This window comes from Zingiber officinale, chromosome 7A (genome assembly GCF_018446385.1).
Source record: "Zingiber officinale cultivar Zhangliang chromosome 7A, Zo_v1.1, whole genome shotgun sequence".
In the NCBI taxonomy this organism is placed as follows: Eukaryota; Viridiplantae; Streptophyta; class Magnoliopsida; order Zingiberales; family Zingiberaceae; genus Zingiber; species Zingiber officinale.
Genome location: NC_055998.1, coordinates 139,370,841 through 139,442,929, shown reverse-complemented (window position 1 = coordinate 139,442,929; position 72,089 = coordinate 139,370,841). Strand labels below are relative to the sequence as shown.

At 37.4% G+C, this 72,089-nt stretch overlaps 2 protein-coding genes across 2 annotated transcripts; one reads left to right on the top strand and one right to left on the bottom strand.

The window, feature by feature from the left end:
* Positions 1-18,536: 18,536 nt before the first annotated feature.
* LOC121999777 (leucine-rich repeat receptor-like serine/threonine-protein kinase SKM1) lies at positions 18,537-22,688 on the bottom strand. Its single transcript, XM_042554415.1, has 3 exons — positions 22,366-22,688; positions 22,166-22,225; positions 18,537-18,969 (listed from the first exon to the last, which is right to left on the bottom strand). Exons 1-3 carry the CDS (start codon positions 22,686-22,688, stop codon positions 18,537-18,539), a joined length of 816 nt encoding a protein of 271 aa, XP_042410349.1.
* Positions 22,689-52,086: 29,398 nt separating this feature from the next.
* On the top strand, positions 52,087-55,239 carry LOC122002854 (receptor-like protein EIX1). Its single transcript, XM_042558206.1, has one exon. The coding sequence runs from the start codon at positions 52,119-52,121 to the stop codon at positions 55,077-55,079; it is 2,961 nt and encodes a 986-aa protein (XP_042414140.1). The 5' UTR covers positions 52,087-52,118; the 3' UTR covers positions 55,080-55,239.
* The last annotated feature ends 16,850 nt before the right edge of the window (positions 55,240-72,089 follow it).

Here is a 72,089-nt window from a genome sequence, read left to right as displayed (position 1 = left end):
TGATTGTATTAAAATACAGCAGGAGCTGTATTTAGTTTTATTAGGATTTTATTTTTGATCTAGATACATGTACATTCCTTTTATGGAATATAGGATCAAAATTGTAAAATTCTATTTATGTCGCGGATCGAATCTTGCAAAGCGTGGAACCTTCTAAGGACCAGAGGCGCAGCGGAACAAGGAGCAAGATGGATGCGACAGCTAGACCCGGTGGCGGTGGCCAAATATGGCAGCAGCTTGGGATGATAACACACGGAGGACAACTAAAGATAAAAGCCATAATAGTTGAAAATTAGATTTTCTATTTATTGCTTTTATATTGTGTTGTGTGTGCATGTTAGTTTACAAGTTTAGTAGGCTAGCATAGTTAAAATTCCTCATTAATAAATAACTAAGTGGGAGAGGGTTTTTTTTAAGTAAATCCCATGGTCTCCATTACTGGTTTGTAAGTGATGCAAACAAGCTTGCGCGTTGGCTCTGAGTGCCTTCCTCCATAACGGATGAGCTTGTTTGCGGATCACTAGAACAGACTTCCATTTTTGGATGACTATAGGAAGTTAATTAAGAGCGTGTGATCTTCCCCAACGGAAGGGGCATAATCTTATTAATGGACTTAGTGTCAAGTAATGGTATACACTTAGACACATCTAATAGTATCCTCCCCATCGGAGTCACTGCTATTATTTGTGTGACCAAATGAAACCAACTATTAATTTGTCATAAAACTAGGTTGACAAGATAATAAAATTAAAGGGTTAAAACCCCTCTTACAAATGATTGATTTTGTATACGTCCACACTAACGTGGCATACAAAATTAACGGTGTTTGAGATAATTTTATTTGTCATAAAGTTACGTTGACAAGATAGTTAATGGGTAAAACCCTCCTTTTACAAATGTTGAATTTGTATACGTCCATACTAACGTGGCATACAAAATTCACGGTGTTTGAGGTGTTGGTGAATTTAAATAATATTGTTTGAGGAATCAATATTTTTTAAAAAAATTCAAAAGTTTTTGACCAAATATTTGATCAAAGACAGATCAACTATTAATTTTATTCGTCATAAAGTAAAGTTGACGAGATAATAAAATTAATGAATAAAATCTCCTCTTCGATTTTGTATACGTCCACACTATCGTGACATACAAAATTCATGGGATTTTTAAGGAGTTGATCTTGACCAAGTATTTTTGTGATTCTTAGGATTTAAAATGTTTGTCAATCCCCTAGTAGTCATACTATAAGAAAGACTTAGTAATCTCAAGTGTAATGATTGGAAATAGGACTTGGCCATTAAGGTAAACTGTCTTCTTAGAACTAAGAACAATTTAGGTGTATTTAATTCATTAGTTGAAACATGTCTAGTGGTGTTATCTACCAGAACCTGGAGAGTAGATACAAGATGTCATTAATCATGTCTGCAATTCATTGCAGGGTTCCAGGAAACCCGACAACTAAATGAAAGGTAAATCACCGTCCACATGGGCACTACTGTAAAAGTGGTAGCTATTGCAGTAGGAGATGTTTATCCTTTGATAAGAATAAAATATGGATTTTAAGTAATTGTCTTTACGTACCAAGTTTAGAAAGAACCTGATTTCAGTTTCTAAACTATTATAGATATTGTGTCTATTTTGATAACAAAGTTGTTATCAAGAAAAATAGGGAAGTTATCTATTCTGGTATGATGGTTGATAATTTATAATCCAATAACTCCCACGATGCAACAAATGGAAATTAGTAACACATCTTCTAATTTTAAGAGAAAGCAATCTTCGGAAATGAACCAATTATATCTTTGGCATCTAAAAGTTAGGTTATACTTGAGTAGGATTCATTGGTAGCTAATGAACTTTTGGGTTCATTGGTAGTAGAAATATTTCCAACCTGCGAGTCTTACTTGGAAGGAAAATAACTAAGAAGCTTTTAAGTCCAAGGGGTATGGAGTCAAAGATATGTTGAAATCGGTTCATTCTGATTTGTGTGATCCTATGACTATCCAGACAAGAGGTAGTATTGAATATTTTGTCTATTTTATAGACAACTATTCAAAATACAAATAAATTTACTTAATGTACCGCAAGACTAAGTACTTTGATTAGTTCAAAGAGTACAAGGTTGATGCGGAGAAATGTTAAAGTAAAAAGTCACTATGGAAGATCGTAGTGGCAAGTACCTCTTGAGAGATTTTAGGAGTCACTTATCAGTAGTTGGATTTCAACCCCAACTAACTGCACCTGGTACACCCCAACAGGATGGTGTAGTAGAAAGAAGGTAAAGGACTCTTATGAAATAATTAGATAGATGATGAGTTATTCAGAAAATTACCAAATTTGTTTTAAGGATAAACTCTGATAACGAAAGTGAACATAGTACCTTCCAAGTTAGAACTCTCTACTCATATAGAATTGCTGAATAGGTGAAAACCTATTTTGAAGCATATTCGGATTCGGGTAATCCAGCACATATGTTAAAGAGAGACAATGATAAGTTGGATAGGAGTTCACTTGTTTGTAAGTTATCCTAGATAAACAAAAGTAGGTTTATAGTCTTAAAAATCAGAAGGTCATTGTTAGCATCAATGACTGATTTTTTAGAAAAAGACTATATAATGAACCACGTGCTCATAAGTAAATTTGTTCTTAAGGAAATAATAAAGGACATGTCTAACCTAGTACCAACTATACAAGATGAGATACCACAAGAAAACTGTAACACGTATCACAAATTGATACACAATTACAGAAAGTGTCTTGTTGTAGTGGGAGGGTTGTTATGCAACCTAAATAGGTTCATGTTTTGGGAGAGTTTTTGGACTCGATCCCTGGAGGACATGAACCTGATCTCCGGTCATATGATGAAGCACTCCAAGATAAAGATGCAGCATCTTGGCAAAGAGTAATGAATAAAAGAATTAGAATATATGTATTCAAATAAAATCTGGAAGCTTGTAGAATCACCAAATGGTGTAAAAGCCGTTGGGTGTAAAAAGGTCTATAATAGGAAAAGAGGGATAGACAGGAAGGTAGTAACTTTCAAAGCAAGGCTTGATGAAAAAGGAAACTTTTTCACTGGTAGTCATGCTTAAGTCTATCGGATTCTTTTATCTATTTGGCAAGTGGATGTCAAGACAGCATTCCTTAATGGAAGTCTTGAAGAAAACATCCATATAAAGCAACCAGAAGGGTTCATTGCAAAGGGCTAAGAGCATCTTGTGTGTAAGCTCAATCAGTCTATGGACTGAGGCAAAGCTTCAAGGTCTTGGAATATCTGGTTTATCAAAGTAATCCAGATCTATGGATTTAGTAACCGGATAAGTCTTGTGTATACAAAAGATGTGATGGAAACGTGGTGGTATTTTTTGTACTATACTTAGATAACATTTTTGGTAGTTGGAAACAATATCAAAATGTTGTCAGAAGTAAGGGTATGGTTGTCCAAACAATTCGATATAAAGGACTTGGGAGAATGTATATATTCTTGAGATCAAAGTAATAAGGGATCGCAAGAAAAGAATATTTTACTTATCCCAAGCTTCATACATCGGAAAAATCCTTGTTCGTTTTAAGCATACAAAACTCCAAGAAAGGTTTCTTACCTTTTCAGGATGGAGTTACTTTATCTAAAGATATGTCTCTGTAGACATCAAAGGAGATAAAGGAAATATAGGCAGTTCTTTATGCTACGGCTGTTGAAAGCCTAATGTATGCTATGCACGAGATCAGAAATCTGTTTTGCCAAAGGCATAGTTAGCAGATATCAAAGTAACCCTGGACAAGGACAGTGGACTGCAGTAAAGCATATATTGTAGTACCTTAGAGGCACTAGAGATTATATGCTAGCTTACAAGACAGTTAATTTGGTCCTTGTGGGTTACATGGATTTTGACTTCCAATCGGATAGGGATAATAATAAGTCAACCTCGGGGTTTTGTGTTTACTTTAGGAGGTAAAGTCATAACTATGGAAGAGTGATAAGCATAGGTGTTTTTCTGGACTCCACCATAGAAGCTTAGTATATGGCAAGCCTCTGAGGTAGCTATAAAAGCTGAATGACTCAATAATCTCAAGATAGACTTAGATATGATTTCTGGTTTGTCCAAAGATTATTACAATTTATTGTAATAATATTGGTGCAGTAGCAAACTCGAAGAAACCATAAGTCTATAAAGGCAAGTAAACACAAAAGAGCGCAAGTACCACCCAATACGAGAAATCGTATAAACGAGGAGAAGTTGTTGCTGCCTAGATTGCATCAGGTGATGACCTATAGATCCTTCCACCGAGGTCCTTAAGGCAAGAGCTTTTGATGGACATGTTGAAGGGTTAGGAATCAGATGTATGGCAGCAGATATGGCAGCTTAGTCTTTTAGTATAAGTGGGAGATTGTTAGAGTGTATACTAAAAGCCTAGCTTTTGGTATAAACATTTATCTAGAAATAAGAATCACATTGGTCAAATGTCTACATTTGTGATAAATGTAGTTTTTCAATTAATTTATATTGTAGATAACATGGTGTGTGGTGTCACACACAGAGGATCATGTTATCAGTACCTTATAAATTATAAACAGTAGCTCACGACCAAAATGGAAAGGAACAAACCATTAGAAGGTCGTAGTGTAATTAGGTATCAGTTTATCTTGACTGTATAATTACACTAGTACACTTAGAGTGTATTGAGTAGGACCATTTGAGGTCGTTTCTTTTATACTGATTTTATAAAGAAACAAAGACCTCGGTTATTATGGAAGTGTGTGCTCTTAATCCTAATATAATAACAAGCACATATATTTGATATTTATTTCTTTAATTTATCAAAGGGTGAGATTTAGTTCGATGAATCAATAAGCCCGATAAGTTGAGAAATGGTATCACTTATAGTGTGTGTTATTGATTATAGAAGGAAACTGTGTCCTAGAGATACTAGGTTGATAATGTCCTCAAGAGGAGCTCATAAGGATTGTCATGTTAAACCCTGCAGGTGGACTTAGTCCGACATGACGATAAGGTTGAGTGGTACTACTCTTGGACTAAGATATTAATTAAATGAGTTGTCAGTAACTCACTTAATTAGTGGGCATTCGATATCTTAAACACAGGGAGACTAACACACTCATAATAAGAAGGAGCCCAAAATGTAATTTGGGATTGGTGCGGTAGTTCAATAATAGTTCTCTAGTGGAATGAATTATTATTGATAAAATTAAGTTGTGTGTTCGGGGCGAGCACAGGATGCTTAATTTTATCGGGAGACCAAAACCAATTCCTCCTCTCGGTCCCTATCGTAGCCTCTTGTATATAGAGATTTATACCCACCACATCCCCCCCTTCTTACCCAACCAATAGGGGCCACCAAGCTAAGCTTGAAGCTCAAGCTTAGGGTGCCAAGCCTAAAGGTTGGCCAAAGCTTGGAGCCCAAGCTTAGGTGGCCGCCACATCATATTAAAAGGAATTTTTATTAAAATTATTTCTTATGTGGATATCATAGTTTTAAAAGAGAGTTTAAAAATTAAATCTTTCCTTTTAAAGCTTTCTATAAAAGATTAAGAAAAGATTTGAAATCTTTCCTTATTTGTAGATTGAAAGGAGATTTTATTTTTAAGAAAACTTTCCTTTTTAACCATGATAATAATTTAAAAGAGAAGTTTAAAAATTAAATATTCTCTTTTATTAGTTTCTACAAAAGATTAAGAAAAGATTTGATATCTTTCCTTATTTGTAGATTGAAAAGAGATTTTAATTTTTAGAGATAACTTTCCTTTTGGAAATTATCCACATGTTTAAAAGAAGAATTTTAATTTATAAAATTTCCTTTTTATTAACCACCATGAAGGGAAAATTATTGGAGAAATTTTTTATAAATTTCTGGAGACAAATTAGGAAGTTTTAATTAATTAAAACTCTCCTTGTTTATAGCTTGATGGTGGTCGGCCATGTAAATTGAGAATAGGAAAATTGTTTTTAATTAAATAAATTTTTTTTTCATGGCAAAAGAATTAAGGAAGTTTTTAATTAAATTTCCTTATTTGCCAAGACCAAGGATTATAAAAGAGGGGGTAGAGGTGCCTTCATGGGTGATCAACTCTATTATTCTTCTCCTCTCTTTTCCTCCTTGGTGGCCGGCCCTAGCTTCTTCCTCTTCTCTTCTTCTTATGGCCGGCGGCAACCTCTCTTGGAGCTCTTGATGGTGGCCAGTTCTAGCTAGGAGAAGAAGGAGAGAAAGGTGGTTTTGTTTCTTGCATCCCTTGGAGCTTGGTGGTGGTGGCCGGACCTCTACTTCTCTTGGAGAATTGTGGTGGCCGAAACTTGTAAGGAAGAAGAAGGTGCTTGGTGGTTCTCATCTCGGAAGATCGTTGCCCACACAACGTCCGAGGTTAGAAGAGGAATACGGTAGAAGATCAAGAGGTCTTTTAGAAGGTATAACTAGTAATTTTTCCTTTCCGCATCATGCTAGTTATTTATGGAAATAATACTAAATACAAGAGGCATATGATTCTAGAGTTTCGAATTCGTTTTCGATATAGTGTTCTTTTGTTTTTCTTTTCCTTGTGATTTGATTGTTCTTTTCGGTTAACCTAAAGTTATTTTAGGAAATTAAATATTAGCTTTCTATAAAAGGTTTTGTCTAGTCGGTGGTGGTTGCTCCCATATCCAAGAAGGCCATGTGCCTCGCCACGTCAGTACTGGGAACCGATTATGGAAATTAATATTTAATGGAATTAATAACTTAAGGTGACTTGGGTCGAACGTGTTAAGTTCCGCAGGAGATCCAAGTCAAAACCTAAAAGAACAAATAGATTAAGTTTTGGATCAAACGTGTTAAGTTCCACAGGCGATCCAAAATTTAATTTAAAAGAACACATGGTAGCTAGGAAAAGGTTTAGACCTTTGTACAAAATTTTTGTACAGTGGAACCTCTAGGCTTTCCGAGTAGCAACCAACATGTTCAAGGCGCCTTGAAGGCTGTTCAAGGCACCTCCATGCTGCCTGGTCTTCTGCGTGGATCAAAACTGACCTGGTCGAATTTCATCTATTCAAGGCGCCTTCCAAGGCGCCTTCTGCCTTTTCCAAGGCGCCTCCAATGGTGCTTCGCAGCCAGCTCAGCCTTTGCACCCGAGGCGCCTCCAAGCTCCATAGAGGCGCCTCGGACACTGTTCATCCTAGGCTTTAGGTTGCTCCTTTGCACCTGCAAGATACGTTAGTCCCAAACAATATCCTGCAACACAAAGTTAGCACAATAAACATGATAAATGAAGTATAGACAGTCTCCGGACTGTCCGAGTTTGACTTCGGGTTTCCGACCGGAAACCCTAGGTCGACCCGACGCCTACTGTTCCCTCTACGGGGAACGCGTCCTCACCTACTCCCCTCCAACTGGACTTTTGCTCAGCACTCGATGCTTCCGGACTTTCTGCTGGACATCCGCTTCCCCGGCTAGTTCAGTCTTTCACCTGGTTCGCGACACCAGGACTTTTCACCTAGGGTTACCACCCCCTAGGACTTTTGCCTGAAGCCATCGACCTGCCAAGACTTTCCGCATAGGGTTACCACCCCCTATGACCTAGGGTTACCACCCCCTAGGGTTTTCCCTTTGCCTAACCGCAGCTAGGACTTTTCTCCACCTAGGGTTACCACCCCCTAGGACCTAGGGTTACCATCCCCTAGGGTTTTCACCTGCCTAACCGCAGTTAGGACTTTCCTGAAACACTCATTCAACATATTAGACAACAGAGAATCTTAACTTTGAATCCCTTTGCCATTATCAAAACTTAGGTTCGATCGTCGGATGCTTCCTGCACCAACACAAAGAATTGATTTTTGAACCAACAGAATGCTGGAAAGTTGGTACCAGTCGACTGGTAACTGATGCAGTTGACTGGTACACTCTGAAACTGAATTTCAGCCTTTTTCAGTCAACTTCAGAAATTCATAAAAAATTTCAGAAAATTCAAAAATAATAAAATTTGGGCAACATATTTCTTAAAATGTCCTTTACCTAGGAAAAATATGTTTTCATGAAAAGTCAAAATATTTTTGAAATTTTGACCAAATCTCAAAAACATGCAAGTTTTGTATCAAATTGAAACATAGTTTTGCAATCATATGTTTCAATATAGTTATGCCATAATAAATAAAACATAGAATTATTTTCAAAATATTTAAAATATCCAACTATGATCTATGGGCAAGATGTCCATTAATTAAACATTTACTTTTCCCATAGTTGGTCCATTATCATTAAAAATTTGATACATCTCATAACTCATCAAAATGCCATAAGCATAAGTGAATTATTTGTATCATCCTATCATCTCACATTTTAAGGTTAGAAAATAATGCACATCATTGTGAGATAGAGGTAACCTCTACTTAACCCTTTTTATCATGAATTTCTATCAAGGCTAAGTACTCCCCCTTAAAGTCTCAAGTCAACCAAAAAAAATTGGAATTATGACTTCCTTGGTTGACTTGACCTAAAATCCTCTAACCCTTGAGGATTGACTTTGGCACCTAATAGAAATTCTTCCTAATTGGGTTAACCAAATATTCCTTGGGGATCTATTTTCTATCTATAGTTTTGGTTTTTGATTGACCCCTAGCAAGTAGACAATGATATGTCTTTTCATTGTTGGGTTCATTATATCCTAACCCATTTTCCTTAAAACTTGTTATTTGGCTCCCAATAATCATATTTAGGGTTTTAGAGTCAATTTCAAATTTTCTAAGGGCATTGGTAAGGTATTCTACCTTTTCCCTTAAGGCCTTATTTTCTTCTAATAAACATAACTCATTTGAATTTATAGAAGCATGCATTTCATTGTTCTTAGAACACATGAATTCTAATTTTTCTTCAAGCATGCGAATATCATGTTTCAAAGATTTGTTCTTTCTTTTTGCCTTGAACAAATCATCATTTGTGCTTGAAATGATTTTAACTAAAACATGAGGAGGAAGATTATGTACCTCACTTACCGAGAAGTCCGAATCCGAAGTTTGACCTCCCCCTTCACTTGAGCTCCCCTCTTCATCTTCGGATGAGGTGGAGGCTATATCATCAATTCCCATTAGAGAAAAATTGACTACATGGTGGTCTTCTTCCTCCGATGAAGATGGATCATCCCATGTCGCCTTTAGATTTTTGACCTTCTTCCCCTTTTCTTTTGTCTTCTTCTCTTCCTTCTTCTTTCCTTCTTTCTTCTTCAAGAGAGGACAATCATCTCTTATGTGTCCTTCTCCTTGACAATTGTAGCAAATGATCTTCCTTGTCCTACTTTTGTTTCTTGAACTTTTCCTAGCACGAGATTTGTTAGATGAAAAATTCTTAAATGCTCTTCTCATTTTTCTTACCATATATACCTCCTGATCGCTATCCATTGAGTCACTTGACTCCTCGGAATCGGAAGATGATGGAGATGGAGATTTCTTCTTCTTCCCCTTTCCCTTGTTTACCACAAGGGCTACTCCTCTTGATCTATTTGCTTCTTCTTCTAATCCTTCAACTCTTATTTCGTGAAGCTCCATTGTTGAGAAGAATTCATTTAGAGAGCTCTTCTCTAGATCCTTTGAAATGTAGAATGAATCTACAATGGAGCTCCATGTCGAGGTTCTTGGGAAAGCATTGATAGCTTTCATTATGATGTCCCGGTTGGAGAGTTTCTCACCTACACTTGTTAGTCCATTTAAAATTTCTTTAATTTTAGCATGAAGTGTAGATACCTTACCTCCCTTCTCAAGCTTTACATTGTTGAGTTGAGTTCGGAGGAGGTCTCTTCTTGCCAATTTAGCCTCTGATGTGCCTTCATGAAGCTCCACTAGCTTTTCCCATAACTCCTTGGTGCTTGAGTAGGTTCAAACCCTTGTTACTTCTTGTTGGGGAAGGACATTTAGTAGATGATGTATAGCTTTAGAATTCACTAAATATTCTTCCCTTTGCTTCTTGCTCCACCTTGTTTTCTCAAGTATCTTATTGTCTTGATCCCTAGGTACTTCGAAACCATTTTCCATGATTAGCATTATGTCAAAATCGATTTCGAAAAATACCTCTATCCTCTTCTTCCACCAAGAGAAGTCCCCTTCGAATTTGGGCGGATGAATATTTGAGCCGGTCATTTTGATGAAGTGCTCTTCTTGGCGATTAGTCCGTTGAAGGGCGTCCTCACTCTAATACCAATTGTTGGAGGATCGGTGGCCGGCTTGAAGGGGGGTTGGATAGCTAGGTCACCCCCAAATCTATTTCTTCTCTACAAGAAGGTTAGTACACAGTAGAATACACTAAACAAAATAATGAAAGCAATCAAGCAAAAATACAAACGCCAACAAGTTCGATGTAACGTGGTTTAGAGATTGCTTGCTCCTACTCCACGACGTGTCCTTGAGGTGGACGAGCCCTTGATCCTTCGGTGGATCAGTCCCCGGCAATCTCCGGCTAGATCTTCTCCTTCTCGGTGGAGAAAACCTCTCACAAAGAATCTCTCCCTCTTTACAAGATGAAGTTTAGGTTTAGGAGGAAGAGAGTGAACTTTGGAAGCTTTGGACAGAGACTAGAAGTTATTCAATGTGCATGAGTAACCTTCTTCATGCCCCAAAGCTCTTCTTAAATAAGAGGAGAGAGTTTATCACTAATCAACTCACACCCTGACACTAGTCGACTGGTCCATGCACCAGTCGACTGATTTAGTCGTTAGACACAACCAACGACTCTCTGTAGAGCATATTTTCTGCCAACGGCTATGTACCAGTCGACTGGTCCCATGACCAGTCGACTGGTCCCCGTAGTCGACAAGCACAGAATCATTCTGTGTATTCTGTGAAATAGGATCAGTCGACTGGTCCAATGACCAGTCGACTGGTCCTAGTACATTCTCACACACTCATCCTCGGAGTCGCCTTTGAAGTCCTCTGTTAGGACCAAAAGTAGCTAGAGGGGGGTGAATAGCTCGTCGCGCTTCGCTCGGTGCTCGGCGTTGCTCGGCGTTGCTTGTTTCTTCAAGAATATGCAGCGGAAAATACAGAAACAAATACAACAACGCTAACACGGTTGGTTTACTTGGTATCCACCTCACAAGAGGTGACTAATCCAAGGATCCACACCAACGCACACACCCTCCACTAGTAAAAACTCTCCTTTATGGTAACTACCAAAGGCGGAGAAGCCCTACAAGACTCTCGGTACAAGAAGAAGGAAAGGGAAACAAAATACAAGCACAAAGCTTACAATGAATGCAGAAAACCCTAACCCTAGCTTCTCTTCTTGCCTTTGATCCGCCTCTTGACTCGGAGAGCTTCCAAGAACCTTCAAGAACTGGCGATCACGAGCTTTGAGAGTGCTGTGGAGGAGCTGGCGAAGATCTGAGATGAAACGGTGAAGGATTGCCGCAGCCATCGAACGCCTGCAGCTATAAACGACGCCAACGGTCGGATCCCGATCGATTCGAATGTTCCCAATCGATCGGGGAGGCTTTGGATCGATCCACGGATCGATCCGAGCTTCTGAATCGCTGCCGATCGATCCACGGATCGATCCGGCGCTTATCGCGCGAATCGGCGTCCCAATCGATCCATCGATCGATTGGGACCTCGATCGATCCACGGATCGATCCGAGCATTTCACTCGATCAGTGGATCGATCCACGGATCGATCGGAGCCGGATCGATCCATCGATCGATCCAAGACTTGGTTTTGTCCAAAACCAAGTCCTAAACCTCCCAAACCAACATCCGGTCAACCTCGACTGTTGGTATGTCATGCCTAGCATCTAGTCACTCCTTGACTGCTAGGACTCCCTTACCAAGTGTCCGGTCAATCCTTTGACCCACTTGGACTTTCTCTCATGCCAAATCCGTCAATCCTTCGACCTACTTGGACTTTTCTTTCATGCCAAGTATCCAGTCAATCCTTTGACCTACTTGGACTTCCCAGCACCAGATGTCCGATCATCCTTGATCCATCTGGATTTTCCCTTGCCTGGCTTCACTCACCAGGACTTTCACCTAGCTTCACTCACTAGGGTTTTCCATCTGCCTAGCTACACTCACTAGGACTTTCACCTGGCTTCACTCACCAGGATTTCCATCTGCCTAGCTTCACTCACTAGGACTTTCATCTGCCTAGCTTCACTCACTAGGGTTTTCCATCTGCCTAGCTTCACTCACTAGGACTTTCACCTGGCTTCACTCACCAGGATTTCCATCTGCCTAGCTTCACTCACTAGGACTTTCATCTGCCTAGCTTCACTCACTAGGGTTTTCCATCTGCCTAGCTTCACTCACTAGGACTTTCACCTTGCTTCACTCACCAGGATTTCCATCTGCCTAGCTTCACTCACTAGGACTTTCATCTGCCTAGCTTCACTCACTAGGACTTCCTTCTGCCTGGCTTCACTCACCAGGACTTTTCTTCTGCCTGACTTCACTCACCAGGACTTTCATACTGCCTAGCTTCACTCACTAGGTCTTTCATTTTGCCTAACATCCCAGTTAGGACTTCTCAGTCAAGTATCCAGTCAACCTTGACCTACTTGACTCTTCTTCAATCAATATCTTATTGTCAAGCATCTAAACCCAAACCAAGACTCAGCTTGGTTACCCAGGTCAACCTTGACCTGAGGGATATTGCACCAACATCCTCTTCGTCGGCCTTCGTCCCTCAGATGTACCCGAGCCCGCACTCCTCTTCATGCCATCTTTCACGCTGCCTTGAAGTCCACTTCCCTCGGCTCTACTCAATCGCTCCTCGTCCAGCGGTCCCTAGAATACCTTCCACACTATCCTTCACCGACTCAAGGATCTAAGCCCTTGGATGAGTTTTCCACACTTGGCCGCACCAAGTTCTCATGTGTTTCACCAAGTCCTGTAAGACTCAAACACATATCAAATACATATGAAAGTCTAACTTAAACTCTTTGACACACATATCAAAACCTAAGTCGATTGCACCAACATTACCTAACCTGATCAAACTGGTCGGGTTTTCCCAACTCAGTCTACTTATTTAGGCCTGGTTCTCTTAGTAGGCCAACTCCCGATCATCCCGAGCTGCCCCTAGTCATACCCGGGTGGGACAGAAGACGCTAGGAGACAACACGGTCAGGGAATCATAACTGCTTGTCAGAGAGTAACTACTGTATGTTAGGGAATATTCCAAGGATTGGCTATCATCTATGAGTGGAAGGGTGCCACGTGTCCTCCATCACCCTATAAGGCATGACACCCGACATTTTTTGACATCGGTCAAGCTCCATAGGTACGCACGGTCATATAAAAAGAGAGGTCCTCTCCCTTAAGTAGGTACGCGCACTTCTGCTTTCGTCCTCTACTGTTCTTTTTTCCTTCGTACACCTTTTCTTATGGGGAAAAAGTACCTGACTTGAGCGTCGGAAGGCCTGCTCTGTGAACTTTGTAAAATACCTAAAAATGGCGAATAACGATAAGGAAATTTTCTGGAATTTTTAGAAATTTTATGAGAATTTTTCGGAGCTCGTGTGATGAGTTTCACGAGAACCAATTATGGGTCCCGGGAAAGCCTGTTTAGGCTACCCATTTAAGCAAGGAAATGTGTATTTTCTTAATTTCCTTTTTCTTTTTTTTTATTTCTTTTTCTTTCTCCCCGACATCGTGCCCTTACCCATGCCCGACGGTTTCCTTCTTCAAAACCCTCGACGCGATCCTTTCTTCTTCCCGATCTTTGCCCTAGAGCCTCTACCCCGATTCCTCTCCTCTGGCTGACGGACGCCAACCCTTGATCCACCTCCATCAGCCACCAGGTCCGACTAGTGCCACCAACGCCTATGCCCTAGCACCGCCGGGTGCTGCTCCTCCTCAGTCCTAGAGTCGGCCTCTCCTTCTCTTCCTTTCCGAGCCGCACTGGACGGCGCCACCACTTGAGGCCGAAGGGAGCAGCACTGACACCCCTGGCGCCGCTTCTCTACATTGTCGACCTTACACTGTGCCCTAGTCCTGAATCACCGCCGTGCCCTAGCAGTGATCCTTAAGGTAGGCGATCTAACTAGCTGTGGAATTAGGGATCGCGTGTGATTGATTGCCCTTGTTGTGATCTTCTTCCTGTTCTGGACTAGGAGGAAGATCTCGGATCAGTTCTTACTGTATTTCTAGATCAGAGTTTGGATCTTCTTCTCTGTTCTTGATCATCCCTTCCTTGTGGTGGCTTTAGGTCACGGTTGAGGTAAGTTTGGGTCTTTGGTTTTTGATCTTTGGTTCTTGATCAGAATAGTGTAAATTAAGAATAGAGGTCCAGCAACAACGATCCTAGCTGTTGAGCAACAGCGACTGTGAATTAAGGACTTTGATTCGAGACGGTATCTCGACGAGGGATCTGTTGCGGATACGATCCTTTCTATTGGAGGTGGGTACCTTGACTTATCTTTGATAATGTCATGTTGATATGTTTAGTAGGTTATAACCTTTAGTAATGATTATGTTCGTCTTTGCTTCGGTTGGTCACTACCCGATATCTGTTACATGTTTATTTTGTTTACTTATTATGCACTTCATGTTAGTACCTACTTAATTATACATGCTTATAGGGGTAGTGACACAACCATGTGTTTATTATGTTCAGGATCTAGGTTTTTATACATTATCTGATCTGTGTACCTTTGATTTTGTTCATTGTCCTATGGTACACATTATATATATATATATATATATATGGATATTGCTATGCTGATCAGGATTTTACCAAGCTTAGTGTCATGCATCATCTCGCATGTTTGCATGTTGTGCGATAGTTTGCTCCATTATTGTCGAGCACATCGCCAGTTACATAGATCTGCACATACCACCACTCATGGGTTAGTGGTATATCAGGCAGGTGTGTGGCAGTTCTGTCGTTAGGCTCCGCTGGTCCGAGGACTCAACGTGGTAGCCGGCAGACAATTCTGCTCTGTTAGGCTCCGCTGGTTTAGTGTAGCAGCGTGGTAGCCGGCAGACGGTTAGACTTTGTTAGGCTCCGTTGGTCCGCTCATGGGTAGTGCGACGTAGCGTGGTAGCCGGCAGAGATTCCTCCCCGTCATTGTGTACCGGGAGATGAGAGCATTGAACTCCTCCATTTATGATTTGGGGTAGGAGGATAGGTGTACTCCGACAGCATCCCGTCCACTCGGTCACTCACCAGAAGCAGTGACGGCAGAGTGCACGGTTGTCACAGCTCTACCCACTCGGTCTCACCATTGTGTGTGAGATGGCTGACTGGCGTCAGGGGTGACAATGTCATTGGCATCATATGCATTTATGCATTTACTGATTGTGTTTGTTGCATTTATATGCTACATTTGGATGGATGCATATGTTTGACATGCATACAGGATTTATGATACTCTCAGTTTGACGACTTGACTATTCTGATAGGAGGCTCTGGTGAGTAAAGTTCTCTTCAGTCTTTTCTATTGTGCATCTTCCAGCTTTTGTCCAGGAGACTGTACTCCATAGTTATTACCATTTGTTATAGTTTACTATACATGTCAACTAGGTATCTGCTGAGTTGTTGAACTCACTCTCGTGGACACTATCTTTTTCAGGTACCAGGTTATTTATGGAGTCGCTTGGAGTATCCTGTCTACTCGTCCCCACGCCACATCAGAAGACATGTCTCCGCATTTGTTTATCTGTATTTTGGTATATGAATTTGTGTATTTAGCTTTGTGTTCCAGCTTTATTCCTGAAGTGTTGTTTTTTTGCGTGGTGTAAGCCTAGCCGGCTAGCAGTCTTCGTTTTTAGTTTGTATGTGTGTCCGTTGTATTTCCGCTGTGTTTGGTTCTGGTACAGCCGAGTGGGCTGTTAGTTTTACATATAATTGCGTGGTGGTGTTTTTATTGTATCAGCCGAGTAGGCTGCATATAAACTGCGTGGTTGTGTGGATATTCCAACCGCCTGTGGCTGAGGTATATTGTGCATGTAGAAAGGATTCAGATTGTCACCCGTACAGGGGAGATGCTGCCGGAATTTCCTCTGGCAGAGACTCCTCTGGGGCGTGACAAACTTTTTCCCTAATTTCTGGCCTCTAACGTTCCGTGTGCTTGTCTGAGTGCGCGCAGAGTTCAAGTACTGTCTGCTTAGTTAGCGCCATCCGTCAACGCCAAGTGGGGGTCCGTTCTCGGGGGCACATACGATAAGGTTGTCACGGTCGCTTCCCCGTCAACACCAGTGACAGCTCATCCAGCTTTCGTCTGACTCAGATTCTGGACAGTATCATTTGGTAAGACACCCCCATATTCGTAAATATTTATAGGATGATTGTCTTCCATTCCACGACTCATAAGGGCTCTTTTGTTTCGAGTTTTGACTGTGCTCGACCACTTTGGCTTTCACAATAGCCAGAGAGAACAACTTTCTCTCTGAACTCTTGTTGTCTTCTTCAATGCGAAATCTAACAATGAGTTCCTCCACATTCATCTCCTTTCGCTTGTGCTTCAGGTAGTTCTTGAAGTCCTTCCACCCGGGAGGCAGCTTCTTAATGATAGTGGTCACTTGAAAGGTTTCACTCAGATCCATCCCTTCTAAGCAGATCTTGTGCAAGATCACTTGAAGCTCCTAGACTTGACTGATCACCATCTTAGATTCAACCATCTTGTAGTCCAAGAATCGATTCACAATGAACTTTTTGGCTCCTGCATCCTCCATCTTATATTTCTTGTCCAAGGACTCCCATGACTCCTTAGACATTCTCTTCATGCTATACACAGTGTATAGCGAGTTAGTAAGGCTGTTGAGGATGTAGTTTTAGCAAAGGAACTCAGAGTGAGTCCATACCTCCACTGTATTGATGGTCTGTGTATCAGGATCCTCAGTACACTTGGGAGGGTCCTCGATCAAGAACCAAGCCAGATTGAGCTTGGTCAAGTAGAAGAGTATCTTCTATTGACACCTCTTGAAGTTTAATCCAGTGAACTTCTCTGGTGTTTTTTCGTGGTTGATTGACATAGTTCCAATCAAGACAGAGGGGGCCTTTATGTGTTAAGTCTGTTGCACCTCAACAATTTATTCTGTGGCCATCTCAAAATAACGAAATCTATTTCAAGATTGTTGGACAATCTATTGTCGAAGATATTGGAGAAAATTACTGAATTAAAATTATACAAAATCAATTCTAATTTATTTGTTGAGATGACTTGAGCAGATAATCTCAGGCTGCCGTGGGGCTAGTTATGCGAAGCTTCCGATGGTCCGAGTTGCAGAGTTGATGCGGTGCGTAGAAGAATTGGGAGTCGATCGTCAAGTCAGGAAGGGAATTCGTCGAGTAAGATACCGAGGTCTGCGCTCAACGTAGTTTCTTTGAAACAGATTCACCCCACCTCCTGAAGCACTTCGAGGTTCTCTTGGGTCGTTTGTTTCCCAAGATACAATGGTAAAATCATGAACATAACCAAGCACTTGTTGTTCGTGGCGAACTAAGAATATACCCAAGTACTATCACGAGTAGTTTAGCCAAACGGATACATGACTGAGAGAGTTTTTATAGGAGAACATGGGTGGACAGAGGTTCACTTCCTGCTTTTCCTCTCGCTCTCTCTTTTACTCACGATACTCTGTTTCTTTTGCTCAAAATCCAGTCTCCTTATATAGGAGCTCTCACTTTGCCTGCAATGCATGACCAAATTATGGTCATTTAATGATGGGTTTAATGTCTTCATTAATGTCAAGACATTACGAAATCATCATTAATGGATTTAATGTCACCATTAATGTCGAGACGTTACGAAATCACCATTAATGAATTTAATGTCGCTATTAATATTGAGACGTTATGGAACCACTATTAATTTCATATTAATGGTTTCGTTACACTCTTGAGCAGACAAAAGAGACGTGGGTCTAACATTCGACGCGCGTAAGTCGTGCTCACACACGAGTTAACTTGATTCAGTACAATCTGGACCCTGGATTTGTATCCACCCTTACGCACCCACGAGTGAGAGAGTCTCTCTTCATGCATATGTTTACAATATCAATACATGTGTTATAATTTAAACCAACAACAAAACTAAGAGACTTCTAATGTGCGACTAAAAATTCATGCACAATAAAATCTATTCGTTTCCACCTCTTTATTCCATTCACATTTCCAACACATACACTAACATCATAACCATAATATACTTCATTTACAAGATATCACAAACATACATTTTTTAAAAATATCATGCTTACAACGAAAAGCTCACAATTTTAATATTACATTCACCATAAACTTTATTTTTTCTATAAAAAAAACTAACCATTCACTATTCTATTAAATCTTACCTTGATTGCCACATAAACTTTATCATAAATTTCATCAACCTTCTTAAAGTAAGAGTACCTCCATTTTTTCTTAAATAATAAGAGAGCAAACACACTCCATAAGCCAACAAAATATCCAAGTGCACTACTAAGATAGATTATTAGCACTGGGGATAACATTGCATGATCTTTGCTTGACACAATGATAGCATTGTTCCTAGGAAAGCAACTCTTGTTTAATAAGTCTCCACAAAGATAAGGATTGCCAATATAAATGGATGCATCATCTAGTGCTTAAAGCTGATTTCCATAGGGAATGTTTCCAGACAGGTTGTTATAAGATAAATTCAAATGGTTCAAAGCATTTAATTGTGACACGCCTTGAGGAATAACTCCTGATAAATTATTAAAAGACAAATCCAAAGTTTCCAATGAACTCATTCCACCGATGCTATCTAGGATCTTGCCTTTGAAGTAATTCCTTGATAAATTCAAAGTCTGGAGTCCAGCAAGATATCCTAATTCTTCAGGAATCTCATTTGTCAATTCATTGTTTGAAAGGTCTATACTCTTCACAAGATAAAGGATAGATGAATAGGTAAGTTGGCTTCCTTTTGTGTCTAGAGTAATACTTTCACTTCCGCTAGAAACTGGCATTGTCTCTAATATTGCCATTTCGTCAAACCCAAAGGATGGAAGTGGTTCTACTAATGTCGAAATCATTGTGCTGAAATTTCCAAAGGAATGTGGTATTAATCCTGATAATTTGTTATTTGCAAAGTCGATAATTTGCAGATCTCCCAAATACCCAAGTTGTGGATCAATATTGCCATTAAACATATTTGAGCGCAATTGAAGAATGTGTAACCATTGCCAACTTTGCCCAATTCACAAAGGTATATTTCCAGAGAATTTGTTATCGCCAAGATCAACAACCAATAGCTGATTGCAATTTTACAATGACGATGGAAGATGCCCTTTTAGATTATTGTTATTCAAGTGCAAAAACTCAAGTCTCATCAAGTTTCCAAGAGAGCTTGGAATTTCTCCAAAGAGCATATTATTTCCTAAACTAATATAATAAAGAGATGAACCCTCCTGCCAACACTGGGGAATTTCTCCGGATATTTGATTGTTTGATAAATTGAGGTGTTGAAATGTAAGAAAATTACATATACTAGATGGTATGCTTCCATTAATTTGATTATATGAGAGAATTAAATATTCTAATTGTGGTGTGAATAATGTTGGAGGCAACGACCCTGAAAATGCATTATCAGATAGATCTAGCAAACTTAGTTTGGGTGGCAAATGAGGAATTGGACCTTCTAGTAAATTCGAACCAAAATTTAAATAATATATATCAGTCAAACTCTCTAGGGATACTGGCAAAGTACCACTAATTTTATTATGGGAGAGATTTAAAAAATAAATGGTAGAAAAAGAGTTCCAAAACCATTCAGGTAAGTTGCCCTCTGTACTTGTATTGTACAAGTGCATAAACCTGATGGATTGTTGTGAACGAAGCCATGTAGGAAATCTAGGTCCTAACTTACAAGAACCAAGGCTAATTAACTCTAATTGAAAAGGAGGGGTCCACTTGTGGTCTATTGCTATGGTAAGGAAGGGGTTATCAGACAAGATCAAAACCACTAGTTTTGTTAGGTTGGAAAGGTGGAACTCAGTAAAATCACCCTTAAAGGAATTAATAGAGAGGTCAAGATACTCTAAGTTGACTAGTTTCCCAATCTCATGTGGTATTAATCCAGAAAATAAATTTGATTCAAGAACAAGTCTATTTAAAGTAGTTAAATTTCCTAACTCATTGGGTATTGAACCAATTAGAGAACAATTATTAAGGTGCAGTATTGATAAGCTTGATAGATTCATAATCCCCATTGGCAAAGAATTTCCAAGAAAACTAGAGCTCAGGTCGAGGTATGTTAGATGCTTCAGGGGCCGTTTGGTTTAGGGTAATAGGAGTGGGGAATGAGAATGAGAATCATTGATTCCCATTGTTAATGTTTGGATTATAGGAATAGGAATACAAATAAGGGAATAAATCTTTGAAATTGGGTAATAACTCATTCCCATGTACCCCCCTTCAATGAGTCATTACTCTATTTTCATCAATCAAAATATTCCCTTATTCCAAAAATACCCTTGACTTAAAACTAAAATTTTCTCCATTAATATCAAATATCAAAATATATTTATTTATTTTTTCTTTCATATCACTTATTTCTCCTTATTCTCTCTCATTATATTTTCTCTCTCATCATAGTTTCTCTCTCATCATTTTATCACACACTTTCTCTCTCCTTAATCTCTCCTATCACACTCTCTTTCCTCTTTTTTCTCATTACACTTTCTCTCTCATCATACTTTCTCTCTCCTCAATCTCTTCCATCGCATTCTCTTCCTTCTTCTTCTCCTCCTCATCACACTTTCTCTCTCATCATGCTTTCTCTCTCCTCAATCTCTCCCATTACACTCTTTTTTTTCTCATCACACTTTCTCTCTCATCATACTTTCTCTCTCCTCAATCTCTCTTATCACACTTCCTCCTTTTTTCCTCAACACACTGTCTCTCTCATCATACTTTCTCTCTCCTCAATCTCTCTTATCACACTTACTCCTTTTTTCCTCAACACACTTTCTCTCTCATCATACTTTCTCTCTCCTCAATCTCTCTTATCACACTTACTCCTTTTTTCCTCAACACACTTTCTCTCTCATCATACTTTCTCTCTCCTCAATCTCTCTTATCACACTTACTCCTTTTTTCCTCAACACACTTTCTCTCTCATTATATTTTCTCTCTCCTCAATCTCTCCCATCATATTCACTGTTCTTTTTTTCTCTCACCATATTTTCTCTCTCCTCAATCTCTCTCATGACACACTCTCTCCTCATTTTTTTCTCACTATATTTTCTCTCTCTTCATCCTCTCCTATCATACTTTTTCTCACATTATATTTTCTCTCATCATGCTCTCTCCAATCACATTCTCTTTTTTCATTTTCTCTCATCACACTTTCTCTCTCTTCATTCTTTCTTATCACACTTTCTCTCTCATAATACTTTCTCTCTCATCATTCTCTTTCATCATATTTTTCTCTCACATTCATCTTTCTCTCACATCTAATTTTTTCTCTTATTTTCCTTTAAGGGTAAAAAAGGAAACTTTGATTTATTCCGATAGAAGATATACAACTAACCAAACATTGCTTTTAAGAGTGATATCCATGCTCATACTCATTCCCATTCCATAATACAATGATTCTCATTCCGATTCCTATTCCTAGGAAAGAACCAAACGCCCCCTCAATTTCCATAACGTATCAGGTAGGGGACCAGAGATCAAATTCCAAGGAAGATCAAGATGTGTGAGGCTAATTAAGTTGCTAATTTCAATAGGTAATGTTCCTCGAATTTCACAATATTCAAGTTTAAGAGACGAAAGGCTTGTGAGATTCCACAACCAATTAGGAAAAGAAGAGTTGAAGTTGTTGAAACTAAGATCGAGAGTTGTGAGAAGTGTGAGGTTGAGAGGGAAATTGAGAGAAAGGGGGATATTACTAATACTACAGTCATGTAGATTTAATTGTTGGAGAGAAGGTAACATGTTGATTGTTGATACCAAATTATGGGAAACATCGCTGAGATTCAAATTGGACATGTCCAGATAAATCAAAGAAGAAAGGCCGGAGAGCCGGTCTAGGCTGTCACCATCTTTAGGAAAATAAAGATTAAAATTTCCTCTGAGATCAAGATAACGAAGATTAGTTAAGTTTCCAAGATGAGGGGGAATGATTCCATTGACGTCAGACCAAGAAAGATCAAGATAACGAAGATCAGTTAAGTTTCCAAGATGAGGGGGAATGGGTCCACTAGAATTGGAGTAAGAAAGATCAAGATACCTGAGTTCGTGAAGAGAACCAACGAGAGGTGGAATTTGGGAGCCCTCAAAGTCATTGTAACTGAGATTTAAGCTTTGCAAGTGAGATAAAGACAACAATGATGGATGCAGCAGCTCACCCCTCAAAGTCGTCTCTTCTTCGTAACTCCAATTGCGTTGGCCACCAATTGGATTTTGAAGGTTGAGCTCGGCCACTCGTACGCTGCCCGTTCTGTTACGTTGTAGCAGACTACGCCAGTCCATGAGCAGCAGTCGTCTCCTTGGGCCTCCTGCCACGAAGACAAGCGGTCGGAAGGATCTCGGATGGCGGCTTTGTAATGCAAGAGAGCATCTCTCTCCCCTTGCAAGCAGCCCTTACTGCTCACTCTCCCTTCTACTCCAGTTCCCTCCACAAGAAAGGAGGCGAGGATGATGATGAGCCAACAAAGCATGACAAGAGGAAGCTGATAGTAGCAGCGGTAGTGGGGGTGGTGCAGTGGCCATGGCTCACGGAAACGAAGTGCGCTTCTCCAGGCCGTTGCCATACTCTTTAATTTGGTGGATTCTTTTCTTAGGTTGCAGCCCAAAGGCAATGACAACCACAATTTATATTGAAGAATAAAGAGTCTATTTCCCTCGGCCATTATTGCAAGAATCCGTCTTCATGTTCTCTGTGGAAATTGTCATTCATCTGCTATAGCAAGTGGCCAGGGGATTCTTACACCAGTACAAAATCGAGTATAGCAGCTTGGTACTTGATGACTCCATGTGATAATGGCAGCACTGCTAGGTTTTACAATAAACCATCACAAATAGTTTATAGTTTTATAACACTTTGTTTATTTATTATAAAATACATCAATAGTGGGAGAGATAATGTTTGATATTTTAAACAATTCAATTTAAAATAAGTAATTGTCTTGTGACCTTTCATTTTTTTTTAAAAAAAATCCATTTAAAACGACTTCAAATTCTTCCACATTTTACGTCCTCCTCTTCCTAATTTCTACATGAGGAAGTAAAGGGACTTTTTATCAATAACCACGAGATAGAAGAAGAGGATTCAATTCTATCGTATTGAGTTCCTTATATATCTTTGTGCTGAGTTGGCAATCTTTATCTTTCTTAACATCTTAACACTCAGTAAGTAAATGAGAGAAGGAGAGTTGCTTTCATGAGAAAATTATAGATGTGATAAGTAAATAACATACAATATTATTTCAAATTCTACTAATTTCTCTTAGTATATATTTTATTGGATTATGGAGTGTGTCTCTTGCTATTCAAGAGAAAATGGAGGCATGGAGTTTATATGCTAAATGAGATAGGATTGGATAAAACAGTGAATGAGATTGTTTTGAAGAAGATCAGTGGTCAACATAACAATAAGTAATCATTCATGTTAAACTGTGAGCTTTCATTATAAGTTTAGATCTCTTGGCTAATAAATATTTAGAGACGTCTCAAGACCGGCGCTGCCCAAAGATCACAATTTTCCAATTTAATTTACTTTTATGTCTGCATCAATCAGCAAGTAGTGGTACGTCTGTCCTAGATGCCGGTTATGAAACGCCAACAACACTCACGAGCATACCAAGTCAATGGCGAATAATGCAGTTGAGGTGGTAGAAAGAATGAATGCATGCATGCATCTTGCTAACTGCAATTAACTTAGAGCGCCCACTAGCTCAAGAATGCGACCTCCTTTACCACAAGCATTTCCTTCTTCTTCTTTTCTATCAAGATCAAATTTCTATTTTATTTATCAAGTTTAAACAAATCTATCAAACAGAAATATATATAAGACACATTTGTTTTCATATATAAGAAATTAAACAAACATGTTTCAGTACTTACAAACATAGAAATTAACATTTGTGTTTCTGATAAGCATTATTTAAACTAGCTTAGCTTATTTATGGTACAAACATAGTGTTTTTTAAATAAAAAATTATCATTATTTATTTATAAATAAATGAATCCATAAGTAATTATATATGTAAGGAGAAATTAAGGCACTGGAGGACGCTTATTAAGTTTAAAGGTGCTGCTTAAATTAAGACATTTTAACATTTATTCATGACTAGCTAGTTCGACTTTACAACTTTTAAGTACAAAAATATGAAATTTACAACTTTTTAAGAGTACAAAGATAAGAAATTCATGATATCTAGATGTCAATATTGACTTGCATGCATACTTAAATCAATAAACAATTAATTTCAGGTATATTTTTTAAAAACTAATAGGTATAGATTGTGGTTAAAATAAGAAACTGTATTATTAATGAAACTTATAGAGAACTTATGCTGCGGGGGAAAAAAATCTCAAGGAAAAAAAAAAGAAAAAGAAGGAAGCCTCGTTTTTGACCTTTAACATCTATAACCATATCAACAATATTATTTATACTCATTAATGATATGAAATGAAAATAGCATAAGTGCATTCTTTATATCATAGTTTACATTGACAGCACAACCATAACATTGTATCATTTGTAAAATATTACAAGTATATGCTTCCTAAAAATATCACGCTTACAATGAAATTGTAAGGTCACACTTCTAAAATGAAAAATTACTACCTGTTGCAATGTTGATCATTGACTTTTTCCAGAAAAATCTAATCATCCACTATTATTATTATTATTATTAAATCCACTATATTATTTAATCTTATCTTAATTGCTATATTAACTTTATCATATAACAAAGTAAGAGTACCTCTATTTTTCATGAATAGCAGAAAAGTAAATATATTTTATAATCCAACAAAATATTCAAATGTACTACTAAAATAGATTGATTGCTTGTTACAGTGATATTATTCCCATGATCAAAGAAACAGGCTCCATCAATTAGAGCCTATTCCTCAAATATGTTATATGGCTCAACAAGAGGATTTTAATTAAGATATAGAAACAAGAGTTTTAAATAGAATAATTTTGTTGGAGATAGAGGAGTAGTCCGAATTAAAATTATAAATTAAATCAGACTAATCAAACGGTCAAGTTGCCAAAGAAGGAAGAGCTGCTTTGGATAGCTGAGTTGGTTAGAAAATTGAGTTCTCTTGTATGTCAGAGTGCAGAGTCTCGACTGTAGATCCCGACTTTCCGAGTGTAGACTCTCGACTGAAGAGTTTGAGTTGTAGAAGACTACAAAGCCCGAGTAGCAGAAGACTATAGACTCCCAAGTGTAGAATTCATACTGCAGACTATAGACTCCTAACTGAAGAGTCCCAAGTGCAAAAAAGATATTGAAACATACTTTCAAGTAGTTTCCTTAAAACAGATTCGACCTCCTTTGATTGTGCTTTGAGATTATGTTGGACGTTTGTTTCCTAGGATATAATGGTAGAACCAAGTACACAATATGACGGGTGGAGGAAAATCTTTGCTATTAGTTCTGTTCTCCTTGTTCTTGGTCACAACCTCCTTATATAGGAGCTTAAACCCTTGCAGTATTCAATGACCGAATTAAAGTCATTTACTATTCATTAAGCTCAAACGGCGAAAGGTTACAAATTTTGTCCCGATCGGTCCGGCATTTAACACGTGTAAGTTGTGCTCGTACACGAGTCAACTTGATCAATATAATAAAGACCCTGAATTTGCACCACTTGCGCACCTACGCGTGAGAGAACCTCTTCCCATATATTTATTCACATCATCAATACATGTACAATAATATAAACAAACTATAATACCTTAAAACTTCTAATATGAGACTAAATTCATACACAAAAGTATACTTTCTCCTTTTTAATTCACATATATCCAACAATATGCTGGATACCTATATGGATGAGGTTTGAGTTGCTAGCGAGCATTCATGTAAAAGCTAGTGTGGTAGAGATGAAAAAAAAAACTATAATGGATCGATGAGATTATTAGATAAGATTTTAAAAAAATGTGAACTAATGACACAGATTCAGAAAACTATCAATTTAAAATTGAACATTTCATTGTTAGTATTCTGTGTTCAGTACATGTGATCTTAAGTTGTGATACTGCATCTTTCTTTCAATTGATCAAACTGTGGAATAAAACCATACATCATTGATAGCGAGAATGACCTTTTCTCTCTACTTTTATTACTTTCTAAGTGAAACCCTGTTGCGACATGCAATCACTAATTAATGCTAATTTGATTGGATGATCAGGTGATCCAGCAAAAGATGTGCTAAAGGATAAATTGGAGAAGATTGATGATATATACATTCATCAATCAGCAATTGTGAAGATTGATGATAAATATATTTATCACTTTGTTTCCTCCTCCTCCTAGTTGTAGTGTTAAATTAATGATCTAAAATATGGAATGCATATTAGAACTCAATTCAATTTTATTTTTTTCAATGCATCAATTGTTTATAGTCCAAATTATATTTTTTGCCTTTGCATCAATTGCTAGCCAAATAGTTTACAATGACAATTATAATATAGAAGGCACTATTTTTAATTTTTTTTTTTTTATTTTAAATTTCAGATTTGTATTTTTCCCCCATTTGATTCTAACCTTTTTCGATGTTTACCTTCATTGTATTGATGTTAACTAGTATTTGGAATGTAGGAGAGGCGATTTCACCTGCCATGGGTTCAACGATGTAGATTCTACGTAGGACTATCTAACGATTTTGGTGGGTGGTTAGTGAGGGACTAGTGAAAAGACATTTTATTAATGCATTTGTGTTAGCGGTGTAAATGAGTCAAGTCACTCGTGAGTGTCGCTCAACTAAAACTCGATTTTAGTTTGAAGTTGACCAACCTCAAGTCGACTTTGATTAGAAATTGAGCTGATCTCGAGCCTAAATATTACTGGTTCGGTGGCTTGTCGAATCAAACGAGACAGTAATAATATATATTTTATATAATTTTATAATATATAATATATTAATTTGTTTATTAAAAAAAATAAATAAATAAATTTGAGATTGAGCTCAACTCTACCAGCTCAAATGAACTCGAGCTTGAGTCAAGCTAATATAAATCAAGTCAAGCCGAGTTCAAGCCTAGGTTAGTTCGCGCTCAGTTTGTTTACAGTCCTAATTTATCTACGTAAACATATGATGGGAAAGAAATCCGAGAAAAAAATCTATAAAAAGGAAAACACTAAAATTATTATTTAATAATTTCAACTTACCTTGATTTATTTTTGTTTTTCTTTCACCTTTAGAAGTCCACTTCACCTTAATAAAATTTCAATTTATCTCATCTTTTGCCATTATTACAGGTTTGTTAATATTTATTTTTTATCTTTAAAAATTCTACTTCATTTTTATAATTATTTAAATTTTCTAACTTTTTAATGTATTCTGTGGGATATTTCCTTTTTCTTTTATTTTAAATTTATTGACTCAAATATTACCTTGTTCGTACTTCTATAATCGCTCACTTTATCTCCTTATTAATTTTTATCTACCATAAAAACTTAAGTTTTTTAAAAATTTATTTCCCTAAAATTTTCATATATAAATTTTGTGTCATAGATTACACTAAAAGCACAATCATAATATTATTTCAATTACAAACTATCACAAACATATAATTTCTAAAAGTACCTTGCTTACAATAAAGTTCACCATTCTAATATGAAAAATACTGATTGTTACCATCATTATTGACTTTATTTTATCTTAAAAAATTAACCATTCACTATTCTATTCAATCTAATCTTAATTATCACATAAACTTTATCATAAATTTCATTGACTTTTTAAAAATAAGAATACCTCCGTCCTTTCTTGAATAGTAAAAGGCAAACATATTCCACAATCCAACAAAATATTCAAATGTACTACGTACTAAGATAGATTGACAACATTAGCGATAACATTGCATGCTCCTCTCTTGTCACATTGGTGTTGTTCCTATGAAAGCAACTCTTGTTTACCAAGTCTCCACAAAGATAAGGATTACCAATATAAAAGAATGCATCATCTAATGTTTGTAGTCGATTTTCGGAGGGAATGTTTCCAGATAAATTATTATAATTAAGTTTAAATAGTTCAGAGCATTTAATTGTGACAGACCTTCAAGAATAACTCTTGATAAATTATTAAAGGATAAATTCAGAGTTTTCAATGAATTTATTCTACCGATGTTATCTGGGATATTGTCTTTGAAGCAGTTTCTTAATAAATTTAAAGTGTGAAGTCCAACAAGATATCCTAACTCTTTAGAAATTTCATCTGTCAATTCATTATTTGAAAGGTCTATACTCTTCACAAGATACAGAATAGATGAAAAAGTATATTACTCTCCTTTTGTAACTAAAGTAATGCTTTCACTTCCACTAGAAATTTTGGTTGCTTCTAGTATTCTCGTTCCAGAATCAAAGGAAGAAAATTGTTCAACTGATGTTAAAATCATTATGTTTAAATTTTCAAAGGAATATGGTATTGTCCTAGATAATTTATTATTTGCAAAGACAATGATTTGCAAATCCCATAAATATCCAAGTTGTGGATCAATACTATCATTACACATATTTGAGCATAATTGAAGAATGCTTCCAACTTTGCCTAATCCGTAAAGATATGTTTCTAGAGAATTTGTTATCATCAAGATCAGCAACTAATAGCCGAGTATAATTTTACAGTGGTAATGCAAGATGTCTTTTTAGATTATTATTATTCAAGTGCAGGAACTCCAGTTTTATCAAGTTACCAAGAGAGCTTGGAATTTCTCCAAATATCATATTGTCTTCCAAATTAATATATGCAAGAAGTAAACCCTTCTGCCAACACTGGGGAATTTCTCCAAATATTTGATTGTTTGATAAGTTGAGGTGTCGAAATGTATGAAAATTACAAATATTAGATGGTATGCTTCCGTTAATATAATTATGTGAGAGAATGAAATATTGTAATTGTGGTGTGAATAAGGTGTTGGAACCCCAAGGTTATTTTGGTGTGATCAACAAGTTAAGTTAGGTCCTATGTTTTTCTAACCTTGTGTCTAAGTGTGCAGGAGCTTAGGATCACACGTAGTCGAGCGGAAGACGCAGCTAGTGAGAAAGACGGCATGCGGTGCGTCCGAGGGACAAGCCGCTGCGGAAGAGTACACCAACGGACGAGAAGGAAGCGTGCGGTGATTCCGATGGACGAGAAGCCGGAGCGGAGACTACTCGAGGAGCAAGAAACGCAGCTAGCGAGAAGGTCGGCACGGGGTGCGACCAAGGGACGAAGACTGCGGATGAGTATGCTGGCGGATGAGAAGGAACCACGCGGCGATTCTGAGAGACGAGAAGCCGGAGCGGAAGTCTGCTCGAGAAGACCGGAAGCTGGGTTTGGGTGAACCCTTTTCCGGATGACAGAGATCACCCAAGCAAGCGGATCCGGAGTAGAAGACCTGGGCCAAGGTGAGCAGAGCCGGAGCAGAGGACCCGGACTGAAAAGTCAACCAGAGTTGACTTCGAGGTCCGGGGCGCCCGGACCTGCCCGGGGTGCCCGGACTTGAAAAGTTGCCCAGATCGCAGTTGATGCGATCTGAACGTTGGGGGATAAAGTTTTATCCCCCCCAGGGCGCCGTGAACCCTCAGGACGCCCCGAGCAAGGCTATAAATATAGCCTTAGTCCAGAAGCTTTTCATCAATTCAGAACTCAAGCATTCTTTCTACACTTGTGAGCTTTTTCTGTAGTTTAGCTTCTGTTGCGCGCTTCATTGCTGTAAAAGGCTTCTCCGCCTGAAGGAGATACTAGTGTTACGCTTTCCTTGGATTAACAACCTCCCCGGTTGTAACCAAATAAATCTCGGTGTGCCTTTTTACTTTTCTGAGTTATTTTCTGTTTATCTATTTATGCAAGTGTTAGTTTAAGAGTTCGAGAATGGTTGGTTTTTTTTATAGGGCTATCCAACCCCCTTCTAGCCGGCCGCAACGGTCCTACAAGTGGTATCAGAGTCGAGGCGCTTCAGGAGGACTAACCACCAATCGAAGCAAAGATAATGGTCCGACCAAGCATCCACCCGCCGAAATACAAAGGGGATTTCGCTACCTGTAAAAAACTGATGCAGGTATTTTTGACAACATATTTTGAATTAATTTTAACAATGGAACTTGCTTTGTAGCTCTAGAGGACAAGGAAAAATGTCAATGGACAAAAAAGGAGCAGGCTGAATACGTGGCGAACGGCAAAGCAGAATACCATCTGTTAAGCGTTCTTCCGCCACAAGAAGTCAATTGAGTCGGCAACTACACCTCCGCGAAGGAACTTTGGGAGAAGTTCCTCGAGCTGCACGAAGGAACTTCCGAAGTCAAGCTCGCTAGATGAGATCTGCTTCGCAATCAGCTCACCAGCCTGCGACTTGGGGAAGACGAGACAGTCACGCATCTGCACTCGAGAATAAAAGAAATCATTGTCGGACTTTAGAATCTCGGAGAAAAGGTAAGTAACCGAGATTCGCTCAGGTATGCACTGAATTCTTTTCCTAGAAATTCAAAATGACCATCACTAGTAGATGCCTTTTACATTTAGAAAGATTAAGAAAAAATTTCATTATAAGAATTCTTTTCAACATTTGAAGTGCATGAGTCAAGATGTGCAGGAATGAAGGAGCCGAAAAACAATGTCGTCCTCAAAGCTTCGAGAGACGAACCTGAGTCAGAATCTTCTCTCGACGATGAGGAAATGGTAATAATGGTAAGAAGATTCAAGAAACTTTGTAAATCTAGATCTACTAACCATCCACAGGGGAAAAAGAAAAGGACGACACGTTGCTACCACTGCGACGAAGAACGTCAAGGACAACTGCCCCAAGCTGAAAAACAAGGAAAAGGAGAAGGGTAAGAAGTCTATCCAAAAGCGAAATGCCCTAAAGGCGACGTGGGACGATACGTCGTCGGAGTCGGAAGTCGAGGCATTCTCCGGACTTGCTCTAATGGCAAGTCATCAAGACGACGACGGCTAGTCAAGCTCTTCTGAAATGAGCATCGAGAGCATCGATGAAGGGGGAGCCACGTCGAAAGAAAACAGCAGTTCAGGGGGAGAAACTGACAACGAGATCAACAAGGTAAATTAGGTACGATCTCTTCCTCCCGACAAAATGTTTAAGTTCATAAAACTTTTAACAAAAGATTGCTGCAAATTAGAAAATGAAAATAAAAATTTAAAAGTAATTCTAGCTAAGTCCTGCCCCTTAGAAGAATTAGATAAATCAAAATTAGAAAATGAGAAATCGAAATCAGAAAATAAATATCTGAAAATTCAAGTAGATAATTTGAAAAACCATGCATGCTCATCTAATTTTAGAAAATTTAAAAATTTGAATTGGTATTATAGATATCACCAGGGACAAATTAGGAATATCTCTAGAAAATATGTCTCTAAAAAATTTTTAATCAATCCAGTAGGTTGGAACCTATTGGGTTCCTAAGTCATGTTTAAATTAAACCATTGATTAGACTTAGAGCTTTTCAGCGAGAAAATTAAACATTGAAATTCTTTATGAGGTTTTGTCTAAGGATGTGGTTATTGCTCTAATAACAAAGAAGGCCTAGTGCCTTACGACGACCTGAAAGCCAAAATATTGAAATAAAAATGTTTAATTAACTTTCTTATAAAAATATTAAGGTGGAAATTTAATAATGCTTTAAAAAGTCTTTTAAACATTTTTTCTTTCAAATCTTTTTTACTTAGAACTTCTTTTAGAAAATTTTGTTTCAAAAAATATCTTTATACTTAGAAAAAATTTTCGTGTGTAAATTTTTTTTGGAAAATTCAAAATTTAAGTTAGAATTTTTTTTTTTTTTTTTACAAATTCTCTAACTTAGAATTTATTTAGAAAGCTTTTTTAACCCTTAGATTTTCAAAATCCCATTTTTTATGTGATCAAAGGGGGAAAAGAAAAAGTACAAGTCTAGGGGGAGTTAGACAAAAATTAATTTTTTCTATTTTAACGGTAGACGAAAATTAATTTTTTTATTTTTTTTACTTAATTGCAAATTTAGTTAGTCTTATTCTATGTCTATTTTACTCTAACTTAACTTGGGTTGCTCACATCGAAAAGGGGGAGATTGTTGGAACCCCAAAGTTGTTTTAGTGTGATCAACAAGTTAAGTTAGGTCCTGTGTTTTTCTAACCTTATGTCTAAGTGTGCAGGAGCTTAGGAGCATAGGTAGTTAGCGGAAGACACAGCTAGCGAGAAGGACGGCACGCGGTACGTCCGAGGGAAAAGGCGCTGCGGAAGAGTACACCAGCGGACGAGAAGGAAGCGTGCGGTGATTCCGAGGGACGAGAAGTCGAAGCGAAAGACTGCTCGAGGAACAAGAGACGCAGCTAGCGAGAAGGTCGGCACGGGGTGCGACCGAGGGACAAAGATTGTGGATGAGTACGCTGGCGGACGAGAAGGAACCACGCGGCGATTCCGAGGGACGAGAAGCCGGAGTGGAAGTCTGCTTGAGAAGACCGGAAGCTGGGTTCGGGTGAGCTCTTTTTCGGATGGCAGAGATTACCCAAGCGAGCGAATCCGGAGTAGAAGACCCGGACTGAGACGAGCGGAGTCGGAGTAGAGAACCCGGACTGAAAAAGTCAACTAGAGTTGACTTCGAGGTCCTGGGCACCCGGACCTGCCCAGGGCGCCCGGACCTGCCCGGGGCGCCAGGAACCCTTCCGGGTGCCCGGACCTGAAAAGTTGACCAGATCATGGTTGACGCGATCTGAACGTTGGGGGATAAAGTTTTATCCCCCTAGGGCGTCTAGAACCCTCAGGGCGTCCCGACCAAGGCTATAAATATAACCTTGGCCCAAAAGCTTTTCATCAATTCAGAACTCAAGCATTCTTTCTACACTTGTGAGCTTTTTATGTAGTTTAGCTTCTGTTATGCGCTTCATTGCTGTAAAAAGTTTCTCTTCCTGAAGGAGATACTAGTGCTACGCTTTCCTTGGATTAACAACCTCCCCGGTTGTAACCAAGTAAATCTCGGTGTACGTTTTTACTTTTCTGAATTATTTTCTGTTTATCTATTTATACAAGTGTTAGCTTAAGAGTTCGAAAATGGTTAATTTTTTTTACAGGGCTATCCAATCCTCCTTTTTTACCGTCCACAATGGTCCTACATAAGGTTAGTGGTAGCAGCCCTGAAAATGCATTTATTAGATAGATGTAGCAACTTTAAGTTGGGTGGCAAATACGGAATTAGACCTTCTAATAAATTCGAACCGAAATTTAAATAATACAATGCGGTCAAACTCTCTAGGGATACCGGCAAGGTACCACTTATTTTATTACGGGAGAGATCTCTAAAAAATAAATTATAGAAAAAGAGTTCCAAAACTATTCATGCAAGTTGTCCTCCATACTTGTATTGTACAAGTGAATAAAAATCATGGATTGTTGTGAACGATGCCATGTAGGAAATCTAGGACCTAACTTACAGGAACCAAGGCTAATTAATTCTAATTGAAAAGGAGGGGTCCAATTGTGGTCTATTGCTATGGTGAGAAAGTGGTTATCAGACAAGAGCAAGTTGTATAGTTTGGTCAGGTTGGAAAGATGAAACTCAGTAATATCACCCTCATAGGAATTAATAGAGAGGTCAAGATACTCTAAGTTGACTAGTTTCCCAATCTCATGTGGTATTAATCCAGAAAGTAAATTAGATTCAAGAGATAATTCGTTTAAAGTAGTTAAAATCCCTAATTCACTGGGTATTGGACCAATTAATGAACAATTAATAAGGTACAGTGTTGATAAGCTTGATAGATTCATAATCCCCATTGGTAAAGAATTTCCAAGGAAATTAGAGCTCAGGTGGAGGTACGTTAGATGCTTCAATTTCCATAACGTATCAGGTAGAGGACCAGAGACCAATTTTTTTTTTAAAAAAAAAAAGATCAAGATCTGTAAGGCCAATTAAGTTGTCAATTTCAGTTGGCAGCCTCGCTCGAATTTCAGAGTTTTCAAGTCGAAGAGCGGAGAGGCTTGTGAGATTCCAGAATCAGTTAGGAAAAGAAGAGTTGAAGTTATTATAACCAAGATCAAGAGTCCTGAGAGAAGTGAGGTTGAGATGAAAATTAAGAGAAAGAGGGATATTATTAATGTTACAACGAGCTAGGTATAAATGTCGTAGGGAAGGTACCTTGTCGACTGCTGATATCCAATTATGGGAAGCAGAGCTGAGATCCAATCTGGACACCAACTCAGTTGTTATTTATTTATTTATTTATTTAAATAAATAAATTTATAAATCCGTTCAAGAATATTAACGAATCATGTTTATTAGTGTTGGAGTTTATATATTTTATATACTTTTGAATGAACACCAACAGTGTTTATAAATGTTCGATTTATTTATAACTTTAGTTATCTAAAACACTCATGTCCAAGGTTGTTTATCTTCTAATTTAAATTTGGATTGACTTGAATGTAGGAGATCTTTATACAAAGATGCCCCAACACCAAATTAAATTTTACAGGGCGAGAGGCCACATTCTACCTCCTCCATTCAACGTGATTGTTCTTCAAGAATGAGGGATATTCGATTATGATAGTTAACGCTATAACTAATCAACAATCCAAAGGCCGGCCAGTCAATTAACGCAGAGGAGGAAATGAAAGTGACCTCCATATGGTGAGATGTTGCAAGGTGCATCAGCCTTCACAATTATTAAGATTCTTCAAATCTTCTTCAATAAGTAACGTCATCCATGCCCAATCTAATCCTGTGAATTAAAATTGATAGCATGTGTTTGGTGCTACAATAAAATATGGAATTATGACTGAAAAGCCAATGAAACTAATGTTGTAAATAAAGTAATAAAAGCAATATTATATTTGCACAAAAAAATAACATATAATAGACTGATAAATAAAGGAGTCGGGTTTAGAATATAGTTATCCGGTTGAAGCGTCGGCACGCCGACTGTCCTTAGAGAATTTATTGCCGCCTCTCGGTGCAAAGGCTCCCCGGCAAAAACTCCCCCAAGATCCGACAACCGCTCGTCTCGTCCGTAGGTGCACTCCAAAACGGACGCGACACTCAGACCCAACCTCAGATCGCCGAAAGACTAAGCCTCAGGACAAGAAAGCAGCGAAAAACTTGAAAAGAAAGGCAGAAAAACTATGCAGAATGTATCGCACAGAGAAGGGAGAAAGAAGGAGAGAGCTCGAGGCTTGAGTGAAGAATAGAGGCGCTGCTGCTCCCCTTTTATTCACTCCGAGAAGGTACGAAGCGCTGCTTCGCTAGCGAGGAAACGCGTCTCAGTGTCGCGTTGCGTCCGCGTCCCTTCCCCTCACGCCCTCACGCACGGAACAAAAACCAAAATTGGTTCAGACCGAACCGGAACCGAAACTGGTTTGGTTCAGACTGAACCAAACCAGCAAAAACAGACCGGGCCGCCCGTGAGCGCAAGACCCACGGGCTGGGGATTTGCACCCCCCCCCTGCGCACGATAATCACGTACGTGACGCCCGGTTTATGGATTTCCGGCTCGAACCCCCCAAATCCACTCGATTTGGGCTTGGCCCGCGCATGCATGTAGGTCCCCTTATCATTGCTAAGCAAGGATGAAAGGGCTTCCTATATAAGCCATTCCAAGCTTTTCCAATTAGCAATGTGGGACTAAAAACACTACCAAAAAATGCTTTGAATTTTAAAACAAAATTCAACAATCCCCCACAAATTCAAATCATTTCGGTTATAAACAAAAAAAACAAAACAAAAAAAAATATGTCCTGAGGCTAGGTTGCAATGAGCTTTTAGTGAAAATACCTTCCGGTTTGAATTTTCACCTAAGTACACCAATCTTATTCACATAGGTTTGAAGTGAACTAGGTCTTGAACTTAAACCTTTTAATATGTGAATTCAATTGGTAACAACTCATCACGGGCGACGGTTGAGTCCTTCTGGGTTGGTGCATTACGGTCATGCCACCGAATCTTGTCTCATAAGTGCTAAGGAGAGTTACCTAGACCCCCCACACTGCGGCCACACAGTTACACTTACATAGGTGAGTTCTCCAAGGATGTACTGCGAGCATCCTGTCAATAAGACCTTGAACTCATTAAGAGCCTCCAAGCTCATCCTTATTAGCAGTCAAGCATCTATCCAGGGAAGAGACTATGAGATTATATCTCAATCAATTTGATGCTTACGGTTCACCCTTATAACTTGTTTATACCACATTGAACTTACTTCTTGGGATCTCCAATCAGATAGGTTGGGTTGCCGTTATAGATGAAACCAGGATAGGCCTCAGTCCCATTCCCTTACTGGATCTCTTGATTTTCTCATAATCAAGTCCTTTTGTGAGTGGATCAGCAATATTGTCTTTTGAACTTACGAAGTCCAATGATACCACTCCAAGAGACACTAGCTCACGAATATACTTCAATCTTATTCGTACATGTCTCTTCTGTTTCTGGTTATACTTGGAGCTTCTAATCTGAGCTAATGTTGTTTGATTATCACAGTGTACTGAAATAGAAGGTATTGGCTTTACCATCAAGGGAATTTCTGAAAGAAGACCCTTAAGCCAATCAGCTTCAGTTACTGTGGTATCTAAAGCACACAATTTTACCTCAGATGTAGAACGAGATATAATCGTCTGTTTAACAGACCTCCAAGCAACTGCACCGCCTCCAAGTGTAAAGACATAACCAGTAACGCCTTTACACTCAGCAGTGTCTGCTATCCAACTAGCATCACTATATCCCTCCAGGACTGCAGGGAATCTCCCATACCACAAGCCCAAGGATATAGTGCCTTTCAGGTATTTGAGTACTCTGTCTAATGCATCCCAATGCGTTCTGTCCGGACAGCTGGTAAACTTGCTCAATTTCGTTATAGCAAAAGAAATATCAGGTCTAGAACAATTAGTTAAATACATTAGACTACCTATTATTTGTGAGTATCTTAATTGAGACACTGCCACACCACTATTATTCTTGTGAAGAGTTTTTGAAGGATCATATGGTGTGACAACAGATTTAACTTGGCTATAATCATATTTCTCTAATACTCTCTCAACATAGAGTGACTGAGAAATTGTTATTCCATCAGTTGAACGAGTCAACTTCAGCCCTAAAATCATATCAGCACAACCCATATCCTTCATATCAAACTTACCACTTAAGAGGGCCTTAGTCTCATTAATAATAGAAAGGTTAGTTCCAAATAGTAGAATATCATCTACATATAAACATAGGATAATACAATTATCACCTTTCATTTTAGCATACACACATTTATCATAGTCATTTACTTCAAAGCCAAACGATAGCATAGCTCTATCAAATTTTTCGTACCACTGCTTTGGGGCTTGCTTCAAACCATAAAGAGATTTGACTAACCTACAGACTTTATTCTCATTTCCAGAGACTACATATCCCTCAGGCTGATCCATATATATCTCTTCTTCTAAATCTCCATTTAGGAATGCCGTTTTGACATCCATTTGATGGACCTCAAGATGATATATGGATGCTAATGCGATTAACACTCGGATTGTAGTAATTCTGGTAACAGGAGAATAAGTGTCAAAATAGTCAATCCCTTCTTTTTGTTTGAATCCCTTAGCAACTAGGCGGGCTTTGAATTTATCTACTGACCCATCAGACTTTAGTTTTCTCTTAAACACCCATTTACATCCTATAGTGGTACACCCAGGAGGTAAATCTACCAACTCCCAAGTGACATTAGAGATAATAGAGTCCATTTCACTTTTAATGGCCTCTTTCCAGTGCTTAGCTTCAGGAGAAGCCATAGCATCTCTATATGTCATAGGGTCACCTTTTATATTATAGGTGATAAAGTCCTGGCCTAAATCCGTAGACACACGTTGCCTCTTGCTCCTTCTCGGTTCTGTATACTCACTAGATTCATCTAGTCTAGAGTGACTTGAGGAAGGTGTACCCACTACGGATAATGGGACCTCCACGGAAGAAGGCTCATTTCTAGTAGAAATATTAGATTGAGGTGTTCTCGTCTTCATAGGAAATATATCCTCAAAAAATAGCATCGCGAAGTTCTACAATAGTATTTGCATCTATTCCAGGAATTTCTGATTTAATAATCAGGAACCTATATGCAATACTATTTTGAGCATAACCTAAGAAGATACCATCTACGGTCTTTGGACCAAGTTTTTTCCTTCTGTGTTCAGGTACTAGTACCTTTGCCAGGCACCCCCACACTTTAAGGTATTTCAAACTTGTCCTTCGGCCTTTCCAAAGCTCATATGGGGTTTTATCCCTTGACTTCATTGAGACTCTATTTAGCACATGGCATGCAGTGTATAGAGCCTCCCCCCACATAAAGTTGGGTAACCCAGAACTGCCTAACATGGAATTAATCATATCTTCAAGGGTTCAATTTTTTCGTTCTGCTATACCGTTGGATTAAGGACTACTATATGGAGCAGTTACCTCATGGATTATACCTGTATCTTGACAAAATTTTTGAAACAGGTTCGAGGTAAATTCTCCACCCCTATCAGACCTTAACCTCTTAATAGTTTTATCGGTTTGATTCTCAGCTTCGGATTTAAAAATAATAAATTTATCTAAAGCTTCATCCTTGGTTTTTAGCAAATAAACATAACAATAACGAGAGTGGTCATCAATGAAGGTAATGAAATACCTTTTATGGTCTCTCGTTATTACACCGTTAAACTCACAACAGTCAATATGAATCAATTCTAAAATATCAGAATTTCTATCAACTGATTTGAAGGGTTTACGGGGTTGTTTATATTGCACACAAATTTCACATTTTTTCTTATCATTTATAGCATGCTTAGGGATCATGTCAAGATTCATCATCCTTTTTATGGTATTAAAATTGACATGTCCTAATCTGTCATGCCACATATCATAAGACTCAATGTTATATGAACAACCAATATTAGAAGTTTTATTTAAAGTAGCATTTTCTACATTGAGTTTAAATAAACCTTCATTAAGGTAACCTTTTCCAATAAAGGTTCCTAAATGTAATATTACAACTTTATTACATTTGAAGTTCAACTCATAACCAGCACGAACTAACTTTGATCCGCTAATCAAATTCCGACGGACCGCTGGAACATGATGCACCTCATGCAGTGACAGGACTTTTCCAGAGGTGAACCTCAAGTCAACTTGTCCTATCCCAAACACCCTGGCTGCAGAATGGTTCCCCATGGTCACGGAAGTGCCTTCAATTACCTGATAAGTAAGGAAGGCAGATCGATCAGCACAACAGTGTACATTAGCACATATATCAACTAACCATTCATTGGGTTGATAGATCAAGTTTAGTTCGGGTTTGAAGGTAACAAACCTATTGTTGGTGTCGTCACTAGCAGTCACGACATTTACTTGTGCCTTGGTGTTGGACGTATTGCTTTGGTTCTTGTCCTTTCGCTTAGGGCAGAATTTGGCATAATGTCCAACCTGTCCACATGCCCAGCAAGGCTTAGGTTTAGTTCCAGTTTTCTTTTGAACCTTTGGGTTGGGTTTCATCTTGTTCTTCATTTTCTGATTTTTGAATTTCTTCTTATCAAATGAGACTACTACATTTACTTTTGGAATAAAATCCATAGGCATTCTTATATCATCATTTTTATGTTGCTTCCGATGTTCTTCTTCGATATTTAAGGCAATCATCAAATCTTCTAGAGAGATTTTACCTCTCCGATGTTTAAGAGCCATGCCAAAATCTTCCCAACTCGGAGGTAATTTTTCGATGATATACAAGACCTGAAATTTTTCAGGTAATGGCATATCTCCTTCAGCAAGACCATGAATTTGAACTTGGAATTCATGTGTCTGCTCAACCACAGATTTGCCTTCAACCATTTTGAAGTTTAGGAATTTTGCCACAGTATACTTTTCTAAACCAGAATCTTCGGAGTTATATTTTTTATCCAAAGATTTCCACAGCTCTTTAGCTGAAGAGGTTGAGCAGTATACATCAAATAGTGCGTCTGAGAGGGCAGACAGGATTCTCCCATGGCAGAGATAATCCCTTTGCTTAAACCTCTCTAAGGCAACACTACGGGCAGGTTCCTCTTCAGTAGGTGAAGGAGGGTCTGTTTCTATAACGGAGAATAGCCCTAGGGTTGTTGCCAACGTCTGAAGTTTTGCCCGTAAAATTTCTCGGGTCTAGCACTAGCCTCATCAGATCCTATTACCCTATCATTCATCATGTCTATTGATAGAAGCAATAAATTCTCTAAGAATGTTGTAAATAAAGCAATAAAAGCAGTATTATATTTGCACAAAAAATAGCATGCAATAGACTGATAAATAAATGAGTCGGGTTTAGAATATAGTTATCCGGTTGAAGTGTCGGCACGCCAACTGTCCTTAGAGAATTTATTGCCGCCTCTCGGTGCAAAGGCTCCCCGGCAAAAACTCCCCCAAGATCCGACAACCGCTCATCTCGTCCGTAGGTGCACTCCAAAACGGACGCGACACTCGGACCCAACCTCAGATCGCCGAAAGACTAAGCCTCAGGACAAGAAAGTAGCGCAAAACTTGAGAAGAAAGGCAGAAAAACTGTGCAGAATGTATCGCACAGAGAAGGGAGAAAGAAGGAGAGAGCTCGAGGCTTGAGTGAAGAATAGAGGCGTTGTTGCTCCCCTTTTATTCACTCCGAGAAGGTACGAAGCACTGCTTCGCTAGCGAGGAAACACGTCTCAGTGTCGCGTCGCGTCCGCGTCCCTTCCCCTCACGCACGGAACAAAAACCAAAACTGGTTCAGACCGAACCGGGTTCAGACTGAACCAAACCAGCAAAAACAGACCGGGCCGCCCGTGAGCGCAAGGCCCACGGGCTGGGGATTTGCACCCCCCCCTGATAATCGCGTACGTGACGCCCGGTTTATGGATTTCTAGCTCGAACCTCCCAAATCCACTCGATTTGGGCTTGGCCCGCGCATGCGTGTAGGTCCCCTTATCATTGCTAAGTAAGGACGAAAGGGCTTCCTATATAAGCCCTTCCAAGCTTTTCCAATTAGCAATGTGGAACTAAAAACACTACCAAAAAATGTTTTGAATTTTAAAACAAAATTCAACAACTAACTCAATCAAAAAGAAAATGATTCATTTTCATTTTGCCACTATATTTGGTTTTAATAATACAATGCAAGCCATTCCATTCGTTATATAGCTATATTTTTTATGTTTGATACACCTGACTTTGATATTCCATCCAAATATGTTTAATTTGATCAAGTTATTTGGCTTGATATCTGTCCAACTAGCTTAATGGGTGCTTACTTAATTGCCCAATTATAGCATAATCCCCATATTAACAGGAAGATATATAATTGTAATTATTACATTTGAAGGAAAGAGTCCCTTAGACCTTATAAGGGTAAATGTTGGGATGGACTCAGAGGGATATCTGGATAAGTATAATTATTTTTTACCATCATTTATAATAATAAGGATAAATGTGTTAAATAAATTGGATCAAGAATGCCTAACATTTGTAACCCCAAAGTTGTAAAAAGGATCCTCTCATCTGTAAATATTGGATCATCCCTTGATCCAATATTTACATTGGTGGGAGACAATGATCTCTATTTGTTTAACATGTGAGAGTCATTATCTTTCACCAATCCACTTTCCTGGTCTAATAAATGAATAAATTATTTTAAATTGAAGTATTCTCCCAAGGCAAAGTGTTGCATTGTCAGGTGATGATATGGGTACGATGACAATAGTAGCCCTATAAGAGAGGGGTGCATTGTTAGAAAAAGGTGATTTGAGAAAATGTTGATGAGGAAATGGGAGTTAAGAGAATGAGAATAAAAGAATATAATCTTGGTTCTGTATAAACGAATTGGATCCCTATAAGAGAGGGGTGAATACATCTGTAATAAAAACTTGAATTTCTCTCGCTAAGGTTTTAGCAAGAACACACACATTAAGTAATAAAAACAAACATAAAGACAAGGGAACACCGATCCCGCTTACATCGGAATTCCGTGGATCAGCTTCCACGTAGCTTCTGGTCATCCGATTCTATTGTCCGATCGACTGATCCCACTCCGATAATAATTCTGCAGACATATAACAGTTATCTAATTCATAGATCAACCAAACCTCTAGTCCGGTAGATCAAATCTTTCGATCGATGGGAAACTCTGTTTCGGTCGTCCAAACTTTTAACTTAGTTGACTACGCCTGAGTTTGCCTAGAGTTGAGTTGAGTCTAGCCTCATCTGGTTTACAATTTACTCACCAGCTTACCTTGCGGATACTTTCTCCAACTTCTCGTCCCTTGGATGTTTACTCCTCGTGTCATCCTTCTCGCTCTATTGAAGTACTCTTACGAAGCTTCTCATCACTCGGATGCACCAAATCTATCAACTCCTTTCTTATGTTATCCTTCTCACTCGCTTGCATCTTCTACCAAGGTCTTATTTGTGTGTTCTCCTAAATCTATGCACATTTAGTCACACATAAGAGACACAATAAGATCTAATTTAAACTCATTTGATAACACATAAAATACACCACCTGGGGTTCTAATATATGATTTGTTTGAATGATGTAAGGTTTAATTTGATAAATATCCCTAAACTAGTTTTTAAAAAAAATAAAATAAGATGATATTTTGGTCAACTTGTCAAAGCTACTTGAGCTTAGGTTATGTCCAGCCTCTAATGCCCAATATGACCCAAACTCTTAGTTTGATTTGACATTGTTGGTGGAAATACAATCGACCTCGTATTAACATTGATCAGGTTGACAAGCTCAAGTTGACTTTCAATATCTAATCAATATACTTGTTGATAAGAGCGAGACATTAAGTAGAAAAAGAGTTTATTGGAGAGAGATTATTGGTGCAATTGACATCAATTATGATAACCAAGATTGACTTGGATGTAGAAGGTTGAGTAAAAAGTTAAGTATATTAGGTCAAGATTTACTAAATACTTGACAGATGAAGAAGTCCAAGTAAATCATAATTAACTGTACATTTGACAATCGAAAGTCTAAAATTCAACAAAGAGTTGACATAAGAAATAAAGTACAAGTGGAACATGGAAGATCGAACACTTGATAATTGAAAATTCAATAGCCTATATATGTATGTAGCCTATGAGGACCACAACCAAAGTGAACTGATGATTTTCTACATATAAAATTTATTGAATAAGTGAATGGGGAAGAAATGAAAGAGGAAAGAGGCTCCATTGTGAATGAAACTTTAGTCTCACATTGGAATTTTCAAGGTATTTTTGTTGGTTTATATTTATTCGCATACATTGAGGATGTGAACAAATGCATGGGGAGAGACTCTCTCTTACGCATGGGTGAGTAGGGGGTGCAAATCCAGGACCCGGATTACACTGAACCAAGTTGACTTGTATGCGAGTGCGACCTGCGCACACGAATGTCGGATCGGTCGAGGCAAAATTTGTCCAAGTGGAACAACCAACATTTTGCCACGTAAGGAGCTCCTATATAAGGAGGCTCCGATCATAGAGAACAAACAGCAAGCAAAGCTCTCCATTTTTCTTCCTCCTCTACATCTCCTGCTCAGCGGAGTACCCATGGTAGCATTCGGGTACCACTCAGCTTACCGTGACCACCAGTATTTGGTCAGATTCATGGTTGGTCGTTGTATCTTGGGAACAGACGACCCTTGTAAGCCTCGAAGCATCGCCCGGTCGGCCAGTCTCTTTGACAGCCCGACTTGTTTGCTCAATCCGGCTGACCTCTCTGACAGCCTGACCTGTCTGCTCGATCTGGCCGACCTCTCTAACAGCCTGACTTATCTGCCGCCCTGTTTGTCTGCTCGACCCGGCCGGCCTCTCTGACAACCCGACTTGTTTGCCGCCCGGTTTGTCTGCTCGACCCGGCGGGCCTTTCTGACAGCCCGACCTGTCTGCATCGTTCGGTCAGTCTACTCGACCGCTCGACTTTAAATCTCGATCAGCCGCTCTACCCACTCGACTGATCTTCTTGGACAAATTGTCTGCTCGGCCGACCTGCCCGCCCGGCCGCTCAGCCCGCTCTGTCAACACGGTGCAGCCTGCCTTCATCACTTGGCAGAAACCAGCCCCTGATGGCAGCCTGAGATTATCAGCTCAGGTCATCTCAGCTGTAAGTTGAATTTAATTTGAGTATTTAAATTCGGATAATACCCTGTATATCTCCAGCAGATTGTTTATGTCCAACAAAATTGACATCCAATATCAACTCATAATCAAACTATTAATTAAAATCACTTTATTAAACTAATTCTTTATGATAAATATCAGTGTTATGACTTTAACATGTAATCCCACCTAATTGAGAAATAAAATCCAACATTCATCTCTTGCTATTTAAGAGAAAATAATTTTTTTTGTTAGAATTGTGAGCTTTATTGTAACTATTATACTTTTAATAACTATACGCTTGTCATATTTTTGCAAACGGAAAAATATTATGATTGTGACATCAATGTAAACTATGAATATAGTTATGCTATTTTTATTTCATGTGTGGATAAGTGGATTGTTGAATTCCTAAAGTACATGAGAATGAGTTTGAAGATGACTTATGTGGGAGTTGAATTTGTTATATAGATGTGTGTACAGGAGTAAACGAGTATAGTTGAGTTGTGATGAGCTTGGCTATATTAAAACTTATTTACTAACTTACCGAGATTGATCAATATTGTTTATTAAATATCTTATTAAACTCAAATTTTTATTGAGTTCAACTAATAATATTATTGTCCTCATAAATCAGATTAAATATTCCTCTGATATATTAAATTTATATTATTTTTAACATATTATGAATAATTTAAGATTATAAAAAAATTATAAATTATTATATTTTTATATTTAAATTTTAAAAAAAATTTGTGAGTTGTTAAATCCCAAATGTATATAAGAATGAGATTGCAAAATATTATGCAGTGTCATAGATGGTTTGATTGCACAAGGTGTTAAATCTCTCACGATAGATGATAGATTTATTGATTGTTATCTCAACTTAACAAACTTTAGTTGAAAATTTTAGCTTAAAACTATTAAAACGACATCACTATTGTTAATTTTCTTATTATGAACCGTTTAGAGTTAACCACTAAAACTAGTAAGAGCTAAAAAAGTTTTAGGCCTATTTTGATAATTTTAAAAGTTTATGAGAATTTTATAAAAATAAAGACTAAATTATGGAGCAAAATTATTAGAATGAAAAATTAATTATGAGATATAATTTGAGGTAAAATGATGTATTAAAAAACTGTGAAGGCAAAGTAAAACTTTTTCCTAAATAGTATGGATCATGCTTTGCACAACCCATTAAGGGTACGTTTGGTTCAAGTCATCATATATAACCTTAGTTATGTGATTATCAGGTAATCACATAACCAAGGTTATGGGGAATAAAACATAACCAAATGTTGTTTGGTTCAACCTAGGTAATGCAACAAAAACTTGTTTGTTTGAAGGTTTTAATGAATACCCTAGTTTAATATTTTATTGTATTACCCTCAATTACAAAACCAACTATACATAATATTATTATTATTATTTATTTATTTGTTTATTTATTTTTTAATGTTTTTTACTTTTTTTCCTGTATATTTTTTTACTTTTTTATGTGTTTTTTATTTTTTTAATGTTTTTATATTTTTATATTATTTATATTTATATTTTTTATATTTTTTCATTTTTTTAATTTTAATTTTAATTTATTTATTTTATTTTTATTTATTTTATTTTTAAATTTTTTTAAAATTTTAAATTTTATATAATTTTTTTTAAAAAAAAAATTAAAATTTTTAAAATTTTTTAATATTTTTTAAATTTTTTTAAATTTTTAAAATTTTTTAAATTTTTTAAAAATTTTTAAATTTTTATTTTTTATTTTTAAAATTTATATTTTTTATTTTTTTTTATTTTTTAAAATTATTTATTTTTTAAAAAAAATAAATTTTAAAATTTTAAAATTTTTAAAACATTTTTTTATTTTTTTAATATTTTTTAATATTTTTTCTCTTTTTTTCATGTTTTTTTTATCGGAGGGTATTTTTGGTAAAAAAAAATCGTTAATCCCGGAATCAAGAAAAACTTTAGTTTTCTGAGGTTTTCCAATTCCGGGCTACATGACCCTTTTGCTGACGTGTCGGGAATGGAACATTACTTGGGAATCATCGAATACCTAAACCAAACAAGGTTTTTGTTGATAACCTTGGATGGATAACCAAGGTTATCAAACATAACCCCGAATCAAATGCACCCTAAAGATCAAGCTATCTCGTGTCAAGTTAGACTAGGAGTTTGGGTCATATTGAGCATTAGGGACTCAACTTTTAGGTCATGCTCAACACATCCCAATTTCAAGTCGTGCCGGCCCACTGCCTAGCATGAGCACCCATTCTATTTCAAACAATTTACAAAGTCAAATTATTAAAATCCTCTACAAACTCATTTTTTATTTTTTATTTTTTATTTTTTTACAAAAAATGTAATGCAATGAGTGAGTTTGTTAGGTAGAAAATTTTACTTAATTTGCCTTCAGGATTTTTTATTATCATGTCAACCCTTCAAATTTGTGAAATTATATGTCACATTGATCTCTTTTGTAAAACTATATTATTTTACTTTGGTCATTTTGGTCCATCAATTTAACTTCTTTTTTTTCATTCCCATGAACTTTTAAAATTATCAAAATATCCTAAAGATTTTTTAATTCTTACTATTTTTAGTGGTTAATTATTAACATAGAGGTCAATTTTAGTCCTGTTATATATAAATTTATATTCTTAATACATTAACTTATATTTTTTTTCAATTTCATTTGTTTTTTTTACCTGGAATTCAAATTGATCATCAATAATTATCTAGCTGGCTAAGGCAATGTTAAGTATAATATTTTTTTTTTTCCTTTTTTTACCCCTTCTAACAAACTTGATGATGGGTGTAACATAGTTTTTAAAAAATTATTTTATTAATTTTATTTTTAAGGTGATGTGATTTTGATTTTGTGTTCCTTATTTATTTTAATGTCTAGGTAGACCTTGTCACATAGGTAATTTGTCCATTAAAAGTAAAAATGCCCAAATTCATTTTCTATGTCAGTATTACCAGAGGCAAGATTTCTTGGACCACTTTTTGTGATCCAGGGGATGTACCACTCGTATTTGCGGCCAGATCGTAGCCGCGATCCGACTGCAAATGATTGCGATCTCTTCTTGGGTTCACCGTCCCCACTAGGTTATATTTTTTATTCGGAGCGGGCGGTCAGAGGCCGCTCGAAGGACACCCTCGCTCGGTGCCTAGTAACCTGGCCACTTATCCATCACTGGAAGTCTCCTGGCGGCCTCCGGGCGGCCTCTGGCCGCCCGCTCCGAACAAAAACTATAACCTGATGGAGACGATGAACCCAGAAAGGAATCGCAATCATTTGCGGCTGGATCGTGACCACGATCCGGCCGCAAATACAAGTGGCACATCCTCTGGACCATAAAAAAGTGATCCAGGAGATCTGTGCTACCCCAGCTATGTAATTAATGATGATCAATTTAAATTTCAATAAAAATGATTAAAATTGGAGAAAAATACAAGTTAATATACTCAGAATGTGAATTTATAGATAACATTACCAAAATTTAAAAAGTGCAATTTATTGGTGGAGATACATAGGGGGGTGGGGGAATGTGCCTTGGAATAGAAGATTGAAATCGAAGATCAAAAAGGAGGAAGGCAAAAGAACTTATCGGAGGAAGATTGTCGATGAGAAGCAGAGGATAAGAAGCAATAGAGGCGATGACGAGAAAGAAGGAAACGATAAGAGGTGAAGGAAGAAATTAAGGGTTTAAAAACTTTATTGATGATTTCCCAGAATCGACCGATTAAGAACTTTAGAAAACAAGGTTAAATCTTGGTCGTTGAATTTGAAAAGGTAGCCATTACATCATATCCCAACAGTCATATGTCACATCACACATGTGGCGGCAGAGGATCGCGATAGTTAGCACTCAACCACAGGTGGCATTAATGAGGAATGGAAGCGTATGATTAAAAGGCATGGTTGATGTGCTTTACATTAATGGCCAGGGATTTGAATGGTCTCCAAGAAATCATGATCACATCAGTAGCAATTAAAGGCATTAAGTGAAAGGGGATTGCTCGAAGAAGAGATCATCAAGAAGTTAAAAAAACGGCTAAGTGTTGTCCATGTTAGATCCGAGCGATATCAACCTCGGAGTATTATTGGTCGATCGGAGAAGAGATCAGCTTCCTGAAAAGCAGTAGGAATAGTGATGATCACAACCAAGCGACGGCTCTAAACCCTAGTATGTCTGGTCAGGGAAAAGTTAGCTTCTTAACAAATAACATAAATGGTGAACGTCATATCCGAACAGCTCTAAACTCTAGAAAACCTGATTAGGAAGAAGAGTTGCAGAACATACTAATTGTCCAATCAGTCAAACTTACAATCTCTTTCAACTAGACTTAAGAGGAAAGCTTGTGATACGATGATAAAGAGGGGTCCCACTCAAAATAAGTCAAAGGAGGGAAGAGGAGATGATGTGGAGGTCAAAGCCAAGATAGTCAAAAGCCCAAGTCCACCGATTGGACGAAATTGGCCGAATAGGCTTCCAAGGCTGGTCGGATGTGACCGTTCGAACGACCATCCTCTGAAAGCTTGCAACTAGGGTTAAGTGACTAATCGTAAATCCCCCAGCCCACTGTCCCCACCGAGCGGACGACATGTCTAGTCAAACAAAAAGCAGCCCTCCGACAATCAAACAGTCGAGTAAAGGAAAATAACTCTGTTCAATAGGATTGAGTCGGGACGTCCCTGTTGAGCGGCGTCCCAACTCAGTCGTACTAAACATAACTATTTTCTTTTTACTCGGCTGTTTGATTGTTGGAGGGTTGTCTTTTGTCCTACCGGACACACTGTCTGCTCGGTGGAGTCGATAGGCCAGGGGATTTATGGTTCGTCACTGTTCCTGTCCGAAAGTGAAGAAGATGGCAAGCTGAGGATGTGGCTGGAAGTTTAACGGGGCGAAGACTCCACATAGTCTGCAACACAAAAGTGTAAGTGTCGGGCCGGCTATAAAACCGAGGGTCTTCGCCATCAACAGCCAAACATCGATTATAAAACTGAGGGTCTTCACCATCAACAGCCGAACGAAGGCTAAAAACTAAGGGTCTTCACCATCAACAGCCGAACGACTACTATAAATACCAAGGGTTTTCCCCATCAGCAATTGAATGGTGGCTATAAAACTGAGTGTCTTTGCAATCAGCAGCCGAACGACTGCTATAAAACTGAGGGTCTTCTCCATCACTAGCCAAACGGCGGTTTTAAAACCGAGGGCCTTCGCATCAGCAGTCGAATGATGGCTATAAACCGAGTGTCTTCACCATCAGCAACCAAACGACGATTATAAACCCGAGGGTCTTCACCATCAGCAGCCGAACGATAGCTATAAAACCGAGTGTCTTCGCAATTAGCAAACAGCAACTATAAACCCCAAGTTCTTCGCCATCAGCAGCCAAAATGAGGCTATATCTAGTTCTGGAGAAGCGACACGACCAAGCACAACCCCGCTGTGTCTTATCCGAGAGGTGGCGGAAAACTTGAATTTTGGGGGTTTTGGTCCGAAACATGATGTAAGGGTTTGGACATTATAAATATGGGATCATTGTAACCCTATGTATGTGTGGAGAGAGTTCTAATAAAACTTTGGTCATTTTCGTAGAGTAGGCATCCCATCAATCCTTCGTTGCCTCTTATTCTTGTTTTCTTCTTGCGTTCTCTTATGTGAGATTTCTTCGTTACCTTGTGAGCGATCCTATTCCACCTCTCCTCTTCTTCGTGTAGGAAATGGGAACGTGGGAACATGCCCACGTTCCCCACTACTTTTAATAGAAAAGTCTATTATACCCCTGGGTTATTTCCTTTTATAAGGGGTGCGTCCAAGGTTCATTTGTAAGAGGTAAGAAAGAGAAAAAAGAGTTTTCACACGACAATGGTAAGAGGTAAGAAAGAGAAAAAGAGTTTTCACGCGATGGTGGAAAGAGGGAAGAACATATGAGGCGGTGGGATTTGGTTCGTGGAATTGCGGAGAGCTTTCCGATCCTGTGGTTGTTCTTCCGACAACGAATCTTGTCATCGCCGATTGTAGATCTGTGCAAGGTCACTATAAACATTTAGTATTTCAATTCGTTTTTTATGTATTTAGAATTATCAATACTTCCGCAATTAGAGGCGGAGATGAAGAGAGTTTCCCAATGCACAACAGAGTGATTTAATGAGGATGTAAAATGTAGAACAATTGTGATCTTTGGGCAGTGCCGGTCTTGAGACGACTCTAAATATTTATTAGCAAGAGCTCTAGTTTTCTAATTAAGTGTCGAATGAAGGTATATATCGTATGGAATAATTTCAATTTCAGATAGTGAGTGATTTAACGAGGATGCATGTAAAGTGTGTAGAAAAGTTTGATGTTGTATATAGGCTCCGAAGAGTGAAAGATGAGCACTCTTAGTTGTCGATTTAATTTCTCCTCCACCACCCTATCCCTTTACCCTCGGTGGCCTCCACTAGCCATGCCTTTCTTTTGTCGGAGGAAATCTGCCTAAATCAATCCACCACCACCACCACCACCAATAATAATAAATAATAGTGATGTATTTTTTTTAAAGTCTTATTTAAAAAAAAAAGTAGAAAATTTCATTTTACTTTAATTTTTCCAATTTTAAGTTAACTATTGCAAGGGATTCAATAGACTGCATGTAAAAAATCATTTGTGACTTTACCCATATCAATTACAAGAATTCAACTTCCATGCAAGCCATCTTCAATCTCATTCTCATCTAATTCATAACTTAAACGATCTGTCTTATAATCATAATTAATATTGTTTTATTTGTAAAATATCACAAGCATATGGTTAATTACTAAAAGTAAAAGTATCATACTTATAATGAAAGCTCACAATATTGTTACGCTGAAGACTGAGATTTTTTTAAAAAATATCATTAATTATTTCATACCTTCGTTTTCTCTTGAATAGCACATGTGACACATTCCATAATCCAACAAAATATCTAAGTACATTATTAAGAGAAATTAATAGAATTTGGAACAATAGATAAAGATTGACAACTCATGCAGCACAAAGATAAGGAACTCTTACAAGATAGAATCCTCTTCTTCTATCCTGTGTATTTTCTCACGTAGAAATTATATAGGATGAGGAAGCCGTAATATGTAGAAGAATTTGAAATCCTAAATTAATGAAATTTAAAAAGTGAAACTATTTTATTCTACTTAATTAAACTTGAAACACTAGAAAATTATTCTTTTACATCTTTAATTTACAGAAAAAAAAAACTATTTTATTCTACTTACAAAAATAGAGTAGATCTAATTAAGAAATTAGATTGCGGTATATTAATTTAATTTAATTTAAATTAATGTCGACCTACGCGCCTCAGCTGCATTAATTAATGTCGCCGTCTCGTGAGCTGCAGGAAAAAAACATTCCACACAGGCAAGAAAACGATCGATGTATGGACCACTCGATCGCTATAATTAATTAATATAATAGATTTCCACACAGGCATTCTTATGGTACACAAGTTGGCAAGCTTCACTACCCCTATAACGATTTGAAAGGAAGTAAATACTAAGGGGGTGTTTAGTTAAATGATGAAAATGACTATAGATATGGGTTTGATAGTAGGGTGGAATGAGAATAGGAATGAAAATGAAACCCATCAAGTTATATGAATTTGATTGATTCCCATAAATCTAGTAATCATTCCTAAAATATCATTCCCAAACCCACAATCCAAACACTATTTTTTATTATCATTCCATTCCAGCATTCCTAAACTCATCAACCAAACACCCCCTATACTCTTACTTCATTCCCTTCCACCTGCAGAAAAACTGTGAAACCGATCGCCTCAAGGAAGTAGACTGCAGCAACACTTCATTCTTCAATATAAATAGACATTGCCTTGCCTTTGGGCTGCTGCAAAATTAATAAGAATCCACCAATTAAATTAAAGAGTATGGCAACGGCCTGGAGAAGAAGCACACTCTGTTTCCGTGAGCCATGGCCACTGCACCACCCCCAGTACTGCCGCTGCTGCTACTATCTTCGTCTTGTCTTGCTCATCGGCCTGGCTTTCTTTCTTATGGAGGTAGCTGGAGTAGAAGGGAGAGTGAGCAGCAAGGGGTGCTTGCAGAGGGAGAGGGATGCTCTCTTGCTTTTCAAAGCCGCCATCAAGGATCCTTCCGCCCGCTTGTCTTCTTGGCGTGCCCAAGGAGACGACTGCTGCGCATGGACTGGCGTGGTCTGCCACAACAGAACAGGCAGCGTACGAGTGGCCGAGCTCAACCTTGGAAATACAAATGACGACGAACGCAATGTGCCAGACATGGCTTTGAGGGGTGAGCTGCTGCATCCATCATTGCTGTCTTTATCTCACTTGCAAAGCTTAGATCTGAGTTGCAATGACTTTGAGGGCACCCAAATTCCACCTCTCGTTGGTTCTCTTCACAAACTCAGGTATCTTGATCTTTCTCGCTCCAACTTCGGTGGAATCATTCCCCCTCATCTCGGAAACTTAACTGATCTTCGTTATCTTGATCTCGGCTCACATGATAATCTTTATTTTCCTAAAGTTGGTCACAGCCTAGACTGGCTGTCTGGCCTTTCTTCTTTGATTTATTTGGACATGTCCTATTTGAATCTCAGCGATGCCTCCCATAATTGGTTATCAGCAGTCAACATGTTGCCTTCCCTACAACAATTACATCTACAAGGCTGTAGTATTAATATTAATATTAATATCCCCCTTTCTCTCAACTTCCATCTCAACCTCACTTCTCTCACTACTCTTGATCTTACTGGGAACATCTTCAACTCTTCTTTTCCTAATTGGTTGTGGAATCTCACAAGCCTCTCATCTCTTGAACTTTGGCGTACTGAAATTGGAGGGGCACTGCCTGCTGAAATTGGGAATTTAAATAGCCTCTCACATCTTGATCTTTTTGGGAATTTGCTCTCTGGTCCCCTGCCTGATACGTTATGGAAATTGAAGCATCTAACATACCTCCTCCTGAGCTATAATTTCCTTGGAAATTCTTTACCAATGGGGATTATGAATCTATCAAGCTTATCAACACTGTACCTTGATAATTGTTCACTAACAGGTCCAATACCCAGTGAATTAGGAAATTTAACTACTTTAAATACATTATCTCTTGAATCCAATTTACTTTCTGGATTAATACCACATGAGATTGGGAAACTAGTCAACTTAGAGTATCTTGACCTCTCTATTAATTCCTTTGAGGGTGATATTACTGAGTTTCATCTTTCCAACCTGACCAAACTATACGACTTGTTCTTGTCTGATAACCACTTTCTCACCATAGCAATAGACCACAATTGGACCCCTCCTTTTCAATTATATATAATTAGCATTGGTTCCTGTAAGTTAGGTCCCAGATTTCCTACATGGCTTCGTTCACAACAATCTATCAACACTATTCACTTGCACAATGCAAATATTGAGGGCAACTTGCCTGAATGGTTTTGGAACTCTTTTTCTGTCATTGAATTTTTAGATCTCTCCCACAATAAAATTAGTGGTACTTTGCCCATATCCCTAGAGAGTTTGACCCAATTAGATTATTTAAATTTTGGTTCGAATTTATTAGAAGGTCCAATTCCTCATTTACCACCCAACCTAAATTTGATAGATATATCTGACAATGCATTTTCAGGGTCGTTACCACCAACGTTATTCACACCACAATTAGAATATTTAATTCTCTCACATAATCATATTAATGGAAGCATACCATCTAATATTTGTCATTTTCATACATTTCTACACCTCAACTTGTCAAACAACCAAATATTTGGAGAAATTCCCAAGTGTTGGCAGGAGGGTTCATTACTTCACTATGTTAATTTGGAAAACAATATGCTCTTTGGAGAAATTCCAAGCTCTCTTGGCAACTTGACGAATCTTATGTTCCTGCACTTGAATGATAATAATCTTAAAGGGCATCTTCCGTCATCACTTCAAAATTGTACTTGGCTATTGGTTGTTGATCTTGGCGACAACAAATTTTCTGGAAATATACCTTTGTGGATTGGGCAAAGTTGGCAGCGGTTGCGCATTCTTCGATTGTCCTCAAATATGTTCGATGGCAATATCGATCCACAACTTGGGCATTTGAGGGATCTACAAATTATTGACTTTGCAAATAACAAATTATCAGGATCAATACCACATTCCTTTGGAAATTTCAGCACAATGATTTCAACATCGGTTGAACGACTTCCTTCCTTCGATGTACCAATACTTATACAAGTAGCGGCCCAAATTTATAGCGGAAGTGAAAGCATTACTTTAGTCATAAAAGGAAAGCGGCTAACATTTTCATCTATTCTTTATCTTGTGAAGAGTATAGACCTTTCAAATAATAAATTGACGGATGAGATTCCTAAAGAATTAGGATATCTTGTTGGACTCTACAATTTGAATTTATCAAGAAACTACTTCAAAGGCAAGATCCCAAAGAGCATCGGCCGAATGAGTTCATTGGAAACTCTGGATTTATCCTTTAATAATTTATCAGGGGTTATTCCTCAAGATTTGTCACAACTACATGCTCTGAACCATTTGAACTTGTCTTATAACAATCTATCTGGAAACATTCCCTCTGGGAATCAGCTTCAAACATTAGATGATGCATCCATTTATATTGGTAATCCTTTTCTTTGTGGAGACTTGGTAAACAAGAGTTGCTTTCATGGGAACAATACCAATGCGACAAGCGAGGAGCATGCAATATTATCACCAACGTTATCAATCTATCTTAGTAGTACACTTGGATATTTTATTGGATTGTGGAGTGTGTTTTTTCTTCTACTATTCAAGAAAAGATGGAGGCATTCTTACTTTCAGAAGGTTGATGAAATTATGATAAAGTTTATGTGGCAATCAAGATAAGATTGAATGAATTAGTGAATGAATAGTTTTTTTTTGTTTTTTGAAAAAAAATAAAGATGACGATGAATGTAACTTTTCATATTAATTGTGAGCTTTCTTCGTAAGCATGGTACTTCTAAGAATCATATTCTTATGATATTTTGCAAATGAAACAATGTTATCCTTGCGCTTTTAGTGTAATCTATGACACAAAGAATGACTTATTTTGTTTTCATTTTATGAAAATTATTATAATTCTCTGCAGTAATATGAATTCCTAATAGTAAATGAAAATAAGATTATAAATTACTTATACCAGTGTTGAGTCATTTGTAGAAAGTGTGGTTAAGATTAATTATGATGGTTTACATGCACATTGTGTTAATCTTTCCGTAGTTTGATAGATTTATTGATTATTATCATGACAAAATTTTATAAAAAATTATAAAAACTATTATGACTAAATTAATAGAACTAGAGTTGTAAAAACATAATTTTATAAAAATATAAATGTGAAATATGATTTACCAAATTTCAGAAGTTTAAATGATCAACTGAAAAACTATAAGGGTAAAATAAAACTTTCTTCCTAATAAACTTACCATGTCAAAAAAATAAAAATAAGAAAATAAATTTGTACGGATTTTTAATAATTTGCTTGTTATAAATTTGCCTCCGTGCCATTATATTTGGAATTGAAATAAAAATGAAAAATAATGAACAAAGTAGAGTTAAAAAAAAATTACAAAGGAAAAAATATGTAGTTAGAAAAATATGGAAATAAAGAGAATTTATTATGACAAAATTTAAAATTAAAAAATTCAGGGGAAAAATGAAAAACTAAAAGCCTTTACGGTGAAATCAAAATTAGAAAGGCCGTAAAATTAATGAGATATTAGAAAATAATGGATAAAGTAATACTTTAGCCAGAAAAGAAAAAAAAAGTAAGCTGTAAGATGCAGTGGAGTTTTTAAGGGCAATAATGAATATTAGCAATTGAAAAACTTTAAAGGTGAAGTGGAATGTTTTGAGGTGAAATGAAAACTAAAAAATATTTAAGGTAAGTCGCATGTTTGTTAAATATATGAATGCAACAAAACTAATCCAAAATGCAAACGGTAAAATATAAATATAGTGGTCACAACTAATCCCAATTAAGAGCATAAATTGCAGTTATATATTCTCAAGTTACAAATTATAATGTTATCTCAATTAATTTTAAATGAGGTCAATTTTAAAAAAGTAGTTTTTAAAATTTCACAATTAAAAATAATCATGTATATCATGTGCTTCATAGAAGAATTAGAGCTTATCAAGAATAAAAATGTGAATTATAAGAAAAATTAAAGGCAAGTTTTATTGGAATCCCATTGAAATTCCATATTAGAAATATATAAAAAAACTCATAACTTTAGAAGATGAAAAATACCTTGATATGAGATATTTAAAGTAGAGCTCAAAAATAAATACATGAGTTCTTAAGTCTAAAATAGATAATATCATATTATTGAGAAGACATATAAATTCTTTTACTCCAAATAAATAGTATTAGAGTTATGGTTCAGACCGGATGTCATGTGAGGTAGTCTTGAACGAAGTTGAGGGGAAGCTTAAAATAAGTCAAGAGTGATCTGATGTTGTGGAAAGATCCTAAGCAGGTTAAGAATAACTAGATATTTATGGGAAATTAAAGCTTGAAATATGTCAAGAGTGACAGGAATATATCTTAATTAGGAAAATGGACTTCTTAGCTGAATTATTTTCCAAAGATCTCACTTTTCAATATGGCTAACATGAGCCATGACTAATATAATTCCTCCTCGTCCTAATTAATTTTCACACTAGAAATCAAAGGGATGAGTTGACAATCACAGAGATTTAAAATTTAGTAATTAAACAAGAGTTGCTTTAGTAATTAAACAAGTGATAAGCGAAGAGCATACACACTATTGTTTGTCCCTTGAATGTGAATGGCATTGAAGATTACTTGTGCAGGGATTGAATTTCATGTAGTAGCTATGTGGGTAATATCACAATGGTTTACTTACACAGTCTAGTAAATCCCTCACAATAGATATATAATAACCATGATTTTACTGTATTATTTTGATTCATATATGCATGATTTGATGTTGATTTCATAGGTTAAAATCATGGTTATATCACATTTTGTGCATTGTGTGTATTTTTGGACTTAATTGCAAATTACTTTATTTTTATATTATTTGATGCTAATATTTGATTCTTATTTTGTAGGCATCAAAGGATCTTGAATTTGGATCTATTTAGACCGAAATTGGGCTCAAATCGGAGTTCAATCAAGAAGATCAAGTTTTGGGTCGATTTGAGCCGTTTATCAAGAATAGGACAGATCTGGACCATCCGTTGAAGATCTGGCCGATCCAACCTAATGGGGAGCAGATATGAGCCATTGATGAAGATCCAGAAGTTTTGATCCAGATCTGAGTTCATCTAGCCATTGATCCAGGCCGAAACAATCTGGGCCGTTCAATGAAGACTGGGCCGATCTGGGCCATCCAGTGATGATCTGATCGATCCGACCTAGGGAGAGTAGATCCAGACTCTAGATCAAGATCAGTACCTTCAGATCGGATTTTAGGCGAACTTTCACCGTTGATTTAGTTCCAAATTAATCCCAGCCGTCGGTTCAAATCTGAGATCTGTTTAAAACAGAGAAGCTACAGTGCTCAGCTTCTTCGTCGATTCCTCCACGCACAGAAGCTTCGTCCCGCGATGATCTTCCGGATTTCGGCCCATTCCTTCTCCAATCAATTTCCCGAGCTTCAACCTTCATTGTAGAGCTTCACGGCAGCACATCCCGATCATCTGGAGCCATTGGAGGGTGTTCTCTCCGGTGGAATTTGGCTCGCGGCATCTTCCTTTTCCAGCTCGATTTGGCGGTGGTCCTCCAAATCCAAGCTCCGATTCCCATCAGCAACATTCGAAGGTGGTCTTCCGGTGTTCCTGAGCTTCACTCGACGTTCATCCGCGTTCCACAGCCTTCCATCAGATCCAGAGTCAGATTTCCAGATTTTCGGCATTTTCTTGGGTTTTGGGATGTTCTTAGCTCGCCGGGGGTGGTCCGTCGGCGTTCTTGAGCAATCCTGGAACTGATACGCTGTAGAGATGCTCCACTGAGGTCCAAAGTTGGGTGGTCTCAACTTTGGCACTCTTGTGTGACGGCAAGAGTGTGAAGTTTGGTGAGATTGGTTGTGAGTTGGATTGGTTAGGGTTTATTTCTTTTTCTTACTGTTTTATAGCTTAGCACAGATTACTTTTATGTTTTGTTATCTTTTTATGCAAGTAGTTAGCATTTCTTTCCTTGTTGAAGCTTAGTTTAAGTTTTAGTTGATGCTTGGTTACTTGTTTAGTGTTTAAATTCTAAGCTAGGGTTTACATCTTGCTTTAGATCAGATTTACTTGAGTCTTGTTATTTCAATCTTAGTTTGATGTGTGTTAATGATTTAATTATAATGTAGGGTGACAATGCATTATGGTTTGATTTTTGGCACACAAGTAGATTTCATTTGTTTAGGTTTCACTCTTGTTTTAGATTAATTTCTTTACTGTTGTGTTTCACTTTTGTTAGATTTAGATTCAAGCTTAAATCCCCCCAACTCTAATTTTATATCGAAAACCCCAAAAATAGGAATAAAAAGACAATCCTAAATTACATTCTACCGTTGGTTCCTCGGATCGATCCTGGGCTCGTTACTACAACATTATTGTGAAATTAAAGGGTTCAGTGAAATATTAAATTGTTAATTTGATAAGCCTATTTGTGACATTTAATATAGATTTTGTGCTTCATCAAATTTTGGCGTCGTTGCCGGGGAAATTGTAATATGCAATGTTTAGTAATTTTAGGATTGTTGTTTTGATTGTTTTCATGATTATATATTCATGTGTTGATTTTATTTGTTCCTGAGTCTTCTGATTTTATTTGCTAGTGTTTCAGTGTAAGAACAGGAAATTCATGTGACCATGGATCCATATCATCAGTATTTTGGAGATGGGATGGAGAATTATTTTTATCAGCCTCAGACTCAGTTCTATCAGTCCTACCTACCTATGGAGCAGCGGAATAGGTATGAGGATGCACAAGAACAAATTGAAGAATCAATGTGGAAATTCAATGAAGTTATGCATCAAATGAGTGAGCATCAAGAGTAACAATTTGCAAGGATACAGAATATACAGAGTCAGTTAGATCAGATTGCATCATCTATTAATCAGTTACAAAAACAAAGAGCCAGTGAAGAGGTGGATTGTGGAGAGCTTGTCAGGCCTGACCCTACTTCCATTTCTTCGCAAGATTTTTCTAGAATTATTTGTGATGATGATGTAGTTGTTCAAATTTTTGATTCTACTAACGTTGTTGCTTTAGATGTTGTGAATGATGCAGGAATTGAAAATTTAATTGTTAAAGATGATTTAAGTGTAGGGGAATGCTTACTGGAAGCATTACCTCAAGAATCACCAAGAATAGAGGATGTAAGTGTAGGGACTTGTGCTATGGAGCCAAGCACCCAAGAATCACTACATGAAGTTGAACAGTTACCAGAAATAGAGTCTGAGCATTTAGTTGATGATGAAGAGGTAATAATCACCACTCTAGGTACCTTTCAACACGATAAGGTGAGTATTTTGTGTAACTTTTCAGAGAATTTTATAGAGATACCATTTGTTGATTTTATTAGTTATGATTCATTTCTTGAAATATCTTTTACCCACACTAATATTCTCCTATTTTCTTTTTATCCCACATGCGTGTGGGAGGTGTTTTCTTTTATTGATTGTGTAGGAGAACATGAGCTTCCGGAGTGGGTGCTAAAACTGAACCGATTAAGACCTCCGGAGAGAATTTTGAAAGGAAAAAGGAAGAATAAGAAGAATTTGAGTGGAACCACGATTACTCTACTTCCGAGGTGGCTACTACTTCTAAACCTTCTTCAACCACCGGGAATTTAAGGGGAGTTGGTTCCAATCTTGCTTGCTCTTGTTGGAGTGTATACTGAAAGCCTAAACTTTGTAAACATTCATGTTAAATAAAGAATCACATTTGGTCAATTTATCTACATTTGTTTGTAGTTGTTCAATTAATTTATATTGTAGATAACATAGCATGTGGTGTCATATGCAGAAGATAATGTTATCAGTACCTTATAAATTATAAACAGTAGCTCACGACCAAAATGGAAAGGAACAAACCATTAGAAGGTCGTAGTGTAATTAGGTATCAGTTTATCTTGACTGTATAATTACACTAGTACACTTAGAGTGTATTGTGTAGGACCATTTGAGGTCGTTTCTTTTATACTGATTTTATAAAGAAACAAAGACCTCAGTTATTATGGAAGTGTGTGCTCTTAATCTTGATATAATAACAAGCACATATATTTGATATTTATTTCTTTAATTTATCAATGGGTGAGATTTAGTTCGATGAATCAATAAGCCCGATAAGTTGGGAAATGGTATCACTTATAGTGTGTGTTGTTGATTATAGAAGGAAACTGTGTCCTAGAGATACTAGGTTGAGAATGTCCTCAAGAGGAGCTCATAAAGATTGTCATGTTAAACCCTGCAGGTGGACTTAGTCCGACATGATAATAAGGTTGAGTGGTACTACTCTTGGACTTAGATATTAATTAAATGAGTTGTCAGTAACTCACTTAATTAATGGACATTCGATATCTTAAACACAGGGAGACTAACACACTCATAATAAGAAGGAGCCCAAAAATGTAATTTGGGATTGGTGCGGTAGTTCAATGATAGTTCTCTAGTGGAATGAATTATCATTGATAAAATTAAGTTGTGTGTTAGGACGGGATGCTTAATTTTATCGGGAGACCAAAACCGATTCCTCCTCTCGGTCCCTATCGTAGCCTCTTAGTTATAGAGTTCTATACCCACCTATACCCACCTTCTATACCCACCCAATAGGGGCCGGCCAAGCTAGCTTGGGAAACAAGCTAGGGCCGGCCAAGCTATAAGATTGTGTGGTCGGCCAAATTAAATTAAAAAAAGAAATTTAATTTTAGTTTTTATTATTATGTGGAAGATATAATTTAAAGAGAATTAAAATTAAAATATCTCTCTTGTAAAAGATCTACAAAAGATTAAAGAAAGAGATTAGATCTCTTTCATTATTTGTAGATTGGAGAGATGTTTTATTTTCTCTTTAAAAATTATTCACATGTTGATAAAATTAAAATTATAGAAATTTCCTTTTATCAACCATGAAGAGATTTTAAAGAGAAATTTTATTTTTTAAAATTTCCGGAAACAAATTAGGAAGTTTTAATTGTTGATTAAAACTTGTCTAATTTTTTCCTTCATTGATGTGGCCGGCCATTGGTTTATTTGGAAAATTTTATTTTATTTTTCTCAAATTAAATCATGTCAAGGAAATTGAGGAAATTTTATTGTAATTAAATTTCCTAATTTGCCTAGGCCAAGGAATATAAAAGAAGGGGTGAGGGTGCCTTCATGAGATACAACCTCTATTGTTTTCTCTCCCTCTTTTCCTTGGTGTTGTGGCCGGCCATCATCCTCTTCCTCTCTTCCTCTTGTGGTGGCCGAATACTTCATCCCTCTTGGAGTTCTTGTGGTGGCCGGATACTACTTAGAAGAAGGAGAGAAAGCTAGCATCTCTTGGAGCTTGGTTAGTATTTTGGTTTTCTTCTTTGGTGAAGTTCTTCCTTTGTGGCCGAACCTTGCTTGGAGGAGAAGAAGGTGGTTGGTGGTTTCTCATCTCGGTAGATCGTTGCCCACACAACGTCCGAGGTTAGAAGAGGAATACGGTAGAAGATCAAGAGGTTTTTCTACAAGGTATAACTAGTAATTTTTATTTCCGCATCATGCTAGTTATTTATGGAAATAATACCAAATACAAGAGGCTTACGTTCTAGAATTTCGAATATGTTTTTTCGATGCTGTGTTCTTTTGTTTTTTCTTTTCCTTGTGATTTGATTGTTCTCTTTGGTTAACCTAAAGTTATTTTAGGAAATTAAATATTAGCTTTCTATAAAAGGTTTTGTCTAGTCGGTGGTGGTTGCTCCCATATCCAAGAAGGTCATGTGCCTCGCCACGTCAGTACTGGGAACCAATTATGGAAATTAATATTTAATGGAATTAATAACTTAAGGAGACTTGGGTCGAACGTGTAAAGTTCCGCAGGAGATCCAAGTCAAAACCTAAAAGAACAAATAGATTAAGTTTTGGATCAAACGTGTTAAGTTCCGCAGGCGATCCAAAATTTAATTTAAAGAACACACGGTAGCTAGGAAAAGGTTCGGACCTTTGTACAATTTTGTACAGTGGAACCTATAGGTTTTCCGAGTAGAACCAACAATTGGTATCGAGCTAGGGTTTTGCCTCTGTGTATTTGGTATTTAGTTTAATTATGCATGTCATACATAATTTAGGCGGGTTAATAGTAGAATGTGCTATGTGGACGCAGGATCCAACTATTATGGTTTTAGTTATTATGTGTGTGATTGGACCCTTGGACATGTCAAGGGCATTTAAATGTGTGTGCATGATTGTATTCAAATACAGCAGGAGTTGTATTTAGTTTTATTAGGATTTTATTTTTGATCTAGATACATGTACATTCCTTTTATGGAATATAAGATCAAAATGTAAAATTCTATTTATGTCGCGGATCGAATCTTGCAAAGCGTGGAACCTTCTAAGGACCAGAGGCGCAATAAGGAGCAAGATGGGATGACAACAGTGGCCAAATATGGCAGCAGCTTGGGATGACAACACACGGAGGACAACTAGAGATAAAAGCCATAATAGTTGAAAATTAATTTCTCTATTGCTTTTATATTATGCTGTGTGTGCATGTTAGTTTACAAGTAAATTAGGCTAGCATAGTTAAAATTCCTCATTTATAAATAACTAAGTGGGAGAGGGATTTTTAAATAAATCTCATGGTCTCCATTACTGGTTTGTAAGTGATGCAAACAAGCTTGCGCGTTGGCTCTGAGTGCCTTCCTCCATAACGGATGAGCTTGTTTGTGGATCACTAGAACAGACTTCCATTATTGGATGACTATAGGAAGTTAATTAAGAGCGTGTGATCTTCCCCAACGGAAGGGGCATAATCTTATTAATGGACTTAGTGTCAAGTAATGGTATACACTTAGACACATCTAATAGTATCCTCCCCAACGGAGTCACTGCTATTATTTGTGTGACCAAATGATACCAACTATTAATTTTATTTGTCAAAAAGTTAGGTTGACAAGATAATAAAATTAATGGGTTAAAACCCTCCTTTTACAAATGTTGAATTTGTATACGTCCACACTAACGTGGCATACAAAATTCACGGTGTTTTGAGGTGTTGGTTAATTTAAAATAGTATTGTTTGAGGAATCAATATTATTCTAAATTTAGAGTTCTGACCAAAAGTTATTTGTGATTCTTAGGATGTCTTTCAACCCATTGTCCATCATACTTCAACAGAATAGACTTACTGGACCAAACTACATAGATTGGAAAAGAAACCCGGACATTGTTCTTATTCTGAAAGCTATAAATATGTCTTGATGAGCAATGCCCGATGCACCTAATGGTGAATCTACCCAAGAGGAGATTGAATATCATAGGAAATGGGTAAAAGCAGATGAGATGGCGCGGTGTTACATTTTGGCTTCAATGTCAAATGTATTGCAACATCAAGATCAAGATTTACCAACAGCTTATGATATAATGAACAATCTCAAGAATCTCTTTGGACATCAGGATCGGGCTGCTAGGCAAGAAGCTATGAGAAAGTTAATGACAGCCACCATGTCAAAGGGTACTCCCATAAGGGATCATATCCTAAAGATGATGACTTATTTGAATGAAATACAAATCCTTGGAGGAGAAATCGATGGGGAAACCCAGATCAATATTATTCTCCAAACGCTACCCAGAAGTTTTGAGCATTTTTGCCTGAACTATAATATGAATAAAAGGATGTATTCATTAGCGGAACTACTGACAGAACATCAAGCAGCAGAAGGATTATTTCGTCACAATGCTCAAATTCACTATCTGAAAATGGTTCTACTTAAACCGAAAGGAAGAAGAAGAAGAAACAAGTCGTTCAAGAAAGAAAGTGAATAAATGTATTTAAAGTTGGCGTGAAGAAGCCGAAGGGCAAGTGCTTCATCTGTAAGCAGGCAGGACATTGGAAGGCGGATCGTCCTCGTAGGAACCAAAACAAAGGTATATCTCATACTCTAGTTGTTGAAACATGTTTAGCGGTGTTATCTACCAAAGCCTGGTGTGTGACACTGATCATGTCTGTAATTCCTTGCAGGGTTCCAGGAAACCCGACGACTATCTGAAGGAGAAATTACCGTCTACATGGGCAATGCTACTAAGGTGGCAGTTGTTGCGTGGGAGACGTCTACTTATCTTTTAGTAGAAATAGAAATTTGATTTTAAGAAATTGTCTTTATGTACCCGTTTTAGAAAGAATTTAATTTCAGTTCTAAACTGTTTTAGATGGATATTCGGTTTCTTTCAATAACGATGTAGTTATTAAAAGAAATAAAGTGATTATCTATTCTGGTGCATTAGTTGGCAATTTGTATACTTTAAATCCAATTTCTTTCACAAAGCAAAATATGGAAATTTATAACTCATCTTCTAACTCTAATAAGAGAAAAGAACCTTGAAATGAACCAAGCATATCTTTGGCATCTAAGGCTTGGTCATATTAACTTAAGTAGGATTCAGAGGCTTATAGCGATGGACTTTTGAGTTCATTTGAGTTGGAAAATTTTTCAACTTGTGAATCTTGCTTGGAAGGTAAAATGACCAAGAGGTCGTTCAAGGCCAAGGGTATAGAGCCAAAGAAGTGTTAGAGTTGGTTCACTCGATTTGTGTGGTCTTATGTCCATCCAGGAAGAGGGGTTTGAATATTTTGTCTCTTTCATGGACGATTATTCAAGATATGGATATATTTACCTAATGCCGTAAGTCAGAGTGCTTTGATAAGTTCAAAGAATACAAGGTCGATGTGGAGAAACGACTAGGTAAAGTATCAAGACACTACGGTCGGATCGTGGTGGCGAATACCTCTTAGGAGAGTTTAGAAATTACTTATCGAGGTCGGGATTCATCCCAATTGTGCGCACACTGGAACACCCCACGGAATGGTGTAGCGAGCGAAGGAATAGGACTCTTATGGAGATGGTTAGATCAATGATGAGTTATTCAGAATTACAAAGTCGTTTTGGGGATATGCTCTGGAAGCAGCAGTGTCAACTTAGTACCTTCTAAATCGGTTTCTTCTACTCCCATAGAAGAATAGGCGAAAGCCCAGTCTAAGACATATTCGGTTGGGGTAGTCCAGCACATGTCTTGAAACCAGATCTTGATAAGTTAGAATCCGTCTGAAGTTCGCGTGTTTGTAGGATATCCCAAAGGAACGAAAGGTGGTTTATTTTATAGTCTAAAGACCGGAAGGTCATTGGCACCAATGCCCAGCTTTTAGAAGAAGACTATATAATGGATCACAAGCCCAAGAGCAAAGTTGTTTTAGAAGAACTTAGAGAGGACATGTCTACTTCAGTACCAACAGTTCAAGATGAACGATCGCAACACGTGTCAGCATGATACTGCACAGACGATGCCTCGTCGTAGTGGGAGGTTGTCAGCAACTGAAAGATTCATGTTTTGGGAGAGTCTTGGACTTGATCCGGGTAAACATGAACCGATCCTGAACATATGAAGCACTCAAGATATAGATCGGCGTCTTGGCAAAAGCAATGATTACGAAATAGAGTCATGTACTCAATAAAGTCGAGCTTGTAGAACCACACGATGGTATAAAAGCCGTTGGATGCAAGTGGATCTACAAAGGAAAGAGGGACAGGCGGGAAGGTAGAGACCTTCAAAGCTAGGCTTGTTGCGAAAGGGTACACTCGGAAAGAGGGAATCGATTATGAGGAGACCTTTTCACCGGTAGCCGTGCTTAAGTCTATCCGGATACTCTTATCCATTCTTCTCATATGGATTATGAGATTTGGCGAATGGATGTCAAGAACTTTCCTTAATGGAAGTCTTGAAGAGAACATTCATATGAAGCAACGGAAGGGTTCATTGAAAAGCGAAGAGCATCTAGTGTCTGAGCTCAATCGGTTTTATGGTGAAAGCAACAGGTCTTGGAACATCCGGTTTAATGAAGTAATCCGATCGTATGGATTTATTCGGTGACTGGATGAGAAGTGTAACGGAAGCGTGGTGGTATTTCTTGTACTATCATAGATGATATTTTGTTAATTTGCAACAATGTCAAGGTATTATCGGGCGTAAGGGTATGGTTGTCAACAATTTGATATGAAGGACTTAGGAGAGTGTGCACATTCTTGGGATCAAAGTGATAAGGGATCGCAAGAAAAGAATGTTGTGTCAGTCCCAAGCTTCATATATAGATATGATCCTTGCTCGTTTTAGCGTGCAGATTCAGAAAGGTTTCTTACCTTTTAGACATGGAGTAGCTCTGTCCAAAGAGATGTCTCAAGGCGTCGAAAGAGATAGAAGACATGAAAGCGGTTCCTTATGCTTGGTGTAGGAAGCCTAATGTATGCGATCTTATGTACGAGACCGATATCCATTTTACCGTGGGCATGGTGCAGATATCGAGTAACCAGACGAGGACATTGGATGCGGTAGCGTATATTAAAGTACACGAGAAGGACTAGAGATTATATGCTAGTTTACCAGACATATGATTTACTGGATTTTGATTTCAATCGGATAGGGATAATAGTAAGTCTACATCGACTATGTGTTTACTTTAGGAGGTGGAGCCATTTCATGGAGGAATGTTAAGCAGAAATGTTCAGGACCCGTGGAAGTATGTAGCGACCTAAAGCAGTGTATGGCTCGGGAACTTTCTAATGGACTTAGATGTGATTCTGGTTTGCCCAAAATCATCACAATTTATTGTGATAATAGCGGTGCAGTTGCAAACTCGAAGGAACCACGAGCTCATAAGGCAAGTAAACATATAGAGCGCAAGTACCACGATACGAGATATCGTGAAGCGAGGAGAAGTTGTCATCGCCAAGATTACAAACCTGGCGGATCCTTTCACTAAGGCCCTTCCTGAAAGCTTTCGATCGGCGTGTGGAGGAATGGGAATCGGATGTATGGTAGAAGATATGGCGACTTAGTCATTAGTATAAGTGGGAGATTGTTGGGTGTATACTGAAAGCCTAAACTTTGTAAACATTCATATTAAATAAAGAATCACATTTGGTCGATTTATCTACATTTGTTTGTAGTTGTTCAATTAATTTATATTGTAGATAACATAGCATGTGGTGTCATATCGAGAAGATAACGTTATCGATACCTTATAAATTATAAGCGATGAGCTCGCGACGAAATGGAAAGGAACAAACCATTAGAAGGTCGTAGTGTAATTAGGTATCGGTTTATCTTGATGTATAATTACACTAGTACACTTAGAGTGTATTGAGTAGGACCATTTGAGGTCGTTTCTTTTATCTGATTTTATAAAGAAACAAAGACCTCGGTTATTATGGAAGTGTGTGCTCTTAATCCGATATAATAACAAGCACGTATATTTGATATTTATTTCTTTAATTTATCAATGGGTGAGATTTAGTTCGATGAATCAATAAGCGATAAGTTGGGAAATGGTATCACTTATAGTGTGTGTTGTTGATTATAGAAGGAAGCGTGTCCTAGAGATACTAGGTTGAGAATGTCCTCAAGAGGAGCTCATAAAGATTGTCATGTTAAACCCTGCAGGTGGACTTAGTCCGACGTGATAATAAGGTTGAGTGGTACTACTCTTGGACTTAGATATTAATTAAATGAGTTGTCGTAACTCACTTAATTAATGGACATTCGATATCTTAAACACGGAGACTAACACACTCATAATAAGAAGGAGCCCAAAATGTAATTTGGGATTGGTGCGGTAGTTGATGATAGTTCTCTAGTGGAATGAATTATCATTGATAAAATTAAGTTGTGTGTTAAGGGCGAACACGGGCGTAATTTTATCGGGAGACCAAAACCAATTCCTCCTCTCGGGTCCTATCGTAGCCTCTTATTTATGAGTTCTATACCACCTATACCCACCTTCTATACCCACCCAATAGGGGTCGGCCAAGCTAGGGCAGGCCTAGGTATAAAATTGGGTGGTCGGCCCTAGAACCCAAGCTAGTAGGGTCGGCAATTAAATTAAAAAGAAATTTAATTTTAATTTTTATTATTATGTGGAAGATATAATTTAAAGAGAATTAAAATTAAAATATCTCTCTTGTAAAAGATCTACAAAAGATTAAAGAAAGAGATTAGATCTCTTTCCTTATTTATAGATTGGAGATGTTTTATTTTCTCTTTAAAATTATTCACATGTTGATAAAATTAAAATTATAGAAATTCCTTTTATCAACCATGAAGAGATTTTAAAGAAATTTTATTTTTAAAATTTCGGAAACAATTAGGAAGTTTTAATTGTTGATTAAAACTTGTCTAATTTTCCTCTCTATGATATTGGTTTATTTGGGAAATTTTATTTTATTTTCTCAAATTAAATCATGTCAAGAAATTGAGGAAATTTTATTGTAATTAAATTTCCTAATTTGCCTAGGCCGAGGAATATAAAAGAAGGGGTGAGGTGCCTTCATGAGATACAACCTCTATTGTTTTCTCTCCCTCTTTTCCTTGGTGTTGTGGCCATCATCCTCTCCCTCTCTTCCTCTTGTGGTGGCCGAATACTTCATCCCTCTTGGAGTTCTTGTGGTGGCCGGATACTACTTAGAAGAAGAAGAAGAAGGAGAGAAAGCTAGCATCTCTTGGAGCTTGGTTAGTATTTTGGTTTTCTTCTTTGGTGAAGTTCTTCCTTTGTGGCCGAACCTTGCTTGGAGGAGAAGAAGGTGGTTGGTGGTTTCTCATCTCGGTAGATCATTGCCCACACGTCCGAGGTTAGAAGAGGAATACGGTAGAAGATCAAGAGGTTTTTCTACAAGGTATAACTAGTAATTTTTATTTCCGCATCATGCTAGTTATTTATGGAAATAATACCAAATACAAGAGGCTTACGTTCTAGAATTTCGAATATGTTTTTTCGATGCTGTGTTCTTTTTTTTTCTTTTCCTTGTGATTTGATTGTTCTCTTTGGTTAACCTAAAGTTATTTTAGGAAATTAAATATTAGCTTTCTATAAAAGGTTTTGTCTAGTCGGTGGTGGTTGCTCCCATATCCAAGAAGGTCATGTGCCTCGCCACGTCAGTACTGGGAACCAATTATGGAAATTAATATTTAATGGAATTAATAACTTAAGGAGACTTGGGTCGAACGTGTAAAGTTCCGCAGGAGATCCAAGTCAAAACCTAAAAGAACAAATAGATTAAGTTTTGGATCAAACGTGTTAAGTTCCGCAGGCGATCCAAAATTTAATTTAAAAGAACACATGGTAGCTAGGAAAAGGTTCAGACCTTTGTACAAAATTTTTGTACAGTGGAACCTATAGGTTTTCCGAGTAGCAACCAACAGCTCTTGCATTTTAATTCATGCTTTGTTAATAAATTCGTTATACGTTTCTTTGGTTTAATACTTTGCATTTGCACTTTGTTTTTACATTTTGCATTTTATTTCCATATTTGCTTCCATACTTTTCATTTTGTTTGGTATACATAGCATTTCATTTGAATAAAAGTCACCATGGGAATTTTCTAAGTAATATTTTTAAGATGGTAAAAGTTGTTTTAAATTTGATCATCAATTTTAGGTCATTTAACATGATTGGATGCTTTTCTTGCATGATATTAGTTAATTTGGTGGTGGATTCCTTATTGATTAATTGAGCTTGATTGCATAAAAAATACCTAGAGAGGACCACTTTAAGCCTATACGCTATTTTATCTTTGTGTGACATGCACTCATAGCAAATTAAACTCTAGAACTTGCTTAATTTCTTTTCAAAGTCATAATAGCATATGTATGCATGAAAATTGAGGATTTGTCAATTTTGTTCCCCCTCATAATTTCCAATGTCTTTCTCCACAATTTTCTTGAAACATCCTTAGCTAGCATTTTAATCTTTGATCATTTTTGCTTGCCACTCTTCTTTCATTGAGAGTTTTGGATTTATTACTTGATGAGTTAGCTTGACTATGGAGTTGTTTAGTGAAATTTTGAAGCTGAAATTTATGTATGCTGATTTGTGCCACTTGTGTGCCAACTTTCTCTTTGAACTTCACAAATCATTGAGAAATTCAAGTTAATGTGTTGTATGCTCAATGACAAATGGTGTATCATTCTTTCCAAGCTTTCATTAAATTGAATGGAATGTCATGAGATTTAAAAAAAAATTCTGTTCTGGAATTATGGTCGAAAGCTGATGTGTGCCATTGATAGCAATTCCATCAAGTTTGGTGCCACATCCACATTTTAGCTCTGAATATCAATAGATAGAAATCATAAGGGGATGTTTGTTGAGGAGATAAAATGTGAAAGTCAGAATTCAGAAAGTGAAATCAGTATTTGAGGATTGCAATTGAGAATTTGGAATTGGACAGCTGAAATGAATGTATCAATCTGTTTGTTGTGCTAATTTCTTGCTGAAAGTTCTTGACTGGTTGAACACTTAGTGGAACTCTTAGTTGTAAATTTTCAAATGGTAATATCTATTTTACAAGGAACTGAATACAGATTCTGATAAAAAAATCAAAGTGGTTGAAAAATTGAAGTTGTTTCATAGCTCAAGAATTCAGGTTGGTACATTTAATAGTGCCAAAGGACAATATGAAGTGCTGACTTCTTGCTGATTCTGGGACTGTTTTTGTGAGATTCATTAGCTGATATAAAAAAATCAAAGACTCAAAGGAAACCGGGGATTAGATGAAGCTGTGTATACAAAGCTGGATCTGCTGAAGCTGTTTTCTGATTACTGAAAATGCAGTGCAGTGCAGTGCCAAAGAAATCTGCATGTTTTGTGAAGAATTGCAGAGGCTACTGATCTTGGAATGTTAGTTGAGTGCCAAATATAAGTGTTGATACTTAACCTGAAAATTATTCTGCTGAAGTGCATTTCTGGAGCTGAAACTTAAGTCCACCATTTCTGAATTTTTCAGAAACTTAACATCAATGTTGTGCGGAAAATTGAAGTAGCCTTTAAAGAAGGGAGAAGCTCGAAGGAAGTGTTACAAGATGCAGTAACAAATGAAATGAAGACTGCCAACTTGAGATAGAAATAACTCCAAAAAAAAAAATTGAAGAATAGGCAGTAACTTGAAAACTGTGAGCTGCTGAAATGCAGTTGCTGAATTGGATTTATGAAGCTTTCCAATTTAATTTCAGTACAGAATCTTAGAGTTTTGAAGTTACAGTTATTCAGATGTCCTTTGAAGCTAATTTCTTTGTCCAAATTTCTGAAACCTTATTGGAGAATTGATGGGAGATGATCTCTGAAATCTGCTGCAGAAATCAATGATCAGTGGAGATGTGGCAAGTGTCATCTAAAAGCTGGGAAATTCAATTGAAGAAAGTGTTCAGAAAGTTGGAATTCAAGAGATGCAGAAGTTTGAATCTGCAGGAAACAGAAAGCAAGAAGGAAAAACAGTGGCACGAAGATAGTGTATCAATGGGATCTGCACTTTGTTGTGCCAACTGGAGTTAAAAGCAATGTGTTCACTGAAAATTGGAAGCTAGTTGTTTGTAGAGTGTGACAAATGAAGATCTTGCATCTCATTAGTTCAACTGAAATTTAGACTGAGAATTTGATACAAACAGTGATACAAGCTGAAAACTTCAAGCTGAAAATTTGAAGCTGAAAACAGGAAATTGAATTTGCCCAATCCTGTAGTTAGGTTATATTTCTGAATCTGTAATTATTGATGGTATAATTTGAGCTGAATATGGTTTAGTCTTACTGTGGAAGAAATGCAAAATGCACCTGGAATTGAAGGAAGAACCTGCTGGAAATCTGCAAATCTGTGACTGTGCTGTGTT

Coding starts and splice junctions, on each gene's coding strand:
- LOC121999777 (XM_042554415.1), bottom strand. CDS start 22,688: ATGGCAACGGCCTGGAGAAGCGCACTTCGTTTCCGTGAGCCATGGCCA. Junction 22,226..22,365: donor AACGTAACAGAACGGGCAGC/GTACGAGTGGCC, acceptor CTTAAATCTCAG/TTACAATGACTTTGAGGGCT. Junction 18,970..22,165: donor GGTTCTCTTCACGAACTCAG/GTATCTTGATCT, acceptor TGGAAATTTCAG/CACAATGATTTCGACATTAG.
- LOC122002854 (XM_042558206.1), top strand. CDS start 52,119: ATGGCAACGGCCTGGAGAAGAAGCACACTCTGTTTCCGTGAGCCATGG.